This window comes from Apium graveolens, chromosome 9 (assembly GCF_009905375.1).
Source record: "Apium graveolens cultivar Ventura chromosome 9, ASM990537v1, whole genome shotgun sequence".
Classification (NCBI taxonomy): domain Eukaryota; kingdom Viridiplantae; phylum Streptophyta; class Magnoliopsida; order Apiales; family Apiaceae; genus Apium; species Apium graveolens.
The window spans coordinates 76,364,392-76,436,480 of NC_133655.1; the positions used below are offsets into that span (position 1 = coordinate 76,364,392).

The following is a 72,089-nucleotide window of genomic DNA, read 5'->3' on the forward strand; positions in this document are numbered from 1 at the left end:
TTTGACGTCCAGTACAGCCAAGGCTAAGACTTGTAATGTGATTAAAAGTTCAGCTGCTCAAGACTCTGATAAGGAACCAGGGCAATAATTGATTATTCATGAAAGAAATGTGTTGGTTTTTGGAGGAAGACCTAAGATCAGACTATTTTCAGCTAAAGGTAAGCCTGAGGACATACCAAAGATTGTGATTAGAATGGGTTATGAGTGCTGTAAATTTTGGTGATAATGGGTGGAGTAACGAGTGTATCAGTTGTCTATAAGGAATTAAGGAATATGGTGTATTAGGAGTACTAGCATGGTATAATCATGTTTATTGATAACATCCTCGCCCATCTAAGGGCTAAGGAAGGTCAAGTTGAAAGCCTAAAGAAGTGTCTATGAAAGGTTGAGAAGTAGGAATTGTATACTAAGCTTCAAAAGTATGAGAACTTGATTAAAATTGATTATGAGCCATGGTTGTTTAAGTGACTACCTACCAGGAAGGGTCCATTCAGGGATAGATGTCTTGAGTTGAAAAGAAAATTGACTATTATTAAGATCATTGAGGAGTTGACAGAAAAATGGAAGAAGTGAGAAATTGAAGATTCAAGTACCTGGAGATAGTGGAGAATAGTTGTATGAGATCACTTTTTAGTCAGAAGGAATGGAAGGAATCAAGAAATGTTAAGAAGAAGTTATGAATCAAGAATTGGAAACTGTGGGAATTGAAGTTGAGTATCTAAAGGTGGTGAGAAGTTAGTATATAAGATTATTTCCCAACCTTAACTGATGGAAATGAGTAAGAAGTGATCGGATGTTGGAAGTTAACTTGAAAATCAATATTACCTATCACCCTTAGACAGAGGGTCAAAGTAAGAAGATGATTCAGACAATATAAGATATGTGGAGAGTATATATATGATGGGTTTAAAAATGTGAACCGCGATAATCACCTACCATGAATTGAGTTTCTATGATAATAGTTATCATGTTAGTACGAGAATGTTACTTTGCGAAGTGTTGTATGGACATAAGTGTGAGTCCTCACCCTAGTGAGAGAAAATGGAAGTAGAGACATTGTTAAGTCCTGAATTAATTTAGTACATCAAGAGTGTGGTGGTGTTGACTCGGAAAAGAGTTGAAACATCCCAGGATAGAAAAAGAGAGAAAGCGGAATTGCATCGAAAGAATATGAATATATAGAATGAGGATTGTGGTATAGGCAAAAGTTTTACCCTGAAAGAGATTGGTTAAGTTGAATAGAAGGGACAAGTTGAGTCCTCAATATAGTGAATCATTCGCGGTATTGGTAAATATAGGTATAGTTGCCATGAGTTAACGTGGCTGCTGCAGTTGCAGTATATGTATATATATAATGTGTCTTACGTATCAATATTAAGGTGATATATATCTGATTCGGATCAAATTATTGACTAGGAGCCAATGTGCTCTTATCCAAAATTATTCTGCGTAGAATGATCGATCCAAATCCTAGATCGTTGAGAGTGAGTCCTCATTAATGAATTTATGTCTATAGCGAGTATGCGATGAATAAATCCCCGAGTAGAAAAGTCTACCTGGAAGTTAGAGTCAGATATGCTTGACAAATATCCTCACTTGTATAGTTAAATCAGATTCTGAGGAGAAAATCTTTTTAAAGGGGGAAGGATATAACGACCCGTATATTTTTATTATTATTAAATGTGTAATTATGGAATAAATAATTGTGTGGGTTCAGTCATTGGGTTATTACTCTATCACTATGTGTATGTGATTACTAGTGTATAGAATTAAATTGTGTGATTAATTATTGAATTGTATGATTTTGTATCATTGTTAAAATGATGTTATTGCAGTTTTATTTCCATTAATACTTGGATTGTCTCTAAAATTATTTTCATGACTTTATAATTTCAATAATTATTTTTGGGACTTTATAAAATTGAGAAATCAATATTTCATTAATTATTCATTTTTTTAAATGATTTTATGAGTATGTTTAATTGTAAAATCCATATTTAATTATGGAAGTCTTCAAAAATCATGAAACTTATATTTTATTAAGTTCGTATCATTCTGAGAATTTTAAAATTATTTTGGAAATTTTCGGAGTTAGTTTCACCCGCGCGTCGTTTCGTTATTTGTTAAAAAGCGGGTACAAAGTGCACCTTGAAAATTATTTTAAAAATTTCGAAACTAATTTTTTTATAAACTTCGAGATATTTGTGACATTTATAGACTATTTTCGTGATTTTCTGAATTTATTTTATGTGCAGCCCGATTCGTTAATTGTTAAATGCGGGAATACGTTATGTTTCAGAATTTATCCCAAACATTATGAAATTTATATTTTATCAATTTCGGGATATTCAAGAAATTTTAAAATTTATTTGGAAAATTTTCGTTTTAATATAGCCGCAGCTTATTCGTTAAAAATGTATTATTTGAGTACTGAAATCAGGTTCCCGGATATTACCTAGACACGTGTCAAATTCTTATAAGAAAGAATTGACACGTATCTCTTCCAGTTATACGTGTAGCCACCAGAGTAATTCTCAAATTTATTCCTGAATTAAAATTTTTACAGTTGAATCTCTCACTCTCATCTACTCTCTCTCTGTCTCTTAATCACTTTCGATCTCTCTTCTTCTCTCTCCGTTTTGTTTCTTCTCCTCCCTGTTTATCTCCTTTCTCGGCTGCCTTTTTTTTCGCCGCCGCCGCCGCGAATTGCTCCGGTGAGTAGCCGCTGGTGGTGTTAATTGTGTAAATTTTGCTGGATATATATATATATATATATGTTTGTAATATGTATGTTCAATTGTATATATATGTGTGGTGTGCGAGGGAAGTCTGTGTATGTGCTTCTGGATCTGGCCTTTCTTCTTCTCGGCCGTGTACGGCGTTTTCCGGTTGCTTGCTGTGTTGGTGGTTCGCGTGTGCTTGTGTTCTTTTATAAATTATTATTCTTTTACTTCTCTGAAATTTCTGATGAAAACAAATTTTTACTCTTTTTGCAGAAATTATTGATTAAATATTCGTGAAATAAATGGTTTCGTGCGAGATTAATTTATATACTAATCGGCAAAATTTTTGGTTGGGATCCGAATTATCGGGTACCCTGAGAATTTTACCGCCGTACCGCGATGACTCGTTACGAGCGGACGGTGGACCGTGATGATCGTTGTCTGAGTCCTAATATTTTAAAATAAACAAATATAAAATACGAATAATAATTAATAATTGTAATTAACTTGAAACTTGGGAATGTGTGGAATTTTGATTGTTATGATGGGGTAGAATCGGAGGTTGGGACTTGTATTTGGATTAATTGTGGGTTTGTTGTTGTGATTTGACGTTGAGTTCTTCGACGGGTAGGCCGATAAACAGTGGAGGTGCTGCCCGAATTTTTGGAAATTAAATTCAGAAATTCGGGACATACCTTGTAATTATCGGAACGTCGAACGAGTATAAATAAGTATATATATATTATGTGCGGAACCTGATTGTATGTTGTGGTGAATGTTTTGTCAAAATCCAGTAACCCTAATTTCGTAAAATGACGAGTATATGTATTTTCTGAAAATGAACACCGAACCGAGTCTCGAGAACGTGAACCCTGACTGTTGAATGTGTTATTATATTGTAATAATGTATATAATTACGAGTCGGGTTTGAATATCGTTGGGTAGAATTGGTGTCGAGGATATGTCAAGCATACCTAGACATTTAACATAGGGTATTTCGGCTCTGTAGGTTCTATTTGAAGGACTCCAGAAGTGAAGTCGAACTAGAGATAACCTAGTGATCAGTCGACAAGCGTAGCAAGATTCCAAGCGAAGGACCTAAACGTTGAAGTCGGATCCAGGATAGTCTGATAGTAAGGCGATAAAGCCGAGTGTTCAAGTTAGTCCAAGGTCGATCGGTAGTAGTGGTAAAGCTCTGCAAGGCAAGTACCCCTGACCATTCTTTTATGGTTCAGCATATGTGAATAACTAAATATTGTACTTTCGTAATGGAACATAAACGTTTTAAGTTACGTATCCCCCGTATTTGAAAATGTTGTTAAAATTATGTTTTGGGGAAAAGTAACTTCTGAAAACACCTATCTCTAAATGTGATTTAAATGAAAAGAGGATTTGAATAGTGTGCTGTGATAGAATTGGTTTTGAAAATATAAAAAGAGATAAGTGATAGTGATTTTGGAAACTGGATAAAGAGAATGTTTTGATCCACCTATGTTGTGGAACTTTGGAAAAAGGCAAAAAGGGAATTCGATTAATCTATTGGAGTTGCGTAAGAGGCCCGTTATTCGGTAACGGCCCAGCATGAGGTTGCGTAAGTGGCTAATTGGGTTGTGCATTCTGTTTAACCGATTAGTCCAGCGTGGGGGAAAGACCTAGCTAGTCTTTTCCCAAGTTCCGGAACACATTCTATTTCTGGACGGCCGCTAGTCGCTGTCCGGTGAGGGTAGACTGATCAGCTATCTTCACCCGTTAACGTCCAATAGATTTGATTGATTCAGTTTTGAAATTGTTTAACAAATCAAAGTGATTTTGAGGTTCCCGGAGAGGAACAAATTTTATAAGTCCTGCGATGGGACAAGTTTTATGGTTCCCGTAACGGAACAAATGATTTTGGGTCCCCGTAACGGGACAGATGTTTTTATGGTTCCTGTAATGGAACGGAAGGTTTGAAAATGGAAATAGCATGCTAAAATTTAACTATGGTTTTTAGGCACAGCACACGACTGTTGATTTTTGTTTTATAGAGCATGCTAGTTTTGATATCCAGTTTATACCTGTTTTACATGTTTCTAACGAGTTATGAATTCTGTTCCTATAACTATTTTACTTTATACTGTCTTGCTTGTTATTCATATAGTGGTGCTGCTGAGCAAGCAATTGCTCACACTTGCAGAATATTTTACATGTATTGCAGATGCCTAGGAGATTCTCGCGTGGTAGTCAGGGCAGGGTTCCAGTTCCCTTCGTGTCAGACTCCTCTGAGCTGGTTGAGCTGGAGCATGGATGGTCTGTTGAGTTGCTGTGTTAAGTTAACTGCGTCAGGACGATTGTCGTAAGTCGGTTTGTGTTAGTTGTAACCTAAATCATACTTAAACCTGGAAAAGGTCTTGGTAAAGGGGTCGTAGTTATGTATTATTAATGATTTAGATTAAAATATGATTGTTATTATTGTTGTTGATGACGTCAACTCATGACCCCGGGGTTGAGGCCGTCACAGATCCTACCTATCAAGCTACAATGCATGATGATGATACTCTGATAGAAGAGGAAGTTGAATCTTTGAAGAGAAGGAAGAAATTGAAAGAAACAGAGTTAACTACTGATAATGCTCAAGCTACTCAAACTCTGGAAGCTCAGAGTTTATCAAATTCTGAGAAGCTATCTGCTCAAGAAGATAATGAAACAGCAAATCCTGATCAAGTCATCAAGACATCAACCTCTGACAGAGTTCAAGTTGATTTGAACAAGATGACAGTTACTGATAAGAAGAAACTCCTACGGAAAAATGTTAAACCATCAGATCGTAAGAAAAGTCAACTGCTATCTGATTTCATGATTGTTGGATTGAAAGCCAGAGAAGCAAGAGACAGAGCTGGATTAGGTTCTGAAGAAGCCAAGATCAAAACAGGAGTTGAAGTAATTATCAGAGATCCATTCTTATTAACTGACAAACCTCTTGAGGAAGTTACACGGAAACACCTTGATAAGGTTATATCTGTTCAAGTGGTAATGGATGCTCATGATTAGAGTAATGTCAAAGAAAAGTTGATTCTATTTCTTGAAGATGGAAGAACATGCAGAATGTCAGAATCAGATGTGCTGAACAAATTTCTGAAAGAACTTCAATTCTTTCATTATCTTTTGGAGATAAAGTCTGAGATTACCAGAAGATGGTCAAATTTCATAATGAAGACCATAAGGGATAAAGCTAGAATCTCTGGATTAAGGGTTACAGAATTTGTTCCAAAGATAGTTGAAGATGATGGAAGTGAAATTCTAATAAAGAAAAATTCTGCTAAACTTGAGGTTATTCTGAAAGAGAAATGTATGTGCTATAATGAAGACTCATCTCATCCAAGGGTAATCAGACTTGGTGATGGATTAGAAAGAAATCATATCTCAACACTTAGGACTGCAATCTACCAGATTGGAAGTCAAGATGAAGAAATGAAGCAATTCAAGGCTACATTAGCTCAAGTCCTGAGAAATGCAGAAGAGAAGCTGATATCAAACTTTGTCAAGAATCACTTTGGATTCAGATTGACTCAGTAAAATTGGTAAAAGCTGCAAGGACTGTAAGTTGTTGTTAGTTGTCTAAGTAAACTCTCATTGCATTTGTACTTCAATGTTTTTGACATCATCAGAACTTACTGAAGTCAGAACTTATATCAGAACTTAAGGCCGTCAGGATTTATATCAGGACTTAAGTACAGGTACTTCAGATAAGGAATGCAGCTGATTTACAGGAGAGGATCTGGACTAAAATAAAAGAAGATATGCATGAAGAGTTGGACAACTAAAATACTTGTAGAAGATAATATCTGATTGATATATTTTAGGAGACAAAATTATATTCCATATCAATTAGAAGATATCTTGTAACTGTGTACTATATAAACACAGCTTAGAGTTTACACTATATGTGTTATCATTCACGAGAACATTATTCATTGTAAGCTAGCAGCTCTTAGTGATATTGTTCATCACTGAGAGAGTAATTTTAACCTACTTTGTAACAGATCTTATTATATTGAATAAACTTGATTATTGTTACATACTTGTGTTCTAAATCAATTTGATTGTATAAACACTATATTCAACCCCCTTCTATAGTATTGTGTGACCTAACAATTTATAATTCATTTTAGTTAATTATTTATGAATTTAATTAATTGATTAAAATCATTTAATCAATTAATTTCATTTATAAATAGTTAAATAAATGTAAATTATTTATAATTAATTCAAATAATTCCTAAAAAATTACTTTTAAGCTTTTATATATTTTCGTATTTAAAAATCAATTAATATTATAATTAATTGATTTAATTCTATTTAATTTTTATTTTATTCGTAATAAATAAACCGTTCGTCCGTTTAATACGAAACGAATGCGTACAAACTCAGAAAAACATTACGCTTTCAATAAAAATACTTTCGAGACCCAAATCTTTTTTTTTGAAAGTTCGCTTATTTTACAAGTCATTCTAAGTTGATTATTGATCGATAAATCATATTTTGACTCGATTTCAGTTTTAAACGTACCGAGTCGAACCTTTTGACGAACCGAGTCATATGTGATATGAATTATGTGATACGTGAGTTACGTGTTTACATGTTATGTGAATTATATGCATATGTGGGTCAAAAGTCTTGTGTTTGACTGTTTCCTTTATGTGTGGGGTATTGTATGGGTAGACAATAGGGTTTTGACGCGCAGTTTGTCGAGTAATTATCGTTTAGATGATTAAAGTTATATCTCTTAATTATAGATGCGGATCATTCGAGTTGATCGGGACAAGGCATTGGATAAAGAGTGCGATGGAATGGTTTTGGATATCTGGCTTCTAGCAATCGCGGGAGCAGCATATCAGTAAAGTGTTGAAAAGAATGACGGTGATGTTTTGAGATAAAATATCATAATAGAGGCATCTTTGCGAGTGTGACTAACTGCTAAATCTAAAAGGAGAGTACCCCTAACTTCACTTATTATTCAGGTGACGTTTATTTTGAATCATATTCTGCAAGTATCCCTATCATCACTTATTGTTCAAGTGATATTTATTTTAAATCTTCTTATGCAAGTATTGCTTTCCCTATTCTCAGTTCGGTATAGATAAATGTCTTACATATCGCTGAATTAAATGATTCTGTTTATATAAGTACTCTTCTGCTATTCTATGTTCAGAATAGCTAAGTGATTTTACTTATCAAATTACTGGATTTATAAATGTTTTGGATTTTGAGAAAGATGATGTTGTTTTGGGTTTTCTGCCCAAGTAAATGGGCGAATAAAGTTTATAAGGGTGTCGAGTATTATGACCCCTTTCAATAAAATGTTTTAAGATTGGATGGTTGCGTAAGAGGCCGTGGTGGCGATCCAACGGAGATTTAGGTATTATATAGGATATAATACCTTGAGACCGATATGTGCCTTGGGTACCCCTTTGTTTAGTTGGATATGCTTCGACATACCGGTGTTGCTCCGCGGCTGATCACCAGCGGCAACACACCGTCGTTCGAGGATTCCAGTCTAAATTATTAAATTATTTTGATAATCATAGAAAAATGATTTATCAACTATTTTGGTTTTGAATAAAGGTGGAATACAGTTTTAATTCGGTTGCTGATTGATGTTGAAATTTAAGTTGTTGTTAAATAGCAAAGGTGGTTTTAATGTAGATGATTGATGTTGAATTTCCTATTTTAGCGTGGGTAGGTTGTGAGCATCAAATTTTGTATTGATATCTAATTTGATATGACATCCAAATGAATATTAATATCAAGAGTTGAGTTTTGAATGAGTTTTGAATGAGTTTTAGGAGTTTTAATCTCGTCAAAATTCAAACTATTACTGAAGCATTTCGCTCAAAAATATCAAAAAGAGTTTTGAATACAGTGAGAAACAATTATCCGATTCTTTAATAAAATTTATGTTTCAGCAATTATGATTTTAAATATTCTGCGCTATTGTAGACGTCAGTTTTATATCAGAACGACCATATATATATTACAATGATCTTGCTGAGCATTTCTTTCGCTCATACTTTCTTGTTTTCAAATTTAACCTCCAGTGAGGATTAACTTGCGTTGTTTAGCCGCATAATTTGAGGAATCAACGAAGAGGCTTTTTGAAGGTGGTTGGTCCAGGGTTTGCGGGCTAGTGTAAGTTCTATTGTGTTATGTTATTTATATTATATTATATTATAGTTGTGTATTTTATTTGGTCCTACTATACTTCATTTCGAAGTCATACTAGTGGGTTTAGTTTTCAGTTATAATTTATTGAAAAGAGTTTTAAAAGAAAAGGAAAAATTATTTATGGAATTTGGATATCTTGTTTCTAGAACTGTAAACTTAAAAGATCTTGGATTAGTTTGGGGTCATAAATGATAAATATCTTCCGCTGGCATTTGCATTTCGATTTAACAGGTTAATTTGGATTGAGGTTTTATAGTGACGACCAAATCCTCTGACCCCGAATTTGGGGGCGTTACAGATCCTAACCAAAAATACCTAGTATATTAGAAAGCCCACCGAATAAACGGTGTTGAGCAACTTCTTGCGTAGTATCCACGAAGCATGCAATATGATAGAGAACAAGTACACAACCATCACGGATATGCCCTTCCATAAGTTTCCACGGGTAAAGGTTGGAGTCGTTCCAAATGGTAACGGGAATCGTATTCGAGCCATCGTAGAGAAGAAATCTTGTAAAACATGTCCCGCGTTCCCTCTCCGTCCCTCCCGTTAGGTGTGAAACCCAACCCTTCACATATTCAATGCGCATGTGGTCCATATTACAACCCTCACGAGGCCTCAAGTTTACAATATCGGCAATCCGATCACATTTAACAAGCTTACCGCCATTCCATCCGGATTTCTCCCATTTTCCATCGAGCGTGTTGTTGCCTAAATTCAAGATCGGAAGGAAGTACGGATCCGGATGAGAGTTCACCAATCTCCACGGTTTAGTACCCTCCATCCAATTGCATGCCTCGATCTAATTTTTGGCCCTATAAGCCTCCTCATCGGGTGGGTACAAGTCTGTTTCCTCTTCCTCCACATGGGGCGGCTTGTCATTGTCCACAAGGGGCATCAACTCGGCACATGCATCTTCCATCTCACTAAAGGTTGGTGAGACCACATCTTTAGGGATGACAATCGGGTCGGATCAGGTCGGGTATTGCATAATCCATATCCAAACCCAAAAAATTTATCCATACCCGAACCCGACCCGAATCCGAAAAATACCTGAAAATGAATACCCGAACCCGATCCATCGGATTTCGGATCAGAATCGGGTATACCCGAAACCCGATTTATTTTGAATTGGATATTTATACCCGAACCCGAAATCTGAAAATTTGTATAATTATTGATATTGTAAGTGCTTGGAATTGAATACGCGACTTGAACAGAAATAGTTCTAACGTGTCATCTTCAACCACTCCACCACATCATTAATTGTATTATTATATGTATAGCTAATATTAAAAAAATCAACTCAATTGTTACCCAGTTTTTTAGATTTATTACTAAAAGATATTTTGTTAAACTTACAATGCTTATCACCCGTTTAAATGATTAAATAATTATATTTCATTAAACTTTATAATTAGTTAATTATTAACATAAATATAAAAATATATGTTCTAAAAATTATATAATAATATATATAATCTATATTATAATATATATATATTATAATATTATAATATGTAATATATAAAATTTTAATATTATATAATATATATATTTCAGGTTTTTTTTGGATTTCGGGTTCGGATCGGGTTCAGATAGAATTTCGGATTTCGGATCGGGTTTCGGATCGGTATATCTAATATCCAAATCCAAATCCAAAAAAAATCGGGTTTAAAAAATAAATCCATATCCAAATTCAAAAAATCGGGTTCGGTAAATCCAAAATTTCGGGTTTTGGATCGGATTATTTTGCCATCCCTACACATCTTCCTCGTCATTATCCTCATACCACGAGTCGCTTGGTAGGGAGTCCGAGAATGTGTTGCTAACGTGGGAAACCGAATCACAACTATGATCGGAGTTGTTGTTACCACTATACTCGTTAGTCATGTTATCTATCACAATAAAACACAATTATATGACAATAATTGGCAATTATATGACAATAAAACATAACAAAAAAGAAAACAATGTTAAACACTAAAAATTCAAATCCATTAAAAGATTATAACATTCGGTTACAAATGCTATACTGCTAATTATATTACAATTTTTGAGCATTTTTAAGATCTTCTAGTCTACTAGCACACTTTCTTTTATCATGGCCTTCCATTTGACAATAGGTGCACTTTCTTGCCGGCTTCTCCTTTTTACCAATCGATTCTATGGGACTTTTGAAATGAACGTCCTTTTTCCTCGCTTTAGTTTGGGACATAATAGGGTCAAGAATTGGTTCTTCATGAGCACTTGCATATGGAGCATGAGAATTGCTTTCGTAAGATTTAATTCCATCAACGTTCATTCTTTCGAGAATTGGTATTTCTCGATTCATCACTCCAACGGCATATTCATAACGTTCCTTGGATGCAATGCTACTTTGACAAAAACTCATGGTTAACATTGCCATGCTATTAAATCGATCGGTTTAGGTCATCTCATGACTTTGTCCAACATTCAAATCGTAAGGAAACACACCATCAACTCTATTGGCATGCATTGTCCACCTCTGGTTTATGTAATATGGGGGAATTTCCGAAACCCGTTTCTTAGTGAAGACCGCCAATAGGTGTCTACAAGGTAGCCCCGAATGTTCAAGCATTCTACACGTACACATTCCCAAAAAGCTTGCTTTCTCGAATGCCACAATATAAATATTTCTTCTCGTAGGCTCAGACATGGGCCTATAACAACTATAGTATGTATAAACATCCCTCATTCTCTCCCCTTCTTCACTAGCTCGTCGGTCTTTTTCAATAAAGTATTTTGAAGACTCAACCAATTCATCTTGAAATCTTCTAAACATTTCCTTAGTGTAGATACAAGAAGCATGATACTCCAATGCGGTATGCAATTTCATGGGACATTTTAGATTAATAGTGACATAATCTTCTTCCTTCTCCCTCATGAATTACCTTGCCAATGCTTTTTGGGCATTTTCAATGAATTCCTTCAAACCCGTTGCCGAACTCACATACTTATCAAAGAAAGAAGTCATCCCCTCACTCCTCAATGTACTATTTTGAAACGCCGAAAATATGTTTCTAGTATATGCAAGAATCCACTTGCGCTTCAACTCATATAACCCATTTAACCATTTATGCTCTTGCAAGTGATACTTTTCCACAAATGACGCCCATCTAGCCTAAAAAATACATTCGGTGAGAGACTTTTAAATACAATGGTTGAAGTCCGTCTTGAATTCTGGAAAAGCCGAATAATAATGAGCTAATTTCTCAGGGAATTTTTGACTAATGTGCCAAGAACACAATAAATGGGTAGTATTCGGGAGTACAACCGTAATAGCGCTTGCCATGGCTTGATCTTGATCCGTGATTATAGTCAATGGAGGCTTATTCCCCACACCTTTAAGCCAAGTACGAAGAATCCACTCAAAAGTCGACGCGTGTTCATCCCGCATCAATAGAAACCCGAAAATAACCGATTGATAATGATGATTGACTCCGGTAAATGGGAAAAATGGCATTGCATACCTATTTGTCCGATAAGTGGTATCAAAAGCCATAACATCGCCAAAATTTTGACAGGCCATTATACATCTCGGATCAATCCATACTAGACACTTCAAATGATTCTCTTCATCAACTTCGGTCCTAATAAAATATTTAGAACCACTTTCTTCATGCAACCTATGCAACAAGTCCAACCCCGCTTGGGCGTCACTAATCTCAAACCTTTTCTTCCTCTCGTCTCTTAACACATTCCTAACATGTTGAACATTAAAACCAACTTTATCATTACCTCCATGAATGTTACCAATCACATTCATCACTTGACAATTACGAACCCCCGAACCATAAAGCGTTTTAATCAAACTACGGGTCGCGGTGTTGACATGTCTTTCGCATTGTACCAAATTCATCTTACTAGGGGAAACAAGACCGTGGTTGTGTACCAATTCAAGGCTAGTTACATCCCAAAGACGTTTTTTCTTTTGATAATTGACATACATCCTCACCTTGCACTCACTATTAGGAAGAACCTCTCTACGCCGTTTATTTTGACTACTCTCAGCGACAGCACTTTTTCCATAAAGCCTACAAACATATAAACGACCATATATCTCGTTGTCTTTATTACGATGGCTCACTTGAATTTTAATAGCAAATCCATTTCGTAAAGCATAAGCCCTAAAAAAATGACCGACCTCATCCACACTTTGAAAAATTTGATTCAAATATGGAACTCCCTCTCCATCAACATTTTCATACATATTTGCATCCTCTACAATATCATCTTCATCCTCACCCTCAACATTATCACTATCATTTTTAACCTCATTTTCATCATTTTCATCTTCATCATCAACCAAATCGTCATCTAAATTAATAAATTCCTCATTTTTATCTACAAAATCATCATCTTCAACATATACAGGGTTTTAGATTCTTCACTAGTATTTAAATCATCAAGATGTAATTTATGATCAATATCCTCACTTTTTTTCATTTTGACGTTTATGATTAAACATACGAGCAAATAATTTATCCGCCATGAAAACGTGAAATTGAAGACAAGAAATATACCTTGAATTGACAGAAGTACTTGAATTTCTTAATGAAAATACCCAAAATTCTCCTAAATTGATCACTCTCCAACTAGAATTTTTGTTGGGGATTTTTGTTGGTTTGTGTGGTGAATGGGAGGGTGTTGGGTTGCTGGGGATAAGGGAGCAACCCTCCCAACCGCAGAAAATTTCAGCGGCCCGTCCCATCCAACCGCGAAAATTTTCCACGGTCCTCCCCTAATCTTAGCCGCCCAATCCCCATCCAACGGCTCAGAAGCTGTTTGTTATGAACTGGTCTACAACAAACGGTTGTTGTAGACCGTTCCTCTTCTTTTACTTAATACTAACTCTCAACAACATCCCTCAAAAACCCACTCGTACAAAACCTTTTAAAATCCCACTGCCCCATCCTCAACACTTTTAGATTTGTCTCATTATTGATGATAGACCCAAGTCATATCACACCAAAAAAGCTGCTAAAAACAAGTTACAATATGATAATATTACTGTTTCTAAAGTCTTGAAATTTAGTAAGTTGAAGAGTGAGTACAGGAGTTATGAAGATAAAAGAAAGTTGTGTGAGCCTTATGATTTGTTCTTTTCGGATAAAGGGGTTGTTACTTATTTGCCTAAGTTGTCTGGAAAGGTGTTTATTAAGAAAAAGAAGTTGCCTTTGCCTGTTAATTTAAGTCATAAGAATTGGAAAGAGCAGATTGAGAGGGGATGTTGTTCGGGTTTGTTGCAGTGGGACTTGTAGTATGGTGAAAGGTGGGAGGGTTTCGACGAAGGAAGAGGAGATTGTGGAGAATGTGGTTGAGGGGATTAATGGGGTTGTTGGGTTTGTTCCGGGGATGTGGGAGGGTGTTAGGTCTTTGCATTTGAGGTTGTTGGATTCTATGGCTTTGCCGTTGTATCAGAGTGTGCCTGATGTGGTGGTGAAGATTCTGTTACCCACAATCTGTGATTAATACATAAAACATATACGAATAACAGAAAGAACAATAAAAGGATATAAAGGAGAAGTTCTCGAGTCCAGCATATAATTGTCTCCTTAAAACTATTACGACCCTCACCGTTTGTGCGAGTCGATAGCCTCCCAGGATAAAACGAGAAAACGGCGTTGTTGCACGAACAGCGCCTTCGGCGAACAAGAACGGGATAAGAAACTATCACCGGAAGAGAAGAGAGTTTATGTTTAGGAGGCGGCTATGTAATGTATTTCGAATGAATGATAAACCCTAAACCCGATAATGACAATATATAGGCTCGAGGGAAAACGTGTGCGCTACTTTACGCGTAATTAAATAAAACGTGTTAATTAATAATTAAATCCGTAATTGGATCAGAATTATTCTTACGCCAAATCAACTAACTAAGGGATTAACTTTGGATGATCATATCTCATCCATCTCTTAGTCATTTTGAGTGATTCAAAGTGCCTCGGAAAGCTCTCCCGGAGGAGAACACGTTTCAAGTGTCACTTGTCGCGCGCACGCGACATTCGTCCACTCAAATTATGGCTCAAATTGACTCGACAATGTGGGACTACTACACACATTTTCCAACAGATTCATGGGGCTATGGAGGTTGGTAAGAGTGTTGGGGAGGTTGAAAAGAAAGATGGGAAGTCGGGGAAGAAGAAGAAAGGGGTGATTCGTGAGGTTAAGTATATGGATGGGAGTAGTGTCGGGGGAGATGAATCCGGGAGTGGTGTTAATGGGGGTGAAAATGGAAGTGATGATAAAAATGATGGTGAAGTGGTTGGGAAGAATGGAAAGAAAGGGGGTTTAACAAAAGAACGGGTGGTGAGTGAAGAGAATTTAGAGGAGTTCGGTAAGAAGACTAAAAAAGTGAACAAAAGAGGAAGAATCGATACAAAAGACAAAGGAGTAGTTATTTGCGATGAGAATGCGGAGAAGCCAGCAAAGAAAAAGAGGGATGATGAGGAACAAGAGAAAACTTCTTTGCCTGTGAAATCTACAGAAGTGTCTGCTGAGAAGAAACGAATGAAGAAGAGTAGTCCTGGGACAAAGGAGAAGAAGGTTACGGTTAGTGAGAAGTCGGCTCCAGAATGATTAGTTGTTTTTATGCTATCTTTAAAGGATTTACTGTCTCTGTATTTATTCCTTCAAGGAGTCTACTAAAATTTTGGTCACGTTTTTATATTAATTGGAGTTGTATGCTTCATTTGGTTTAATGCTTAGTAGCTTTTACATAGAACAAGTGATTCATTGTAGCGTCTAATATCAATGAGTTTATAAAATCCACAGTTTATTGTTTTACCTCTTTCTTTCTTTCTATTTGATTTGGAAATATCATGTCTCCAGCAATCTGTCTCATTCTGTGATATATTTGCCATACATGATGGCAAATTTCAGTTTATTTCTCTTATGTCTTCAGAGGGTTACTGCTAGCTAGATACAAGAAAATACTACTACTACTGAAGAATACAAATACACCTATTAATTGTTATTAGAGCACAAAACTGTAGAAAAGTTTGACAATCATTATGTGTGTACGGATATAGTGAACTTTTAGCACATTATCATTGCAAATTCCATGATGAGAACCATTTTGTGAAATGCTTATAGAAGAGACTAAGTTGTGCAATATGAACATATTTCCTTTCATTCTACTTTCTCCTTCCAGTACAGTATATCTGGCTCTAGTTCATGAAGAAGTTTAGAGATATGTGAAACAATCTTATTGTTAGTTAACCTAAATAATGAATTCTTATATATACAAAACAAAAAACGCAAAAAAGTTACAGTGTCAGGTATGATTGACACCTATTATATTCCTCTTTGCTTTCTTCTTGCCTCTTTTTCTAATTGTGACAGTCGTCTATGTTGTTTTAAATCTGATGTCCAGGACATTATATGCTGGGGAAGCTATAGTTGCTAATTCATGATCTGTTTCAGTGTTTCTCTAGTTTTATTTGTTATGCTCAATTTCCATGTATGTGTATTGCATAACAAAACTTTGAGGATATGTTCTTTGACTGGAAAAGATTCAAAACCCGGTATTTAGTTTTTGATTTTGACGTCATCGAAGAGAGAAAATAGACATTCAGTGCCCGTATCTTTATTCTTTTTTACATATGGCCTATTAGCTCAGCTGGTTAGAGTGTTGTGCTAATAACGCGAAGGTTGCAGGTTCGAGACCTGCATGGGCCACTACTTTTTGGGCTCTACTACACAGGAGGCTGATTTTCTGACTTAAAATTTTTGTATAACAATGTCTCCAGCTTTCTTCTTTGCACCAGTTCGGGTGATCCATCACAATTCAGACTAACTCCTCTCCTCTTAGCCTTTGCACACAAGCTCAAACCCTGCCTCTGCTCATTACGTCCTACTATGATGTAACATTATTTATTTTTTGCTTTGATCCTAGTGTTCCATTGTAACTAAAACAAGCTAAATTTGTAAGTTTGATCCGTTGTTGGTGTCTGCTGTTTTGTGCAATTTCCTTGTGGGTGTGGTATATATTTTTCTACTAAGCAGTTGAATCTACATCTTGAAGAAACTTTTAGGTTCTAGCCCAGACAGGAGCAGAACCAGGAATAATATTTAGGGGAACCGAACATCGTTTAAGGGTACTAAACCAATTTATTTCATAAATTTTCTAAATTTTATACAAAAATATTAAATTTTCGGTAAATTTTAATTATTGGCGGGACTGGTACTCCGGTCCCCGTAGTTCCCCCCCTGAACCCGGGGTCATCTTTTGTCTATTATAGTGGGTGGTTTTCACTCTTCGGAGCCTTTGCCAGGCTATGTCACTATAATATTCCTGAACTTTTTGGAGTCCATTCAAAGAGGACACTTGGCTGCTTGCCATATCAACATTTTGTCATCTATATATTGTTTTCCTTCTTTCTGGGGCCTTGTTTGTATGTAGCAATGCAGGAGGTAGGGTAGGTGCTTCTCACAAACTTAGATACAAGTTGAATCTACTATTTTATTTGCCGATTGTAATGGCTTACTAAATTGTATGAAAAATAATCTACAAGATTATGAAGTTCTGAATTATATTGTTTTCATGTTGCTATCAGCTCTATCTAAACAATTTTTTGGTACTCCCAGTGAGTTTGGAGTACTGTTTCAAATTAGCTCTTGTAACATAATTAAGGCCCAGAAGACTATTGGTTTTCAATTATTATTATAATAATAATATTCACATGTTTTAATATTACATTTGACTCTTGAAAGGGTAATCTAAATTGCAATATAAGCTGTTTTTGGATACTTTTTCATTTATATTATATAAACTGATAGTAATATTAAAGATGCATTATTGCCGGTTTCAAATTTTACATCGATACTGTTCCAAAAATTACAATAATTTAAAACTACTACAATTTTTTCTCACTTATCTTTTCTTCTATATTTCTATGAAAAACTCGATCACAATTATTATTTCTTATCACATTTACTCCTCTTTTCATTTCTCTTATAAGGTTGATAGGAAATAAAATAAGCCCCGATTGCGTGGTTAATATCACATTAGAATGTGGCAGGCAGTTAAACCCGTTAGAAAGGATAAAAATCCTGAATATTAATTAATTTCGTAATTAATTAATAAAGGGATAAATCAGCTGGTGATAAAGTCCAAACAAGGATACAATTCTTTGGAGATTGGCCTCCAAGAAACCTCATAGGATAAGGAATCAGTTTCCTATTTCCTAGGACTCCAAAGTCCATTCTAGTTCATAGACTTGTCCACCAAGTCTCCTAACCCTAGTCCAATTCAAAGACTCCCAACATCTATATAAGGGGCCTCACCCCACAAATCAGAACTACGTTTTTGTCTTGATTCTCTAATTCACAGAGACACGTAGGTATCTCGTAAAGGCAGAATTAAGCTACGAAATACGAGAGCAGCCATTAAAGGCCTTGAGCTCCCGAACCCTAATAGTAAATACAACAATTAATACACCCTAGTTTTCAATCCATAACATTTGGTGCCATCTGTGGGAAAGCATAACAACAACCATAATGAGAACACGGAGTGGAAACATCGCCCTTGAAGGAACACCAGCTGGAACAACTCAAACGATTTCGTCAATGGTGGAGATACCTCCACACTCGTCCTATGCCTCTACCCAAGGAGGAAACTCGATAGGGGAAACCGAGCCTCAGCCACAAGGGACGAATCCCCCGAATCTACAAGGGAAAAATCCCCCGACTTCTCAAGGGACGAATTCCCAATTTCAGCAGCTACATGCACCTATGAATCCTCGACCAGTTGGGTATAAGTATTCCACTATTGTGACCACTAACCCCCTTATGGGATGCCCCTATACCCTGAGGTTGGAGGAAGTGGACATGCAAATCGGAGTGAAGCGCAAGGGCAGACCCCCTACATACGCGGTTTGGCTCCTATCCCGAAGGATCAAGAAGGAGGCGCGCTGGCAAAGAACCGATGCCAGATAGTAATCAGCTTCCTAGGAGCACCCGAGGGACGAATCCCCAAGAAGTACATGAGAGAATCAGGGCTCACGAGGTTGAAATTCAAAGGCTGAAGCGTGACCTGGAGGCGCACCTGACCCCAATACCCCCACAACCTCCAAGGAGGAGAAATCCTCCTCCAATCATAGACCTGGATGGTCCGCAGCAAAGAAGGGTTGTTATCCCAAGGGCTGATCCAAGTGATCTTCTGCCCCTAGGAGATCCTGATGATCCCACTGCACCATTCACTGAAGAGATAACGAATGCACATATCTCAAGGAAATTTAAGATGCCCACCATCAAAGTTTATGATGGCACTGGAGATCCCGCTAACCACGTCAGGACATTCTCTAATGCACTGTTGCTGCAGCCCGTGAACGACGCTATTAAGTGTCGGGCCTTTCCTCAAACCCTGTCGGGAATGGCTCAAAGATGGTATAGCCATTTGCCTCCGAATTTTATTGGATCCTTCAGAGAGCTAAGTCAAGCTTGTATTAAGCAATTCATCTGTGAGAGAGTGCATGAGAAAAGTTCAGCATCCCTCATGAGCATTGTGCAAGGAGCAAAAGAGTCCTTGAGAGACTATCTAAATCGTTTCGCCAAGGAAGCTTTGAAGGTCCCAGACCTTGATGATAAGGTAGTTATGATAGCACTGCAGTAGGGAACTAGGGACGAATTCTTCAAGATATCGTTAACCAACCACCCCCCCCCCATGAAAGTATGATACAGCTCCAAGATAGGGCCGAGAAGTACATCAAAGTGGAGGAAAGTATTAGAAAGACAATAGTGAGCAACGAGCCTGCTGGTGGCAAGAAGCGAAAGATTGATCTGGAATATATTGCTAAGGACAAGTATCCTAGAACTGACCAAAGCAATGATTCAACCCCGAAGAAGGGAGGACCTGGACAAAAGTTCACTGAATATGCTAAGTTGAATGCTCCTAGAAGTCAGATCTTGATGGAAATCGAGAAAGATAGATATGTTCGTTGGCCGAAGCCCCTGAAGGCTGATCCTACCAAGTTGGATAAAAGCAAATATTGTAGATTTCACAAGGATGATGGTCATGACACCGATGAGTGTAGGAAATTAAAAGATGAAATAGAGTTTCTCATTCGAAAAGGAAGGTTGAGCAAGTATACTGGAGATGGAGGAGATATATGAATAACAATGGAAGAAAGAATTTCGATGATCGTGGGAGGGATCAAGACGATCAGGGGAGAAATTCTCAGCCCAGGGGACTGGTGATAAATGAATCTTTGGAGGACCACGACCTCGAGGACCGGTGATTAATACCATTTTTGGAGGACCAACTGTTGCGGGCTCATCCAGAAACTCGAGGAAAGCCTATACTAGAGAAGTTATGCATATTATCGGGGAAGCCCCAAAGAGGGCTAGGATAGGAGTCACAATGACGTTCGATGATTCTGATTTGGAAGTTGTTAAATTTCCATATGACGATCCTCTGGTCATAACACCAATAAAAGTGAACAGTTCAGTGAAGAGGGCCCTTGTAGACAATGGTGCCTCGGTGGACATTTTGCTTCATGATACCTTCATAAGAATGGGTTATAATGATTCTCAATTAACCCCAACCGATATGCCGATTTATGGATTTCCTGGAGTGGAATGCCCCGTGGAAGGGATAATTAAGTTTCCAATGACCATAGGTTATGAACCAAGACAAGCAACACAGATGTTAGACTTCGTAGTGGTAAAGGTTGGATCAACGTACAATGCAATCATGGGAAGAACAGGAATGCATGCTTTCAAGGCAGTCCCTTATTCTTACCATTCAGTGATGAAGTTTCCCACCCGAAATGGGATTGGAGAAGAGAGAGGAGATCAAAATATGGCAAGGATTTGTTATGTGGCCTCTCTTAGGGTAGATGTTGGGGGGAAGGTTCTGCCTATCGAAGATCTGGATATTCGTGAAAATAATGAGAAAATAGGGAAGCCAACAGAAGATTTGGTTCTGATTCCTTTGGCTCCCGAGGAACCTGAGAAAGTAACTTTCAATGGAGCATCACTAGAGGAGCCCCTAAGAGGGAAGTTGGTGAAGTTTTTACAAGAGAATAATGATGTATTTGCATGGTCAGCAGCTGATATGCCTGGCATAGATCCGGAACTGATCACTCACAAGCTGAACGTAGATCCAAATCGGAAGACTGTGAAATAAAAGAAAAGAAGTTTCGCTCCAGAGAGACAGGAAGCTATTAAGCAAGAAGTAGAGAAGCTCTTAGAGCTGGTTTCATTGAGGAGATGCAGTTTCTGAAATGGTTAGCAAACCCTGTGATGGTAAAGAAGGCTAATTGAAAATGGAGAATGTGCGTGGATTTCACCGATTTGAATGACGCATGCCCAAAGGACTGTTTCCCGTTGCCAAGGATAGACACACTAATAGATGCTACTACTGGTCATGAGATGATGAGCTTCATGGATGGATTCAGTGGATACAAACAGATCAAGATGCATAAGGATGACATCCCAAAGGTATCAATCATTACTGACTTTGGTGTTTTTGTTATCTTGTTATGGCGTTTGGTTTCAAGAATGCAGGAGCCACCTATCAAAAGTTGGTAAATAAGATTTTCAAGGATCTTATTGGAAAGACCATGGAAGTTTATGTTGATGATAAGTTAGTCAAGAGTCTAGTGAAGACTGACCACATAACCCATTTGAGGAAAACCTTTGAGGTCCTGAGATATCATAAAATGATGCTAAATCCTGCAAAGTGTGCTTTCAGAGTGGGGTCTGGAAAGTTTTTGGGACTGATGGCCTCCAAGAGAGGAATTGAGGCCAATCCTGATAAAATAAAGGCTATCTTGGATATGGAACCACCGCATTCCATAAAGGACATTCAAAAACTCATTGAAAGAGTTGCAGCTCTAGGACGATTCATCTCCAAATCTGGAGACAAGTGCTTGTCATTCTTTAAATCCTTGAAGAAGGTTAAGGATTTCGTATGGACTGAGGAAAGCCAGGACGTATTTGAAGGATTAAAGAAGTATATGGCTCAAGCCCTGTTGTTGGCCAAGCCAGCTCTGAATGAGGTGTTGTACCTATATTTGGCCGTCTCAGAGAATGCCTTGAGCGCTGTATTGGTTAAGGAGAAACTTAAAGTCCAGAAACCTATATATTATGTCAGTAAAATCTTACACGAAGCTGAGTTAAATTATTCGACTATTGAAAAATTTGCTCTAGCCCTGGTGATGGCCTCAAGAAAGTTGTGTCCTTAATTCCAAGCTCATAAAATTGAAGTGCTAACGAATCAACCTTTGAGAAACATTATTCACATTCCTAAAGCTAGTGGAAGGCTGATTAAATGGGCTATTGAGTTGGGAGAATTCGACATAAAGTATAAACCACGAACGGCGATAAATGCCCAGGTTTTGGCTAACTTTGTGGTTGAATGTACCAACCCTAACCAAGAAGTCGGGGGGCAGGAAGATACTATACCTCAAGACACGGAAGGTAACAAAGAAGAGGGTGTTGAGAAGGTATACTGGGTTCTCTATTTTGATGGAGCATCAAAAACAAATTTGAGTGGGGCAGGGCTAGTTTTATAAAGCCCAGATGGGTTCTTGATTGAATATGCTATGAAGTTAGACTTCCCAACCACAAATAATGAAGCAGAATATGAAGCTCTGATAGTTGGCATCGGCCTAGCAGGAACATTGAGGGTCAAGAACTTAAAAGTCTGTGTGGGATTCGAAGCCGGTCATATCCGAGGTCAAGGGAGAGTTTGAGGTAAGAGATGAAACAATGGCTAGGTATGTCTGCCTAGTAAGGCTGTGATGACTCAGTTCGATGAATGCCATGTCGAGCACATTCCTAGGGAGGAAAATGCTAAGGCAGATGCGCTCTGTAAGTTTGCTTCATCAGAGATAGAGAATAGTTCAGGAAGTGTGTACTTCCGTGTTTTGAAAACACGGAGCATTGATGTTAATCTTGTAGCCTCTATAGAGCTGGGGACATCATGGATAAATCCTATTAAGGCCCATATTCAAACTGGTTGGCTCCCGAATGATGTGACTGAAGCCCGAAAGTTGGTCGTACGAGCACTGAGGTATTCCTTGATTGACGGAATTTTATATAAAAGATCTTTTGTAGTTCCTTACTTAAGATATCTCAGACCTGATGAGGCACGTTTGGCTCTTGAAGAAATACACGAAGGTATCTGTGGGCAACACTTGGGGGTAGGGCACTGGCTCATAAGATAACTCGTTTAGGTTTTTATTGGCCAGAGATGATGGACGATGCCAAAGACTATGTGAGGAAGTGTGAACGTTGTCAGAAATATGCACCGGTTGTTCGACAACCTCCTTGGATGCTAAATTCCATTAATTCTCCCATACCTTTTGCTATGTGGGGAATGGATATACTTGGGCCTTCTCCCATGGCCACAACTCAAAGGAAGTTCCTGATTGTATATTTCACTAAGTGGATTGAAGCCAAGCCTTTGGCTAATATCACAACTTAGCAGGTTGCACAATTCCTGTGGGAAAATATCATGTGCTGATATGGAATTCCCCGTATCCTGGTTACCGATAATGGAACACAGTTCAATAATTAGGAATTCAATAAGTATTGCGATGAGAATGAGATTGAGTTACAGTTTACCTCCGTAGCTCATCCGCAAGCCAATGGGAAAGCGGAAGTGGCAAATCGTATAATCCTAGATGGTCTGAAGAAGAGGATCGAGAAATCCAGGAACAATTGGGTGGATGAAATACTCTCAATACTTTGGGCCTATCGAACTACTTGTAGAGTCACTACTGGAGCAACTCCCTTCATGTTAGCATATGGGGCAGAAGCGGTTGTTCCTGTGGACATATCACACTCATCTCCCAGGATCCAAGCATACAATGTAGAAGAAAATCAGGAAGGACAAAGGTTGGCCCTGGACCTGATTGATGAAGTACGTGACAAAGCGTATGCCAAGATATTTGAGTATCAGAAAAAGGCCTCATTCTATTATAACTTAAGAGTAAAAGAAAGGTTCTTCAAACAAGGTGACTTGATTTTAAGAAAGGTGGAAGCCTCTGGAGTAAGGCAGAAAGGAAAACTCGCCCGGAATTGGGAAGGGCCATACAAGGTTAAGAACGTGCAAGGAAGAGGATCTTACAAGTTGGAGACCATGGATGGAGAAGAATTACCTCGAACTTGGCATGCTCAAAACCTGGAAATTTACTATCTATAGCTTGTACTTACTATAGTGGTGGTAACAAGGTTTAAAAGAACCTGGAAGCTTTGCTCGCATAGGATTTTTTATAGATTCAATAGGAGTTATGTTTTAGTTTTATCAGGGTTGAACTCATTTCATGTAAGGTGTTAAAAAGACCAAGTTATAATATAATTCATTCGGTTTGATCCAGTTTGTTGAATTGTTAGATTCTGAAAAAACCAAGTTATAAACTTGAGTTAAGGTCGTGAGGAACTTGAAAGGTTAAGTTATGATAATGCCTCAGTTACTTGAAATTTAATTACTTGACAAAATTAAACAAGACAAGTAAAAACATGAAAAGTCTATTACAAAGTCTGAAAACATTTGAAGGAAAGTAGATTACATAAGGAAAAGGGATTAGGCATTTGGCTAAGAAGGCCCAGAATCCTCCCCAGAGCTACTACCAGAGCCATCTTTGGAACTTTCCTCGGAAGTTTCCTGAGTTGGCCCATCAGAAGCTTCCTCGGAAGTTTCTGAAGAGGTCCCCGCTAAAGTCTCTTCGGCTGAATCTTTAGTCGCAGTCGGTTGGGGAGCTTCCTTTGTAGGCTCCTCCACCCTGGCTTTCGTAGCAGTAGGGACTGATTCTTCTTTAGAAGAGGATTCATATTCCCCTGAGCTAGGCTCGATCTCCTTCCTTTTCTGACCTTGGCCCTTGCTCCCCAATGGCACTCTGACTAAGGAGGCTCCCTGAGCAGGTGAAGGGGCAGAATTACCTTCCTTAATGAGATCAGCCAGCTTATTAGTGACGCCTCAAAGGGTTGGGACTTGTTGAGGACAAGGAAAGAGAGATTTCTCAAGAATCTCAGGAAACTCGTCCTGAATAGCCTCTACAGCGGCGTCCCAACCTTTCTTATAGCTAATAGGATGAAGGAGGGCATCGTGATCCACCATCAAATCTTTGAACTCCTGAGAGTCCATCCAGGCGTTGAAGGCTTTTTCTTTTGGATCTTTAGGAATCACTATCTCATCCCGAGCCGTTTCCAGGTCAGAGGTTGAGGAGGCAAGTTGGGCCTTGAGGTTTTCAATTTGCTGGTTAGCCTCCTCCAGTTTCTTGGTTGTGTCTTCTAAACTAACCTCCCAAGCCTTAGCTTGGTGAAGCGCCCCTTGAAAATGGACGTTTTCCTGAAAGGAATAAAGAAAAAATGAGTGCGACAAAAAAAGGGTCTTGGTAAGGAAAATTATGACAAAAAAGGTTACCGTCGCAAGGGCCTGAGAGCCAAAAAGCTCATTAGCCTCCAAGTCTTGTTGGAGGACAAAGTCTTGGTAGTCTACAGAGGAAATAGACTAAATTGACCATTCTTTGGCATGTTTCGTATTGCCAACAATCGTGTTTTTTCCCCGGATTCCCCAGCCGGGTTGGAAGAAGGCCCCTGGCTTCTGGTTTGTACCCAAGGGTTGGCTGGGGCCTTCTTCATCCCCTTCTGTTGTTTGAAGCAGAAACTCAGGGAAGAGATCCCCAAGGCGCGGGTCCTTAAAGACCTTTCCAGCGCGCTTCATCCTGGTTGTCTCCATGACCTTAGGCTTGGTAGCCTCTTCAATATTTTCAACTACTACACAAATCGGAGAAAAAAAAAGCTGAAAAGGGAAAATTCCTGAAAAATAGAGAAAAATCTCAGAAATTAAGGGAAAATTCCTGAAAATAGAGAAAAATCTCAGAAATTAAGGGAAAATTCCTGAAAAATAGAGAAAAATCTCAGAAATTATGGGAAAATTCCTGAAAAATAGAGAAAAGACCCAGAAATTAAAATAAATGTCAGAAAATTCCTAAATAATAAGAATAAGGTAAAGAAAGTAATGGGGAGGTTTCAAAACAACCCTGAAGCCACGTACAAGACGAATCATTATAAATATGTAGGTCGCTCCACACTTTACGAAAAAATGATAATCTATAAGGAAATAAATGAACTTAACTTCTGTGAAATCTTTTACAATTTCCCAGAAGTTGGGGGGTAAGTGATAGGGAATAAAATAAGCCCTGATTGCGTGGTAAATATCGCATTAATTATGCCAGAATGGGGCTGGCAGTTAAGCCCGTTAGAAAGGGTCCAAAGGCTTGAATATTAATTAATTTCGTAATTAATTAATAAAGGGATAAAATAGCTGGTGATAAAGTCCAAACAAGGATATAATTCCTTGGAGATTAGCCTCCAAGAAACCTCATACGATAAGGAATCAGTTTCCTAATTCCTAGGACTCCAAAGTCCATTCTTGTTCAGAGACTTGTCTACTAAGTCTCCTAACCCTAGTCCAATTCAAGGACTCCCAACATCTATATAAGGGGCCTCACCCCACAAATCAGAACTACATTTTTTGGCTTGATTTTCTAATTCACAGAGATCCGTAGGCTTCTCGTAAAGGCAGAATTAAGCTACGAAACACGAGATTAGCTATTAAAGGCCTTGAGCTCCCGAACCCTAGTAATAAATACAACAATTAATACACCCTAGTTTTCAATCCATAAAAAGGGTGATCGCGGTTCGATTTGATTTAGGTTACATGTTAAATCGGAACCAAACCGTATAACAGCGATTTTGAAAATATTCAAATTAGCCCGAGCCTCGTAACCCAGTAAAACTAAACCACTCGGTTCAGTTTTATTGAGTTCGGTTTAGCGGATTTTTGATGGTTTACGATATTTTTTATTAGTGAAATAGGTAAATAAAGTAACACCTCTTTTATTTAAATTATTCTTCTTTAAATTTACATAATTATTAATATAATTATGTAATTACGTAGTATTTCATAGTAAAGAAAATCACTCGTATTAGTAGCAAATCACTCATATTAGTTGTAAATGACTAACGTTTAATAACACTGATATGGAATAAAATAAACTGTAATTGCGTGATCAATATCGCAAGAAAAACCCATTAAATGAGGTCTGAAACCCTAAATATTTATTATTTTCATAATTAATAAATATGGGTAAAATATGCTGCTAAAAATATCCTATTAATCATATAATTCATTGGAGATTGGACTCCAAGAAATCTCAAAGGACAAGGAATCAACTCCCTACATTCGAAGACTCCAAAGTCCATTATAAGTCTTTGAGTCTTGTCCAATCCTAAATTGATTCAAGGTTACAAACACCTATAGGGTCTCACCCCACAAAAAAAATTATATTTTTTGACTTGATCCTTGGCATAGAGCAAGGTACGTAAGCATCCTGTGAAAGAAGATTCGAGTCACGAAACACGAGAGCAGTCAATCAAGGGCCTTGAGCTCGTAAACCCTAGTAATAATTATAACCTAATTTTTAACCCATAATATTTGGCGCCGTCTATGGGAAAAAGGCATCAACCCTGACAACCATACGAAGTAGAAACAGCGGTCCTGAAGGAGTATCGGCTGGAACTACTCAATCAATCTCATCCACCATTGAGATTCCACCTGACTCAACTTACTCTCAAGGGACGGCGAATCCTATCATCCCCCAATCTGGATCTCAGTCAATCCCGACTCTAGAGGAGAACCCACAAAACTCGACTCTGAACGCACCTTTGTGGACACAATCAACGGGTTTTGAGATGTCAACTGTGGTGCACCATAGGCCAATAAACCTCATTTATGGGATGCCATTGTACTATAAGGCTAGAGGACGTCGGTTTCCCCACCGCCTCAACCGCAACCATGGAACGACCCTAATTATATTAGAGGTCTGTCTGTAATCAATAATAAACGAGATGTCTCTGGACCCTATACAAATGAGGAGAGTGGAGAATCAACTAACGAGGATGCTCATCACATGAGGAGACATAGAGATAAAGAGCCTGTTAGAGGTAGGCGCCCCGAGCTTCAGGAGACTCAAGGGATGGAATTCCATACTTTTGAAGAAAGGATGCGTGCTCATGAAGAAGAAATCATAAGGATTAAGAGAGATATGGAGATTAGTCAAGCTAAGCAGCCACCGAGAACCAACCGGGCGAGAGGAACTAGAGGAGCTACTTAAGTCATCGACTTGGAGGAGACTCCCAGAAGGAAAATAATGAATATTCCTCGAGGAAACCCGTTTAAATTGCTTCCACTTGGGGACCGTGATGATCCAACCCCGCCTTTCAATGAGGAGGTCATAAATACCCATATCATAAGGAAGTTTAAGATGCCTACTATAAAAGCGTATGATGGAACCGGGGATCCGTAAAATCATGTGAGGACTTCTCTAATGCACTTTTTTTGCAACCCATGAATGATACTATTAAATGTCGGGTCTTTCCCCAAACTTTGTCAGAGATGGCTCAAAGGTGGTACAACCGTTTGCCGACGAATTCAATTGGATCTTTCAGATATTGAAGTAAGGTTTTTATCAAACAATTCATCAACGGAAAAGTGCATGAAAAAAGCTCAGTTACCCCCATGAGCATTGTGTAAGAAGCAAATGAGTCTCTTAGGGATTACCTGAACTGTTTCACGAAAGAGGCTTTAAAGGTCCCGATCTTAAATATAAGGTGGCCATGATAGCCTTACAACAAGGGACCAAGGACGAGTTTTTTAAAATGTCTCTGGCTAAAGGCCCATCAGAGAACATGTTACAGCTTTAAAGTAGAGCATGAAAGTAAATTCAAGTTGAGGAAAGCATGAGGAAGACAGTGGTAAATAATGAGCCCGCTGGTGGTAAGAAGGAAAAAATAGATCAAAAGTATGGTGCAAAGGACAAGTATCCTCGGGTTAACAAAGATTTTGATTCACCCCCGAAGAAGGGAGGACCATGACAAAAGTTCACTGAATATTCTAGATTGAATGTTCCTAAAAGTCAAATCTTGATGGAAATTGAGAAGGATAGAGATGTTCATTGGCCAAAGCCTCTAAAGGTTGATCCTTCCAAGTTAGATACGAGCAAATACTGTAGATGCCACAAGAATGCAGGCCATAACACTGATGAATACCGACAATTGAAAGATGAGATTGAGTTCCTTATTCGGAAAGAAAGGCTGAGCAAGTACACCGGGGATGATGAGAGTGGTGAAAGGAATAATAATGGAAGAAGGATTTTTGGAGGACCAACTGTGGCTGGCTCTTCTAAAAATTCAAGAAAGACTTATGCTCGGGAAGTTATGCACATAGTTGGAGAAGCCCCAAAATGGGCAAAAACTGGAGTCTCAATGATATTCAATGATTTTGATTTAGATGGGGTAAAGTTTCCCCATGTTGACCCTCTACTCATATCGCGAGGCACACAGACCAATCAATCGTATTGGCATCATAGGGAACAACCCTGTAAAAAGGGTCCTTGTAGACAATGGGGCATTAGTGGACAGTCTGCTATATGACACCTATATTCGGATGGAATACAATGATTTTCAGTTGACCCTGGCTAATATGCTGATTTCTGGATTTTCAGGGATCGAATGCCCAGTTGAAGGGATAATTAAGCTTTCACTAACAATGAGTCAGGAGCCGATACAAGCTACACAGATGTTGAACTTTGTGGTAGTCAAGGCTTGATCAACTTATAATGCAATCCTGGAAAGGACATGTACACAAGCCTTTATGGAAGTCCCCTCATCCTACTATTTAGTAATTAAATTTCCAACTCGAAATGGGGTAGAAGAGGAAAGAGGAGATCAAAATATGACAAAAAGTTGTTATATAGTCTCGTTGAGGGCAGATGGAGTTGGGGGCAAGTCCTGCTCATTGAAGACACGGACATCCGTGAGAATGATGACAAACAAGGAAAGCTAACAGAAGATTTAGTACCGATTTCCTTGGCTCCCGACAATCCAGAAAAGAAAACTTTCATTGGAGCTTCTTTAGAGAAACCCCTTAAAGGGAAGTTGATGAAGTTCTTTCGAGAGAACAATGGCATTTTTGCATGGTCAGCAATTGATATGCCGGGTATTAATACTGAATTGATAACTCACAAGCTAAATGTCGACCGTAATCGAAAGACGATGAAGCAGAAGAAAATAAGTTTTGCTCCGGAAAGGCCAGAGGCCATAAAATAGGATGTAAAAAGCTCTTGGAGGCTGGGTTTATTGAGGAAATACAATTTCCAAAATGGTTGGCTAATCCGATTATGGTGAAGAAGGCTAATGGAAAGTAAACGATGTGTGTTGACTTCACTGACCTGAACAATGCATGTCCAAAGGATTGTCTTCCTCTTCTAGGGATAGACACTTTGATAGATGCCATTGCATGGCACAAAATGCTGAGTTTCATGGATGGATTTAGCTGCTAAAATCAAATCAAAATGCATAAAGATGACATCCCAAAGTATCATTCATCACTAACTGATATGGAATAAAATAAACCCTGATTGTGTAATTAATATTACAATAATTATACCGGAATTGGGCTGACAGTTAATCCCATTAGAAAGGGCCCAAAACCCTGAATATTAATTAATTTCGTAATTAATTAGTAAGGGATAAATCAGCTGATAAATAAAGTCCAAATGAGGACACAATTTCTTGGAGATTGGCCTCCAAGAAATCTCATAGGATAATGAATCAGTTTCCTACTCCCTAGGACTCCAAAGTCCATTCTAATTCAGAGACTTGCCTATCAAGTCTCCCAACTTTAGTATAATTCAAGGACACCCAACATCTATATAAGGGGCCTTACCCCCACAAATCAGAACTACATTTTTTGACTTCATCCTTGGCAATCAGCAAGGTACGTAGGCGTCTTGTTAAGGTAGATCGAGTCACGAAACACAAGAGCAGTCAAATCGAGCCTCGAAGCTCACGAACCCTAGTAGTAAATACAACAATTAATCTATCTTGAGTTTTTTATCCATAATATTTGGTGCTGTCTGTGGGAAAGCATAACAGCAACCATCATGAGAAAAGAGAGCGGGAGCAATACCCCCGAAGGAACACCAGCTGTGAATACCCAAATGATTTCATCAACCGTGGAGATACCCCCGCATTCAACCTATGCCACTGCCCAAGGAGGATCGCAGATAGGGGAAACTGACCCTCAGCCACAAGGGACGAATCCCCCGGCTCCTCAAGGGATGAATTTCCAACTTCAGCAGCTACATGCACCTATGAATCCTCGACCCGTTGGGTACGAGTATTCCATTATTGTGACCACTAACCCCCTTATGGGATGCCCCTGTACCCCGAGGTTGGAGGAAGTGGACATGCAAATCAGAGTGAAGCGCAGGGGCAGACACCCTCTACATACGCGGTTTGGCTCCTATTCCGGAGGATCAAGAATACTATGAGCCTTACACTGAGAGGGACTCCGAATCTTCGGATGATGATATGGCTCCAAGAAGGAGGCGTGCCGGTAAAGAGCCGATGCCTGATGATAATTAGCATCCTAGGGGCACCCGAGGGATGAATCCCCAGCAAGTGTAGGAGAGAATCAGGGCTCACGAGGATGAGATCCAAAGGCTGAAGCGTCACCTGGAGGTGCACCTGACCCCAAGACTTCCACTACCTCCAAGGAAAAGAAATCCTCCTCCAATCATAGACCTCGATGGTCTGTTGTAAAGAAGGGTTGTTGTCCCAAGGGCTGACCCAAGTAATCTACTACCCCTAGGAGATCCTGATGATCCCACTCCACCATTTACTGAAGTGATAATGAATGCCCATATCTCAAGGAAGTTTAAGATGCCCACCATCAAAGCTTATGATGGTACTGGAGATCCCGCTAATTATGTCAGAACATTCTCTAATGCACTATTGCTGCAGCCCGTAAACGACGCTATTAAGTGTCGGGCCTTTCCTCAAACACTGTTAGGAATGGCTCAAATATGGTAAAGTCGTTTGCCTCTGAATTCTATTGGGTCCTTCAAAGAGCTAAGTCAAGCTTTTATTAAGCAATTCATCAGTGGGAGAGTGCATGAGAAAAGTTCATCCCTCATGAGCATTGTGCAGGGAGCAAAAGAGTCCTTGAGAGACTATTTGAATTATTTCACCAAGGAAGCCTTGAAGGGCCCATACCTTGATGACAAGGTAGCTATGATAGCACTGCAACAGGGAACTATGGATGAGTTCTTCAAGATGTCATTAGTTAAGCGCCCCCTGAAAACATGTTACATCTCCAAGATAGGGCCAGGAAGTACATCAAAGTGGAGAGCATGAGGAAGACTATAATAAATAACGAACCCGCTGGTGGCAAGAAGTGAAAAACTGATCTGGAATATATTGCTAAGGACAAGTATCCTAGAATTGAGCAAAGCAATGATTCAACCCCGAAGAAGGGAGGACCTGGACAAAATTCACTGAATATGCTAAGTTGAACGCTCCTAGAAGTCAGATCTTGATGGAAATCGAGAAGGATATAGATGTTCGTTGGCCTAAGCCTCTGAAGGCTGATCCTACCAAGTTAGATAAGAGAAAATATTACAGATTTCACAAGGATGCTGGTCATGACACCGATGAGTGTAAATAATTGAAGGATGAAATAGAGTTCCTTATTCGAAAAGGAAGGCTGAGCAACTATACTGGGGATGGAGGAGATAGGAATAATAATGGAAGAAGGAACTTTGATGATCGCAAAAGAGATGAGGTTGATCAGGGGCAAAATCCCCAACCTAGGGGACCGGTGATTAACACGATCTTTAGAGGACCACGACCCCGAGGGGCTATGATAAATATAAACTTCGGAGGACCAACTACTGCTGGCTCATCCAGAAACTCGAGGAAAGCCTATACTAGAGAAGTTATGCATATTGTCGAGGAAGCCCCGAAGAGGGCTAGGACATGAGTCACAATGATGTTCGATGATTCTGACTTGGAGGGTGTTAAATTTCCACACGACGATCCTCTGGTCATAACACCGATAAAAGGGAACAACCCAGTGAAGAGGGTCCTTGTAGGCAATGGTGCCTTGATGGATATTTTGCTTCATGATACAATTATAAGGATGGGTTACAGTGATTCTCAATTAACCCCAGCCGATATGCTAATATATGGATTTTCTGGAGTGGAATGCTCCGTGGAAGGAATAATTAAGTTACCGATGACCATAGGTCAGAAACCAAGACAAGCAACATAGATGTTAGACTTCGTAGTGGTAAAGGCTGGATCAACTTACAATGCAATCATGGGAATAACGGGAATACATGTTTTCAAGGCAGTACCTTCTTCTTACCATTCAGAGATGAAGTTTCCCACCCGGAATGGGATTGGAGAAGAGAGAGGAGATTAAAATATGGAAATGAGTTATTATGTGGCCTCTCTCAGCCCCGGGGAAGGTTCTACCTATTGAAGATCTGGATATCCATGAGAATGATGAGAAAAGAGGGAAGCCAACAGAAGACTTGGTTCCGATTCCTTTGGCTACCGAAGATCCTGAGAAAGTAACTTTCATTGGAGTGTCAGTAGAGGAGCCCCCAAAGAAGGAAGTTGGTGAAGTTTTTATAAGAGAATAGTAATGTATTTGCATGGTCAGCAGCTGATATGCCTGGCATAGACCCAGAACTAATCACTCACAAGCTAAATGTAGATCTAAATCGGAAGACTGTGATATAAAAGAAAAGAATATTTGCACCAGAAAGGCAGGAAGCTATTAAGCAAGAAGTAGAGAAGCTCTTAGAGGTTGGTTTCATTGAAGAGATACAGTTTCCGGAGTGGTTGGAAAATCCTGTAATGGTAAAGAAGGCTAATGGAAAGTGGAGAATGTGCGTGGACTTCACTGATTTGAATGATGCATGCCCAAAGGATTGTTTCCTGTTGCAAAGGATAGATACGTTGATAGATGCGACCGATGGACACGAGATGCTGAGTTTCATGGATAGGTTCAGTGGATACAATTAGATCAAGATGCATAAGAATGACATCCCAAAGGTATCATTCATCACTGACTTTGGTATTTTTTGTTATCTATTTATGGCGTTTGGTCTCAAGAATGCAGGAGCTACCTATCAAAGGTTGGTGAATAAAATTTTTAAGGATCTTATTGGCAAAACTATGGAAGTTTATGTTGATGACATGTTATTCAAGAGTCTGGGAAAGACCGACCATATAGCCCATTTGAAGGAAGCTTTTGAGGTCCTGAGATATCACAAAATGATGCTAAATCCTGCAAAGTGTGCTTTCGGAGTTGGATCTGGAAAATTTTGGGGATTGATGGTCTTCAAGAGGGAAATTGAGTCAAATCCTGATAAGATAAAGGCAATTTTGGACATGGAGCCTTCAAAGACTATCAAAGATGTTCAAAAGCTCACTGGAAGGGTTTCTGCATTGGGGCAGTTTATCTCCAAATTTGGGGACAAGTGCTTGTCATTCTTCAAATCCTTAAAAAAGTTGAAAGATTTCATATGGCCTGAAGAAAGTCAGGAAGCGTTTGAGGGATTAAAGAAGTATATGGCTCAAGCCCCGTTTTTGGCCAAACTAGCTCTGAATGAAGTTTTGTACTTATATTTGGTCATTTCAGAAAATGCCTTGAGCGCTGTATTGGTTGAGGAACTTAAAGTCCAAAAACCCGTATATTATGCCAGTAAGATCCTGCACGGAGCTGAATTGAATTATTCGAATATTGAAAAATTCACTTTAGCCCTGGTGATGGCCTCATGGAAGTTGCGTCCTCACTTCCAAGCTTATAAAATTGAAGTGCTAACGAATCAAACTTTGAGAAACATTATTCACAGTCCTAAATCTAGCAGAAGGCTGATTAAATGGGCTATTGAATTGGGAGAATTTGACATAAAGTATAAGCTACGAACGATGATAAAAGCCCAGGCTTTGGCTGACTTCATGGTTGCATGTACCATCCCCAACCAGAAGTCGGGGGGCAGGAAAGTACTGAACCTCAGGGTATGGAGAGGAAAGTGGATAATGGAGGAAAACGGAACAAAAAGAAGGAATATTGGGTTCTCTATTTTGATGGAGCATAAAAAATAAATTCGAGTGGAGCATGGCTTGTTTTACAAAGCCCAAATGGTTTCTTGATTGAATATGCCATGAAGTTAGACTTCCTAACCACAAATAATGAAGTTGAGTATGATGCTCTAATAGGTGGCCTCGGCCCAACAGGAACACTGAGGGTCAAGAACTTGAAAGTCTGTGGGGATTCGAAGCTTGTCATATCCCAGGTCAAGGGAGAGTTTTAGGCAAGAGATGAAACAATGGCTAGGTATGTCCGCCTAGTAAGGGATGTAATTACTCAGTTCGATGAATGCCATGTTGAGCATATTCTAAGGGAGGAAAATGTCAAGGCAGATGCATTGTCTAAGTTCGCTTCATCAGAGATAGAGAAAAACTCAGGAAGTGTGTACTTCCGTGTTTTGAAAACACGGAGCATTGATGTTAATCTTGTAGCCCCTATAGGTCTAGGGACGTCATGGATAGATCTCATTAAGGCCCATATTCAAACTGGTTGGCTGCCAAATAATGTGAATGAAGCACAAAAATTGGTTGTTCGAGCGCTAAGATATTCCTTGATCGATGGGATTCTATACAAAAGATCTTATGTGGTTCCTTATTTAAGATGTCTCAGACCTGAGGACACATGGTTGGCTCTTGAAGAAGTACATGAGGTATATGTGGGCAACACTTGGGGGGCAGAGCACTGGCACATAAGGTAACCTGTTTAGGCTTTTATTGGCCAGAGATGATGGTCGATGCCAAATATTATGTTAAGAGATGTGATCAATGTCAGAAATATGCTCCTATAGTAAGGCAACCTCCTGAAATGCTGACTTCTATAAACTCCCCAATCCCTTTTGCTATGTGGGGAATGGATATTCTCGGACCTTTCCAGATGGCTACTGCATAAAGAAAATTCTTGATTGTGGCTATCGATTACTTTACCAAATGGATCGAAGCCAAGCCCTTGGCAAAGATTACAACTAAGCAAGTCTCTCAGTTCTTGTGAGAAATATTATATGTAGGTACGGAATTCCTCGAATCTTGGTAACTGATAACGGAACATAATTCAATAATGAAGAGTTCAGAAAGTATTATGAGAAAAATGAAATTGACTTGAGAATTACCTCTGTCACACACCCTCAAGCTAATGGGAAAACAGAGGTTGCGAATTGTATTATTTTAGATGGGATGAAAAAGAGGATCGGAAAATACAGAAATAATTGGGTGGATGAAGTACTGTCAATACTTTGGGCTTATAAAACTACATGTAGAGTTACTACAGGAGCCACACCATTTATGCTAGCTTATGGGGAAGAAGCAGTTGTTCCTGTGGAAATATCCCACTCGTCTCCCAGAATCCAAGCATATAATGCTGAGGAAAATGAGGAAGGGCAAAGGTTAGCCCTGGACTTGATAGATGAGGTACGAGATACAACCCATGCAAAGATAGTAGAATAACAGAAAAAGGCCTCATTTTACTACAACCTAAGGGTGAAAGAAAGATTCTTTAGGTAAGGAGATTTGGTCCTAAGGAAGGTGGAAGCTTCCGGAGTAGGGCTGAAAGGAAAGCTCGCCCCGAATTGAGAAGGGCCATATAAGGTTAAGAGTGTTCAAGAAAAAGGAACTTATAAGTTGGAGACCATGGAAGGAGAAGATATACCTCAGACTTGGCATGCTCAAAACCTGAAAGTTTACTACCTATAGTTTATAAATACTATAGTGGTAACAAGGTTGAAAAGCACCTTGAAGCTTTGTTTAATTAGGATTTTATATGTTATTAGACTATTATTTCAAATTCTAGTTGTACGAAGAATTATATAAGGAATGGATCCCAAGAATTTACCATTAATAAAGTTTCCATAAACTTAACCTAGAACTATTTGGTTCAGCTTATGTATGGTTGATTTCGATTATCTATTCTAGTACAGGTACAAAGAAATGTAAGGGAAAGCTATGAAAAGGCTAGTAAACCATCCAATTCCCATGAAATAGTACAAATACTTGGAAAAAATAGTAGAAAAGCAAACAAACAACTCAAGATAACATAAATAATCCCCGAAGGGAAATAAGTTCAGAGTACAATAAGTTAAGGATAAAAACAACAAATATAAAGTCTAAAAGGACTAAAGAAAACTACTCTTTCATGTTGGAACCATCCTTCCCCTGCTCCTTCTCAGTATCTCCCTTCTCAGCATAATCAGAAGGCTCAGCATCCTTTGAAGGAGAAGCTAGAGGAGAAGTAGTGCTGGGATCTAGGATACGATCATCAGTCTTGGGAGAGTTGAAGAGAGCATCCTGGATATTCTCTGTCTCTTGGCTATTCAGGACTTATAAAGTCCTTGGGATCTATTAAGCCCAGATGCTTTTCAAAAATTTTCTTCACCGCCGTATCCCATCCTTGGGTAAACTGAAGAGGATAAAGACCCTCATCATGAATATCCATGAGATTCTTAAACTTCTCATAATCCATGTAGTCATCAATGATGGTTTCTTTATCACTCCAGAGCTTAACCAGCTCAACATGGGCCTTGGACCTTCCCCCTTGGTCTTCAGTTTCTTCTCCAAGACCTCGACCCTCTCCTTCCACTTCATCTCCCTCTCCAATTCATCTGAGTTCCCCTTCTAGGACTTAGCTTGATGAATGGCCGCCTGGAAGTAGGTGTTGTTCTGCACAAAGAAATATGATTTAACAGAGATTTATATATAAAAAAAGAAGTTGAAATTAAAAGGTAAGACAGAAATGTTACCGCAGCTTGGGCCTGAGAACCCAAGAGCTCAATGGTCTCAATGTCACTCCTCGTAAAAATGTCAGTGAAGTCGTGGGGAGTTATGGAATGGTATGACCAATTTCTTAGCATGCTTGGTGGAGCCAACCATTGTGTCACTTCTCCTAAAACCCCAGTTGGGCCTAAAGGAGTGCGCCTTGAGAGGAGGATTCATATCATCCCCCAGTTCTACTACTGGAACATGGGGCCTAAGAAAAGTAGGAGCATCAGGCTTGCTCCTGGGGTCCTTGTTTAGCTTGGTCCTCTTTTGGTGGCCAGATCCCCCCTCCTTAGGCCTATTAATGTTATTAATGGCCTCGCAAGCTGAAATGAAAAAGAAAGAAAAACATTGAAATATGGAAATGATGGAGTTTCAATAAAGAAAAAGAAAAGAAAAAACAGGTTAAGATTACCCTTATCACTGGCCTGAGAAAGGCCCATTTTCTTCAAAGAGAACTCCTCTAAGAGAGTCCATGTATCTGTTTTTCCATCATCCGAAATGAGGGCTTGATAAGCATCCCCCTCCTCGTCAGTCAGCCTAATACTAGCAGGGCTGCCATCTATTACCTTGCAAAAGGGCCTACAAAAAAGGGTAGCCCAATCACCTCCAGCCCATGTTAACCTAACAAACTCGTTTCTCCATTTTGGGTTATTCTCGACAATGGAGTTACCATAAAAAATATGGGGAATTTTGGGCCTTTGACGTAATAAAACCCATCCCGGTTGAGTTAAAACACTATTATAGAACTGAAATTATTTTCTAAAAATGGCGACTGAAAGAGGGAATTTATTCCTAAGACATAAAACTATAAAGCAAATAATATTCCTCCATGCATTGAGAGGGAGCTGAAACGGGTTTATTTACACATCTACAAGCAGCCGTGGGATGAACTCGTGGAAGGGGAACCTAAGACCCGCGGTTAAAGCTCCTCGATAAATAAAGATTGTATCCCCCTCCCAACTACAGGTCCTATCCTCAGGGGCGGCCGGAGTAATTTTAAGGTTAGGGGGAGTCTATACATGATGTTCAAAGATTCTATCCTACCATCTAGCTCATGAAAGGTATTACCATGGTTGTAAGAATCTAAGTCAGACAAAGATGGTTATTCATCTCCTCTAGTGTTTATCATGCCTATAAGAGAAGTGTAAGGAGAGCGAATTTGAATGGCGGTACCTCTTTTTGAAGAATTCATCTTGGCCAGCCTAGCAAGGTCGTGATCCGCCATTTATATTCTTGGGAAGAAGGCTTGAAACCCAGAAAAAGGTTGAAGATGGTGGAGCTGCGGTGGTAGACAATGCCGAAAATCGCCTTTCTTAGAGAAGAACTAGAGAGATTTTTAAGAGGATTTGAGAAGCGAGAAGTGAAATGAGAATTCTCACTTCTCACCTCACTTATATAGCCGAAAATTCGGGAATGTGAATCGACTAAAGCCCATAGAGGCAAGGCCCAATATAAGAACGCCCACTAAAAAGGAGACTTCAGGGACATTCTAGAAACAGAAAAGGAAACTGAAAGGTAAAAAATCGAGCATAATTTCAATAAAATCGATCAGAGTCCTGATCGATGGTAAATAAAACCTTGGTCGAATTTTCATTCGATTAAAGGGGTAAAAAATCACTTAAGTCGATCAGAGTCCTGATTGAAAAAGGAAGAATTCTGGTCGAATTTTCATTCGATTAAAGGGGTAAAAAATCACTTAAGTCGATCAGAGTTCTGATCGAAAAAGGAAGAATTCTGATCGAATTTCCATTCGATTTGAGGGATAAAAATTCACTTAAGTCGATCAGAGTCCTGATTGATAAAGAGAATAATTCTGATCGAATTTCGGAAAGTTCTCAGTATCAAAAGCAAGTCCAAATCGATCAGGATCTTGACTAAATCGACCAGGAATCCTGGTCGATTTTTCCGTAGATCTCAGTGTCAAAAAAAAGTCTAAGTCGATCAGAATCCTGATTGATTTTGATCAGGGTTCCTGGTCGATTCTCCCTTAGAACACATCAACAAGATCCAAGTTAATTCGATCAGGATCCTGATCGATTTTGATCAGGAATCCTGATTGAAATCTTGTCGACTAGAATGACAAATTAGCTGTTAATTCGATCAGAATCCTGATCGATTTCGATCAGGAATCCTAGTCAATTTTGCATGACTTCTAGTCGATTTAAGTTAGAAAATTAGGAATAAATCCTGTAAATTAAGGAAATTCCTTATAAATTCTTGGAAATTAGAAATAAATCCCAAAAATTAAGGGAAAATTCCTGTAAATTAAGGAAAAATACCAGAAAATTCCTAGAAATAGGAATAAGGTAAGAAAATAATAGGGGATCCCCAATAAAAGTCTGAAGCCTTAAAAAAGGCAAATATCATTGTAAAAGTGTAGGTCGCTCCACACTTTACGTTAGAAAACGATACCATGTAAGGGATTAAGTAAGATTAACTTCAGATAAATCTAAAAATGATTTCCCAGAAGTTGGGGGGTAAATGATAGTGAATAAAATAAACCCGGATTGCATAATTAATATCGCATTAATTATACTGGAATTGGGCTGACAGTTAAGCCCATTAGAAAGGGCCCAAAATCCTGAATATTATTTAATTTCATAATTAATTAGTAAGGGATAAATCAGATGATAAATAAAATCCAAATAAGGACACAAATTCTTGGAGATTGGCCTCCAAGAAATCTCATAGGATAAGGAATCAGTTTCCTACTCCCTAGGACTCCAAAGTTCATTCTAATTCAGAGACTTGCCTACCAAGTCTCCCAACTCTAGTCCAATTCAAGGACACCCAACATCTATATAAGGGGCCTTACCCCACAAATCAGAACTACATTTTTTGACTTGATTCTTGGCAATCAGCAAGGTACGTAGGCATCTCGTTAAGGTAGATCGAGTCACGAAACACAAGAGCAGTCAAATCGAGCCTCAAAGCTCACGAACCCTAGTAGTAAATACAATTAATATACCCTGAGTTTTTATCCATAACATTAACTTTGGAGTTTTTTGTTATCTCGTTATGGCATTTGGTCTCAAGAATGCAGGAGCCACGTACCAAAGATTGATGAATAATATTTTTAAGGATCTTATAGAAAAGACCATGGAGGTGTTGGATTTTTAACGCAGCGGGGGCATGGCAAAACACTTTTACACATACAAAATCCAAGTGTGAAGCACTCCACCGGTATCCTTTTAAAATTAATTCAGAGACAACGATCAGAGATCCTTAGCAGTTGCTCCTCAAGTGTGAAGCACTCCACCGGTATCCACCAAGAAAACGACTTTTAGGAGGAGGAGGAGGTGGAGAGAATTTGGTTTTCTAAAACTTTTGGGTTTCTGGGGTTAGAATAAAATAGGGTCTATAATAGTGTATTTATAGGCAAAATTTTCAGCTGAAATTTTCCCATAAATATTATTATTATTATCCCATTTATTATTCTTATTAATAATTAAAACACCTTTTAATTATTAATCCTTTTTTTAAACACTTTAGAAATAATTCTCTCTCTTGATTTAATTTCCAAAAAATTAAATCCTTAATTAATAATATTAAGAACTTTTCTTAATTAATTTATAATCAATTAAATCTCATTTAATCAATTATTAAATTTTCCAATTAATTATTTATTTCACAAATAAATAATTATTAGCCATTATTAATTAATTCCTCCACCATAAAATCATTCTCTTTTTATGGTGTGACCCTGTAGGTTCAATATTAAGCCGGTAGTAGAAATAAATAATAATAAAACTATTTTATCATTATTTATATAAATTCTCTAATTTATTAAATATGATTAATTAATTAATCACATTTATTCTACATCGTGAGTGATGCTTCTCAACATATCGCGACTATCCGGATAATATGAATTCACTGCTTAGAATACCAAGAACCTGTCAGTGAATAGTTACCGTACAATAAACTCCTTCTACCCTACAATGTCCCGATTAAATACAAGGCATGGATCTCGTGTCAAGCCTATCTAATTCAATCACTTTGCTTACCATTTACTATGCGTAGTTCTATGCAAATTAGAAACTCCTTTCTAATTTCATTCACTCTGGCCAAAGATTCCCGATCTAGCATAAGTGGATCAGCCTTGAACATTCGCTTCCTTCACTGGAAGGGGTAGATCCTTTATTGATCATACACTATCTTCGTGTACAAATTCCTATACCCAGAAGAGCCCTAATAATTGTCCCTGGAGACTAAGAACTAAACTAAAGCATAGTTCAGTGTACACAAGATGACTATGATGACCTCAAGTCAAAGGATACTTGTACAACTATCACTAAGCGAACAACTGCTGATACGTGAGTGAACTCCATCAGTTGTTCAGCTGGGCGAGTCATGTTCAGTGAACTTATTCTATAATAAGCACCTACATACTAGCTATAGTGTCACCACACAAATATCTATGAGAACAGACATCCTTCATAATGAAGCAAGCATAGTATGTACCGATCTTTGCGGATTATTAATTACCATTAGTAATCCTACGACCAGGAACTATTTAAGTTTAGAGTTATCATCTTTTTAGGTCTCACTATTATGATCTCATCATAATCCATAAAAAGCTTTACTCTAAACTATGGTATATCTTATTTAAACACTTAAATAGATAAAGCCCGTAATAAAAACAAAACAAGTCTTTATTAATATCAATGAAATCAAAACAGATTACATAAAAGTTATTCCTAAATCCTCATACATGATTGGACTTAGGACATATTCCTTTCAATCTCCCACTTGTACTAAAGCCAATCACTCTGGTATCTAATACCCATCTTGTCTTTATGACGATCAAAGTGACTTTCATAAAGTAACTTTGTGAGTGGGTCTGCTATGTTGTTATGTGTGTCAACTCTAATTCAATACAATATAAGAAATGTTACTGCGCTCCCACTAACCCTTTTGTAGACGCATGGTTCATCTACGTTTTTGATAAAATCAAACTCTTTGATTGTCTCATCAAAATGAATGTTCCATCTTTTGAGAAGCTTGCATTAAACCACATTAATCGCAAGCAAAATCCGAACTGATTTTAATAGGGCTACAGGTAAAAGGTTTCATCAAAGTCAATCCATTGCCTTTGTTTGAATCCTTTTCCCAAAAGCCTGGCCTTATAGGTCTCCACCTGGCCATCTGCTATAATCAATCTTTTGTATACCGTATACGTAGATTCCATTCTGAATTTCATGGCACTATGCCATTTCTCTGAGTCAACACTACTCATAGCCTCATTATAGGTCACAGGGTCGTCATCATCAAATGATTGACAACTCATTGTCATTCTCAATGACAAGGCCATATTACCTCTCAGGTTGGCGAGACATTCTCCCTGATCTATGAATGGGCTGTTCCACAAAAGGTTGTTCAGTCAGAACAGGTGTTTCCACTTGATCCGTAGTAGTTTGTGCTTCTTGAACTTCATCAAGTTCAATTTTTCTCCCACTGTTTCCTTCTAGGATAAACTCCTTTTCCAAGAAGGTAGCATGTCTGGAGACAAACACCCGATGATCGGTGCAAAAGTAATACCCTAAAGTCTCTTAGGATATCCCATAAAACTACATTTTCCGGATCGATATTCCAGCTTATCTGGGTCAACTTTCTTGACATAAGCTGGACATCCCCAAATCTTAACGTGTTTAAGACTCGGTTTCCTTTCTTTTCATATCTCATACGAAGTTTGAGGAACAGATTTTGGAAATCACCTTATTCAGTAAATATGCTGAGGTTTCCAATGCATAACCCCATAGGAATACTGGAAGATTTGCATAGCTCATCATGGACCGAACTATGTCTAACAAAGTTCGATTTCTCCTTTCAGATACCAATCTGGAGGAGTCCACTGGGAGACTATACCATTTACTTTGAGATAATCTAGAAACACTCCATTAAAGTATTCACCACCTCGATCTGATCGAAGAGTTATAATACTATATTTGGTTGTTTCTCCACTTCATACTTATATTCTTTGAACTTTTCAAAGGCCTCAAACTTGTGTTTCATCAAACACATATCCGAATCCAGATCTATCATCTATGAAAGTAATGAAGTATGAAAATCCACCCATGGCTTGCTTAGACATTGGTCCACATACATCTGTGTGTACCATTCCTAGCAAATTTGCAGTCCTCTCTCCATGTCTACTAAATGGAGACTGCAGTTCCACAACGAAGTGAGATTTTCATCATCCCTTTTCTTTTATTAGTTTGTTCAATCTGAAGTAAATTATGTCACATATATACAGACCATTATTTAAAGCACCACGTCCATAAAGAATATTATCTCTAAGAATAGAACATTCATTATTCTCAATAATAAATGAAAATCCATCCAAGTCTAACTTGGGAATAATATTCCTCACAATCGAGGGAACAAAATAACAATTATTTCAAACAATAGTCTTGCCCATAGGCCTATGTAAATGAAATGATTCTACATCTTCAGCAGCAACTCTTGCTCCATTTCCCATCAGTAGAATCACCTCCTCTTCCTCAAGAGTCCTACTTCTCCTTGGTCCCTGCAACAAATTGCAGATATGAGAACCACAGGCGGTATCTAATACCCAAGTAGAAATGACATATTCACTTCTATTATGAACATACCTGAATCAGAAGCGGTAGTCTCACTACCCTTCTTCTTCAATTCTGCAAGGTAAACCTTGTAGTTTCTCTTCCAGTGCCCCACCTTGTTACAGTAAAAGCAAACAACTTTGCTCTTGGGGTCTTCAGCTTTTGGTGGAACCGGCATTTTCTCACCTACTTTCTTCTTCTTCGAAGGGTTCCTCTTCCTTTTCTTAGGATTGGAACCTTCACCAATTAGAAGAACAGAACTCTTCTTAGGGGGAAAATTCAATTCCGCAGTCTTCAACATGTTGTGGAGTTCAGGCAGGCTGACATCCAACTTATTCATGTGAAAGTTCACAACAAACTGCGAGAACGAACTCGGAAGCGATTGCAAGACCAAGTCTTGGCTCAGCTCCCCATCCATGGCAAAACCAAGTTGTCCAAGACGTTCAATCAAATTGATCATCTTAAGTACATGGTCATTCACAGATGATCCCTCAGACATCCTACAACCGAACAGCTCCTTCGATATCTCATATCGAGCTGTCCTCCCTGCCACATCATACAACTCTTGTAGATGCATGAGGATAGTGCGAGCATCCATATGCTCATGTTGCTTCTGTAGCCCAATGTTCATGGAAGCTAGCATGATGCATTGAGCAACATTTGCATCATCTATCCACTTACGATACATAACATGTTCATCATTATGTGCATCACTAGCAGGTTCAGTAGGCTTAGGTGAGTCAATCACGTATTCCAGCTTCTCAATCCTGAGAACAATTCTCAAGTTTCGAAGCCAGTCAGCATAATTAGGACCAGTCAATTTGTGAGCATCTAGTATGCTCCTGAGTGATAGTGCAGAAGACATAACGTACAAAGTAAATCTGTAAATGATAAACACATAACAACACTTAGCAAATATTCGATTTCATTTTAAAACACTATATGAATCGGGTCTTTATTCATAAGTGGCTCCCACTAGTTTTCCTAATTTATTCAACCCCCTACGTGAAAAATTAAGCATTCATAATGCTAGTGGGAATAGGGATCCTACATTCCATTACAAGACCCCGGCTGTAGCACGAACCGCCATGTAATGTTCAATAGGCAGAAAACTCCTGTCAATTACATCTCATGTTATTCCCTAATCAAACTTTAGCCTCTTGAATAATTGAGTCTCGGCTGTAGCACGACAAACTCAATATTCTAAGTCAAGTCTAACCCAACATTCTGTACAGTTGAATCAGTCCCCAAAGGCCCACGGCTGTAGCACGTACCGACCTTTAGATTCTTATTCAATATACACATCTCTATGTAATAGACAAGTATTTCTTATTTCGAAATCAAAGCCCTCAGCTGTAGCACGAACCGACAATGATTCAAAAATAAGAACTACTTTTCTATCATGTTGGAAGGCTATGACCGACACAAGCCCGTTGTATCATTGGCCAATTACTACTTGATATTATTTAATTTTAGAGGGATTATATTACGTTACAATCATAATCATATTATAAAGAAATTCTTCCTTTTAAATTAAATATTTCAAATCAATAATCAATAATCAGACGATTCCCAGATCGGGTGGAGCATTGTCAAGAGGCGTCACTTAATAACCCTTTCTTACATATAGAAATCTGTTGTTGACAGAATCATCCTTTCTCTCATATCGAAAATTTATATTCAATTATGTGTTTCACAAACACAAGAATCTCATGATTGTATTCATAATATTGTTTTTAAGGTTATGAAACAATTTCACTATACTAGGTTGTCTAACAAACGCCTTATGTTCATTCAAGTTCACCTAAATCTATCATCGCATGATAAACTAAGCATATATCACATATATAAACATGAATAAACATCAAGGTAGGCATGTTACATCATCTAGCACATTCGTCTAAGCAATATACATCTCTATGTATCACATGAAGTATTTAAAAGCAATTTAAACAGTTAAAAACACTTCTGTTAGCTATAAACAGTTCAAAACAATTTCATAAAATATCATATAATATACCATTAGAAGCGTCTTGAAAAGACGAATCCAACGGCACCAAAATACCCAATTCTGAGCTTTCACGCGCCCTCACGCGCCCCGAAAAGGTGTCCCACGTGCCGCCACGCGCACACGCGCTGTCAGGCGCGTGTCAGACCTCCCCCACGCGCGCCCACGCGCCCACGCGCCCCTAACCCCTATGCTGACGTCAGCATGACGTCATCTGATGACGTCAGCATGACGTCACCAGCGCGTGTCTTCCACGCGCCGCGCGTGGCACGCCAGCGCGTGAGCCCCACGCGCGCGTGGTCGACGCGCGGTCCTTCGCCTGTTTACGTCAGTCGCCGCCTTTTCCTCGGATTTTGTGTCATTTGTCTGACAGTCTCTTTTCTTGTTTGTCTCCGTGCAGCAGCAGTAGATCACAGCAGATGCATATGATAGATATATACATACAAACAATTATATATATATATATGATTATTTAATACGAATTTAATTTCAACAACTTCAAAAATTCATAATAAAAAATCTATACATCCTAAAATTATGAAAAAAATACCCAGACGATCTACAACACTTGTAGAACCCAGATCAATATTCAAAATTATTCTGAGAAACGATTTCTCATCAGACAAAATTAATCCATGATATACCTTATAAAAATCATAATTAATACATACAAGCACATAAAATTCTGAAATTTTACCACAGATCTATATGCATACAACCTATGCTCTGATACCATTGTTGGATTTTTAACGCAGCGGGGGCATGGCAAAACACTTTTACACATACAAAATCCAAATAAAAACATATAAATCGTGAATAAAAATTCGAGGGATCGAATCTAACCTTTTAAAATTAATTCGGAGACAACGATCAGAGATCCTTAGCAGTTGCTCCTCAAGTGTGAAGCACTCCACCGGTATCCACCAAGAAAACGACTTTTAGGAGGAGGAGGAGGTGGAGAGAATTTGGTTTTCTAAAACTTTTGGGTTTCTGGGGTTAGAATAAAATAGGGTCTATAATAGTGTATTTATAGGCAAAATTTTCAGCTGAAATTTTCCCATAAATATTATTATTATTATCCCATTTATTATTCTTATTAATAATTAAAACACCTTTTAATTATTAATCCTTTTTCTAAACACTTTAGAAATAATTCTCTCTCTTTATTTAATTTCCAAAAAATTAAATCCTTAATTAATAATATTAAGAACTTTTCTTAATTAATTTATAATCAATTAAATCTCATTTAATCAATTATTAAATTTGCCACTTAATTATTTATTTCACAAATAAATAATTATTAGCCATTATTAATTAATTCCTCCACCATAAAATCATTCTCTTTTTATGGTGTGACCCTGTAGGTTCAATATTAAGCCGGTAGTAGAAATAAATAATAATAAAACTATTTTATCATTATTTATATAAATTCTCTAATTTATTAAATATGATTAATTAATTAATCACATTTATTCTACATCGTGAGTGATGCTTCTCAACATATCGCGACTATCCGGATAATATGAATTCACTGCTTAGAATACCAAGAACCTGCCAGTGAATAGTTACCGTACAATAAACTCCTTCTACCCTACAATGTTCCGATTAAATACAAGGCATGGATCTCGTGTTAAGCCTATCTAATTCAATCACTTTGCTTACCATTTACTATGCGTAGTTCTATGTAAATTAGAAACTCCTTTCTAATTTCATTCACTCTGGCCAGAGATTCCTGAACTAGCATAAGTGGATCAGCCTTGAACATTCGCTTCCTTCACTGGAAGGGGTAGATCCTTTATTGATCATACACTATCTTCGTGTACAAATTCCTATACCCAGAAGAGCCTTAATAATTGTCCCTGGAGACTAAGAACTAAACCAAAGCATAGTTCAGTGTACACAAGATGACTATGATGACCTCAAGTCAAAGGATACTTGTACAACTATCACTAAGCGAACAACTGCTGACACGTGAGTGAACTCCATCAGTTGTTCAGCTGGGCGAGTCATGTTCAGTGAACTTATTCTATAATAAGCACCTACATACTAGCTATAGTGTCACCACACAAATGTCTATGAGAACAGACATCCTTCATAATGAAGCAAGCATAGTATGTACCGATCTTTGCGGATTATTAATTACCAGTTAGTAATCCTACGACCAGGAACTATTTAAGTTTAGAGTTATCATCTTTTTAGGTCTCACTATTATGATCTCATCATAATCCATAAAAAGCTTTACTCTAAACTATGGTATATCTTATTTAAACACTTAAATAGATAAAGCCCGTAATAAAAACAAAACAAGTCTTTATTAATATCAATGAAATCAAAACAGATTACATAAAAGTTATTCCTAAATCCTCATACATGATTGGACTTAGGACATATTCCTTTCAGGAGGTCTATGTAGTTGATATGTTAGTCAAGAGCCTTCTAAAGGAAGATCATATTACCCATTTGAGGGAGGCTTTTGAGGTCTTGAGGTATTATAAGATGATGATGAATCCTGCCAAGTATGATTTTGGTTTAGGATCTTGGAAGTTTCTAGGAGTGATGGTCTCCAAGAGGGGAATTAAGGACAATCCTGACAAAAAAGGCTATTTTGGATATAGAACCTCCTAGCTCCATAAAGGACGTTTAGAAACTCATGGGAAGGATTGCAGCTTTGAGACGATTTATCTCCAAGTCCGGAGACAAGTGCCTACCATTCTCCAAAGCTTTAAAGAAAGTGAAATATTTTGCTTGGACTAATGAAAGTCAGATGGCGTTTGAGGAATTGAAGAAATATATGTTCCAAGCCCCTTTATTGGCCAAACCAGTTTTAAATGTAACTCTGTACTATACTTGGCCATTTCTGAAAAAGATTTGAGCGTTGTATCGGTGAAGGAGGAAGCCAAAATCCAGAAAACTATCTACTATCTCAGCAAGATTCTACGCGGAGATGAGTCGAACTATTCAACTACAGAAAAGTTTGCTTTAGCATTGGTCATGGAATCAAGGAAATTGTGTCCTTACTTCTAGGAACATAGAATCGAAGTGCTAACAAATCATCCTTTGAGAAACATCATTCGTAGTCCTAAGGATAGTGGAAGACTAATTAAATGGGCCATAGAGCTGGGAGAATTTAATATCAAATAAAATCCTAGGACAGCAATCAAAGCTCATATATTGGCTATCTTCGTGGTTGAATGTACCATTGACAACTAAGAAGTCGGGGCAGGAATGTATACCCTAAGAAGACAAGGATGAAGAAAAGGCCGTTGAGAACAAGGAAATTTGGGTGCTTTATTTTGATGGAGCATCAAAAATAAATTCGAGTGGAGTCGGGCTTGTTCTAAAAAGCCCCACTGATTTCCTGATTGAATTTCCTATGAAGTTAAACTTCCCTGCCATAAAAAATGAGGCAAAATATGAAGCCCTGATAGTTAGACTTGGTTTGGATGGAACTTTGAGGGTTAAAAACTGAAGGTCTGTGGGGACTCAAAGCTTGTGGTATCCCAAGTCAATGGAGAATTTGAGGCATAGGACGAGATCGTGGCTAAATATGTGCGACTTGTGAGAGCTGTGATGACTTAATTCGATGAATGTCATGTTGAGTATATCCCGAGAGAAAAAACTCTAAGATTGAGGCATTATCTAAGTTTACCTCCTCAGAATTAGAGTAGAGTTCTAGAAATGTGTACTTCCATATCCTGAAGACACGAATCATCGATGTTAAGCTTGTTTCCCTCATCGGACTCCAAGGATCATGGATATATACCATCAAAGCTTACCTTCAGACATGATGGCTTCCAAATAAAAGTACAAAGTCTGGTTGTACGAGGCCTAAGGTACTCTTTAATTGATAGACTATATACAAGAGATCCCATGTAATTCTTTATCTTAGGTGTCTCAGACCCGAAGAGGCACAGTTAGCCCTTAAAGAGGTGCATGAAAGTATTTATGGTCAGCACTTAAAGGTAGGAATTTGGCTCATAAGATCACTCGTTAGGGTTTTTATTGTCCTGATATGACGGCTGATACCAAAGATTATGTCAAGAAGTGTGACCACTACCAGAAGCATGCACCAGTTGTTCGACAAACGCCTGAGATGTTGACTTCTATCAACTCTCCTATTCCATTTTCAATATGGGGAATGGATATCCTTGGTCCATTTCCCATGGCCACTGCACAAAGGAAGATTCTGATTGTGGCTATTGATTACTTCAAAAAATGGATCGAAGCAAAGCCCTTAGCTAAGATAACTATCGAGCAAGTTGCTCAATTCTTATGGGAAAACAATATGTGTAGATATGGAATTTCCCGTATCTCGGTGACCGATAATGGAATGTAATTCAAAAATGAGGAATTCAAGAAGTATTGTGGTAAAAATGAGATCTAGCTACGATTTACATCTGTTGCTCACCCTCAAACCAATGGGCAAGTGAAAGTGGCTATTCGAATTATTCTAGATGGTCTAAAGAAAATGATTAAAAATTCCAGAAACAATTGGGTAGATGAAGTAATTTCTATACTCTGGGCATGTAGGACCGCATGTAAAGTTAGTACGGGAGCAACACCCTTTATGTTGGTATATGGAGTCGTGACTTTTGTCCCAATGGAGATATCACATTCATCTCCAAGGATTCAAGCATACAATGCTGAAGAAAATGAGGAAGGAAAGAGACTATCCTTGGATTTAATAGATGAAGTGCGGGATGAGACGCATGCCAAGATCGCTGAGTATCAAGTAAGGTGTCCTTTTCCTACAACTTGCGGGTTAAGGAGAGATTCTACCGTGTAAGGGACCTGGTCCTAAGAAAGTTCAAAGCTTCGGGCATTGGTACAAAAGGAAAGTTATAATCTAACTGCGAAGAGACATATCATGTCAAGGAGGTGAAAGGGCGTGGATCCTACAGGTTGGAGACCATAGTTGGTGAGAAAATACCGCGTTCTTGGCATACCTTGAACCTCAAGATATACCATACCTAATTCCCTTAGGGGAGATATTATCTTAGTAGAGATATATTAGATAGGAATAAGGCTTTCAAAAGCCACAAGGTTGTGGCTCCATAGGATTTCCGTTTACGGTTTGTTAGGATTTCTATTCCAGTTTGATAGGATTTGCATTCAAGTTTATGAAAATTATTGTAAGGGTTAAACCCAATATTTTTCAAGGTTTTAAAAATACCAAGTTACGTTCTCATATTTTGAAACTTGGATTATCAACTAACTTAAGTGCAAACATGAAGAAAACAAGAAATACTGACAAAATCTAAAAAGCGGAACAAAGTAAAATCACAGAAATAACTTCGATATAAAATGTTAGGAATATGTTGTAGGCTTGATGATATTTTACCAAAACAACTTAGTAGATTTAATTAAGTGTATTTGTAGCTTTCAACGGATAATCTTACTTGTCATCCGTTGAAAGAGTAGCTTATGTTTGAATAAATTTTTGTAGCACATTCCTGTGTACTGTAATGTCTTAGAGAATTAGAAGTTGTAGGATATTCTAAGTCATGTTGACTATAAGAATGATAGGCAAAATAGGTTGGCTAATTGTATATATTAGATGCTTTGTAATTGTGCATAAGTGAAATTGAGTCAACTGCTATGGAATGGATGATACAAAGTCCTCCAGCCTTTCATACTTTTGGAGAACTTCCTGCTATCAAGGAGACGAAAGGCCGTGTGAAGTAAAAGAAGAAAAAGTATCTGATTGCTACTAAGAACCTAACATAACTGCTTCCTTGCTAGATTAGAAGCCAAATAAGGAAATACTTTCAACGGATGTTTCTACAAGGCTTCGACAGATGACCCAAGTCTCATTTAACGGATGATCCAACAGAGTCTCGACGGATGATCCAACAGAGTCTCGATGGATAACAAATTCAAATAGGAGTTGATGGTGACTTGGAAGTCACATGGGTTGATCGTATACAAAAGGAATGTGGCAGCCTATTAGCAGGATTTTGAGAACAAAGAAGCATTTCCATTTCCATTCTAACTTGAAGAAATACAAAAATGCTAGATGGAGAAATGAAGAAACATGTGATTCTTAGACAGTTTTGTTTTATTAGTTTTTCTTTTAACATGTAACTTGGTGATATAAAAACCAAGAGTAGCAAGTAGAAAATTATCGATCGAAAGAACTAAGAAATAGGTAAGGCATAATCTATTAAGAATTTCTTAGTTCTCTCCTTGTAAATTTACTTGTAAGCAGCTGTGTGCATTCTTGCATCACAGAGTTCTCAATTAATATATATCTTTGGTGAAAAGTTCAATCCACCATAAAGTTTTAAATCTTTGTGTTTAGTAACTTTGTGTTTTGAATATATTCATATTTCATTCTGCACTCTTGCATATTCAAACGCTAATATATTTTGTTAAAGTAGTTTCTTAAATTTCGAAAAGAAACCTAGAATTATATTCAACCCCCCTTTTGTAATTCTATTGTTAGATTGTTCGGGAATAACAAAAATTCTGGATAAGATAAACTACATATATAAAGAAGTAGCCACACAAGGCCATAAAATAGCTCAGTGAGTGGAAGAATCCTCAACATCCATATTATCATCTCCCTCACTCTGGCTACATGTCTCTTCGTTGCCGCTCTCACAAGATGAAGAGCTGGAATCCTCAACGACATCCTTAGAAGATGAAGCAGAAAAAGGATGAGGCTCAGCGTGAGTAACATCCTCGGAGACGACTATGCCAGTACGGAACCCCTGCAACAAAGTCTCATCGTCAGGACATACATAGTCTACCGGGGTGTTGTCAAGACATACCTCGTTAACATTCTCAAGGGCCGTGTCCCACCCATCCTAAAAACCCCCAGGAAAAACTGTATTATCCCTAGTCTATATAGATTGAGCAAACTCGTCGGTGTCAATATACGTATCAATAAATCTATCCGGCTCATCCTTCAGCTCGATCAGCTCTGCATGGGCCTCAGAAAACTACACATCCTTCCATTTTATCTTCTTTTCCAAAGAAGTGAACTTGGCCTTCTGCCTCTTCAAGGCCCTGTCATAGTTCTCCGAAGCCTTTTCCAAGGATTCGGCGTGATGAGCAGCCGCTTGGAAATGAGTTTTCCCCCTGAAAGGATGTTGAGTTATAAAAAATTAGAAAAGCTAGAGTAATGCCGAATAATTAAAAATGAAAAGGAAAGTTAAAGACAATACCAAAGCCAAAGACTGAGCCCCCATGAGCTTCACCTTCTCTAGGTCCTTCCCGATGATAATATCTCTAAAGTCGGGAGAAGTGATGGAGTAGTAGGACCAATCCCAAGCATGCTTCGTGGATTTAACCAATGAATCACCATGATAAAAGCCCCAATGCGGCTCGAAGGATCCGGTGGAAGGAGGGCCGACCGCATTAGCAACAACTTATGTTCCAGCCAAAAAACCCTCGGCAACTAGCTCCTTATGCTTTCTGAGGAAAGAGGGTTTTGTAGCCTTGTCCCAAGTATCGAGCCCTACAAGCCTGACTTTTTTCATCCTTGTCATCTCCTCAACAACCAGCATCGTAGCCTCGTTGATCTCCTTTGCAGCTGAAAGGGGGAAGACAAGAAAACAAGTCATGTCAAAATATATGTGAATGAAAAGTAAAAAAAGAAGAATAACCTGCATTGAAACTGGGAAAAGCCCGACATGGATCAGGGAAAATTCCTCCAACAAAGTCCAACTTGCAGTTTTGCCCTTCTTCCTTAACAAACTCATCATAGATCATACTTTCTTCAACGGTTAAGTTGATAGTTTTGGGGCTACCATCACTAACTTTACCAAAAGATGATCTAAAGAGAGTACCGCAGTTTCCACCTTCCCATTTTAATCCAATAAAGGAGTCTCTCCACCGCTGGTTGTTATCAGGGATGGAGGCACTACTGAATATTTGAGGGATTTTGGGCCTCTACCTTATATATACCCATCCAGGTGAGGTCAAGGCATTATTGTAGCATCGAAATATTTTCTAAAAAGAGCTTTGAAAATGGGGAAACCCTACCTAGGACATATTACAATAAAAAAAGAATATTTCTCCAAGCATTAGGGGGAAGTTGATAAGTGTTGATTTGTAAATCAACTAAGAGCCTAGGGATAAAATCATAAAAAGGGAATCTAAGCCCAACTGTTAGGGCTTCTCTATAAAAAAAAGAGTGTCACTTTTTTAGTGACAAGTATGATCACCACCATCCACAGGGACTATTTTTAAAGGTAGACAAACATTTTATGTGGAGTTAAGTTCGTTAATTTCAGAAATATTGTACAGTTTATTACTATAATCGAAAGAGTCTAACTAGAATTGGAGGGATATTTATCCCCCCTCAAATTGATCATATTATTCAACGACATGTAAGAAGAATGAATATGAATTTTGTTACCTCTTTAGAAGCTGAAGCTATCTTAGCAGCCCAATCAATGCTCTTGTCCTCCGTTAATGAGGATTGATGAGTGCTAGAAGTCTGGAGAAAAGAATGAGGAAGATGAAAATTCAAAGATCTTCAAGAGCAAACCCATAAAATGGCGGAGAGAAGGCCGGAAAATGCTTGGCTGATTGACGGAAATGATTGAGGAAACTAGAGAGAAAATTTAGGAGATATGGAGTATGAAATGATAAGTGAGAAAAACTCAGTCCTACTACATTCTTATATAACCCTTACAACCGGTCATTGGGCTGGAAAAAGGGAATGTCAACCGGTTATAACCAGTTTAAAACCTAGGCCCAACAGACAAAATCCATAATCTGGAAGCTTCTAGAATGTTCAAAAAAATAAATAAAAAGATAAAATATATATGTATATACATGCAATTATGGATCCACATTTGAACTCAATGATGAGCCCATTAATATTTGGGCCTAGGTTTATTGAAAATAGATTTTAAGATTGGGCCCTGGTTTGCTGAAAATTAGGATTTATGGTTGGGCCTAAGTTTATCGATAAGGCCCATGTTAAAACCAGGACTAAAGGGGAAGATCGAAATTTCTAATCAAAATAAGTAAAGAAATCAACTAGAATCTTGATCGAAAAGACTGTTGATCGAATTTTTCACGACCAGGATTAATAGGTCCTTAATTCATTCATTATATAAAGTCAAAGTAAAAATCCCAATCAAAAATAAAGAAAAAATCGACCAAGATTTCTGATCGAATAACATTCTTGTCAAATATTCCACGACCAGGATAAATCAAACCATAATTCGGTCAGACTTGAAGGTCAGATGAAATTCCTGATCGAATTTGGAGGGTATCGGCCAGGATTTTGATCAAAAAAGTGTTTAGTCTAATTTTCCAAGATCAGAACAAAACTGACCTTAATTTGGTCAGAAATCCAAGTCAAACGTGAAATCCTGATCGAAATAATAGGAAAATTTCGACCCGGATCCTAACCGAAGGAGCTCCTGACCAAATTTTCCACGACCAGGGCAAATAGGTCCTTAATTCAGTCAGGATTATGGTCAAAGGCATGATAGTTGAACTGGGTTACCAGAAATTCGACCTGGATCCTGATCGAATGGATTCCTGGTCAATTTTTTCACGAACAGAATCAAAACAGGGCTATTATTCAACTGGGATCCTGATCGAATAGATTCCTAGTCGAAATACCCATGACCAGGACAAATTAGTCGATAATTCGACCAGGGTCCTAACCGAATGAGGATTCCCTGTCGAAATTATATATATAAAAAATGGGGGTTTACTTAAAAGGTAAATAATTTCTGGAAAATTATTTTATTTATTGGAAAAATCAAAGGAAAAATGTTAGAAAAATATTTTATGAATAATATTTTTAAATTGTGAGACAGTCCTTGCAAAATAGAAAAAAACCCAAAAACTTCTAAAATGGGTATGAAAAATTATAAATATTCCGGAAAATACGATGATGCCTCAAGTAAGGTAGATCGTTTTAAATGTGTAGGTCGCTCCATACTTTACGGTAAAAACGTTACATAAAATAACTTAACTTCTATGAAATCTTGCACGACTTCCTAGAAGTTGGGGGAAAATGATAGGGAATAAAATAAACAATAATTCTGTAATTAATATACATTAATTAGACATAATTTGGTCTGTAAGAAAAGCCCTTTAAATGAGGCCCGAAACCCTAAATTTTTATTATATTTGTAATTAATAATGTGGGTAAAATCAGCTGCTAAAAAGTATCTTATTAAAAATATAATTTCTTGGAGATTGGCCTTGAAGGAACCTCAAAGGACAAGAAATATACTCCCTGTATTCTAGGACTCCAAAGTCCATTCTAAGTTTGAGATACTTGTCCACCAAGTCTCTAACCCTAAACTGATTCAAGGTTATAAACACCTATATAAGGGGTCTCACCCCAGAAATCAAAATTACATTTTTTTGAATTGATCATTAGCATAGAGCAAAGTACGTGGGGATCTTGTGAAGAAAGATTCGAGTCAAAAAACACGAGAGCAGTCAATCAAGGGCCTTGAGCTCGCGAACCCTAGCATTAATTACAACCTAGTTTTTTACCCATAACAAACATGTTGATCAATTTAGTTGTAATAATAAATCTAATGCAAAAGAATTACAAAAGTCTTCGACATTATTTTGAAAGAAAAACAATACAAAATCTATTGAAATGTATGATCAATTGACAAAATTTAACTCAAATTTAGTTTTTGATTATTGGATATAATTATTTTACGTTATGTTAGATATGAGTTGATGATATCTGCATTTACCATCAGAGATTGCCATCAGAGTTTACTACTGGAAGATATCAGTGTTTATCAAGCTTATCAGTATTTGATAAATTAGAGTTTATTATCAGTATTTGTCTATCAACATCTGTCAGAACTGGATTTCAGGAAGTGATTGACTCTGTGTAGAAGACATGATTTACAGAAGATATGTCGGTGTAGGACTTTACTTACTTTTAGCAATCAATAGTTGGATATGTATTAAGATTCCTTATTCATGCATATCATATCAACTAGATTGATTATGTAACTGTGAAGTATATAAGAATAGACTATGTTAACACTATATATGTCGATTATTGTTTTATCATTGTGTGTAACCAAGCAGCTCTCAACGATATTAGTTCATCCTTTGAGAGAGTATTGTAATCTGATTTTATATATCAATACAAAAAATGTTACTGATCATTGAGTTTTGATTCGAATTGATTGTTAATACTGTATTCACCACCTTCTATAGTATACTTAAAGGCCTAACAATTGGTATTATAGCTTGTTGTTGATACACAAACAGTTTAAGATCCAGAAAATAATCATTAATGGTAAACAAAGAAACTCAACAACAACCACCACCACCAGCAGTCACAACTCAAATCAACAATATGAGTAGATATGAAGCCATCAAAGTTCCAATCTTGAAAAACAATGAGTATCCAATTTGGAAAGTCAAGATGGTTATGTTCCTCGATGCTACAAATCTTGAATATCTAAACATGATTTATGATGGTCCACATAGGCCTAAGAAACTTGTTGTTGCTGGTGAGGCTGAGAAGATGGTTGAAAAGGACAAGAAGTATTATACTCCTGAAAATTTAGCATCAATTTTGAAATATCCTAAGGTGAGACATTTGTTACATAGCATTCTAGACAATGTTATGTCCAATAGAGTCATTGGATGTAAAACTGTAAAAAAATTAGATATTTTGGAAGTAAAGTTTCAAGGCACCAGTGTTATCAAGAAGAATAGGAAAACCACCCTCACTGAGGAGTATGAACACTTTGACTCAAAAGCTGATGAGTCATTGACTGAGATCCATGACAGGTTTTAGAAACTGCTGACTGAGGAGTATGATCAAGAAGATTCAAACCTGAAGTTTCTTCTTGTACTTCCCAGAAAAGTGGAATTTAAAGGTCACTTCCATGAGACAACTATGATCTTGAAGATACAACTCTGGATGAGATTTATGGAATATTGAAGACCCATGAACTAAAGATGGAGCAAAGGAGCAAGAGGAAGGGATCAAGGACTAGAGAAGTTGCACTAATGGGTGAAGAAAAAACTAAAGAAAGAGTTGTGAGAAAAGGTCATTCATGAGGAAAAGCCATGATTGTAAAGTCTGATACTGAGTCATCAAATATTGATGATGACTCAAACTTTGATATTTTTTCAGACTCTGAAAGTGATCATGTGGATGATGAGAAAATCTTACAAATGGCTGCTTTGATGGTGAAAAGCTTCAAAAGGATGGCTTACAAGGACTTCAAGAAAGGAAAGAGATTTTTCAAGAGAAGCTCCGGTTCTTTAAACTCAGATAAGAAAAACTACAGGAAAGATGATAAAAATGAGTCTAAATATGGAAAGATTGATAAGTCCAAGGTCAAGTGTTACAACTGTGATAGAGTTGGACATTTTACAGCTCATTGCAGAAAGCCAAAAGCTGGGAAGAAGCAAACCTTTATCATAAAGAAGAAAAACTGGGATGATACATCATAATCTGATGAGGAAGTAAACTATGCTCTCATGGAAAATGCTAATTATGAACTTGAGGCTCCAAAGATAAAGGTACCTCAAACTACTCTTGCTTTTGATACTGATGATATCTGTGAATTGGGGCTATCTCTTAAAACCCTACATGTTAGTTATAGGGATCAAACTCTTGAAAATGCTAGGATCGGAATTGAAAACTCTGACTTAAGGAAAAGAAAGGATCACCTAGAATCTGAGTTGGTTTTCATGCTAGAGACTCAAAAAGAAAGAGATGATGCTATATATGTTAATAACAAACTGTTAGAAAAACATGCTTACTTAGACAAAGAATTAGGTAAGGAAAGAGAAACAATCAAACTTTGGACTAATTCGGGAAAATAGACTCAGGAAATTATAGAAAGTGGTTGTTAAGGATCAAAATTAGGTTATGCAGACAAAGCCAAAACTGATAAGTTAAAAGAAAAAGAAACTGAGAAAAGTAAACCAACAAATGCTGAAAAGCATGTCAAAAGGAACAAGTCTCAATTAACATCTGTTAAGGCTAACTTAATTACCCATATCTCAAATCAGTAAATGAGATAGGTTCAACATCAGTATTTAAGTCAAACTTAAAAATTGATAACATTAAACAAGTGAAGGCTAAGTCAGTAAATATTGGTTTAATGACTCAGAAACTGCTTAAGCATAAGCTGAAGGAAATAAAGATGAATAATAAGGAAAAACAACCTAAGAAAAATAAAAATGGATAAGTAAGTGTTAATAAGGAGCACAAGTATAAACCCATTCCTAATGTACCTAGAAAGACTTATTTAAATTGTGGCAGTACTAATCATCTTGTTGTTGCTTGTAGGAAGAATAATGGGATAAATATTATTTCTCCTAAATCAGGGTTTAGGAACAGAACAATTAAATATAAACCATAAATTCTTATTTTTATTGTGGCAATACTTGGCATTCTATTCACACATGTAAAGAGTATCACAGTTGATATTATGATTATTATGAAGTGTAACCCTCTTTGAATAGAATAAATGTTATTTTAACATATGTATCTCCTGATATTAAGAATGTTAGCATAAACTCTTATATAAAGACTTCTGCTGTAGTTTAACAAACTTAATAAGGTCAAATGATCCAAGCAAGTATGGGTCCTTAAAAATTCTAACTAATGGCTTATCTGATTGTAGGGTAACGGGAAAAATACTCTAGTCTTGGACAGTGGATGCTCAAGACATATGACTGTAAATAAAGCTCTGCTATCAAAGTTTAAGGAGAAGGCTGGCCCAAGTGTTTCTTATGGAGATGGCAAATTAGAAAAAACTTTGGCATATAGCAACATCAAACTTGGGAATGGCATCATTGAAAATATAGCTCATGTTACAGAACTCAAACATAATCTGATCGGTGTGAGTCAAATCAGTAATAGAGATTATCACGTGGGTTTTTATGAAGAACATTGTGAAATTATCAATAACTCAGATAATAATGTTGCAATGACTGGTTACAGAAAGGGTAACTTGTATGAATCCAGGGTCTCCACAAACACTAATGGCTCTGCTATATGTCTGTTAAGTAGATCAACTGTGAAAGATAGCTGGAACTGGCATAAAAGACTTTATCACTTGAATTTCAATAACATCAATGAACTCGTGAAGAAAGATCTTGTAAGAGGATTGCCGAATGTAGTTTTTACTCCTGTTGGCCGATGTGATTCATGTCAGAAGACCAAGCTAAGAAAATCATCTTTCAAGAGTAAGACTAAATCCTCAATTCTTAAACCATTTCACTTATTACATATTGATCTTTTTGGTCCAGTTAATATTATGTTGATAGCCAAGAAGTGATATGCACTGGTCATTATGGATGAGTATACCAGATACACATGAGTATACTTTCTGCATACTAAGGGTGAGACACCATCCATTCTTCTTGATCATGTGAGCCAATTGGAAAAAGGGTCAACACACAAAGTAAAGATTATCAGAAGTGATGATGGAACTGAATTCAAGAATAACACTATAAAAGAATTATGTCAACACAAGGAGATCAAACATGAATTTTTTGCCCCTAGAACTCTACAGCACAATGGAGTTGTTCAAAGAAAGAACAGAACTCTTATTAAAGTTGTGAGGACCATGCTTGAGGAAGCAAAATTTCCAACCTTTAGCTGGGTTGAGGTTGTGCAAACTGCATGCTTCACACAAAATACAACTCTGATAAAAAAAGTATGGAAAACTACCATTTGAGATGATAAAAGGAAAGAAGCCAAACTTGAAGTACTTTCACATTTTTGGTTGTACATGTTTTGTACGCAAAACTAATCCTAAACAACTTACAAAATTTGATCTAAAAGATGATAAAGGAATTTTTGTTGGATATCCACTGTCAACAAAAGCCTTCAGAGTTTATAATCTGAGAACATGAGTGATCATGGAATATATTCATGTATATTTTGATGATAAGAAAATTACCGGACTAGAATATGTAAATGATCATGCAATATTAAGATTTGAAAATAAAGTACTATATGCTGAAAAGTTAAATTCTGGACAAACTCTGATACTGCAAATCCTGTTTTCACTTTAAACTGTGATGAACCACTTGTCAGTGAAAGTAACACAAATATTGAAAGCATATGTTAAGGGGTAGCAATATGATTTATATCAAGATTCAAGTTTAAGTGATTCAAATCAAGATATATCAGGAAATACTTTATCAGCCTCTGATCCTCAAATACTGATGAAGTAAATACTGATAATTCAAGAAGCATTGATTCAGAGGAGCATCAGGAAATGATCAAGAATACATCAAAGTGGATATAAAGACTTCATGGATCAATGGGGAGTGTCTTCTTCAAGAAGTCAGCTTCCTTCTACAAAAAAATGGATTAAGTCACATACTCCAGGCATAATCATTAGAAATCCTGATAGTGGTGTAAAAACCAGAAAAGCCACTCAAAATGAATGTCTCTATCATTCTTTTTTATCTCAGACTGAACCAAATAAAGTTGATGAATCTCTTCAAGATGCTGACTGGGTCACAGCAATGCAAGAGGATCTCAATGAATTTGAAAGGAACAAAGTCTGGACTTTAGTATTAAGGTCAAAAGACAGATCAATAGCTGATACTAAGTGGGTGTTCATAAACAAGACTGACAGTGAGGGCATTATAAAAAGGAATAAAGCAAGTTTGGTTACAAAGGGATATTCTCAGCAAGAAGGTATTGACTATGATGAGACTTTTGCTCATGTTGCAAGACTTGAGGCCATCAGATTTTTTCTAGCCAATGCTGCTCATATGATGTTCAAGGTTTTCCAAATGGATGTAAAGAGTGCATTTCTAAATGGTGAACTTCATGAGGAAGTGTATGTTGCACAACCTCAAGGGTTCATTGATTCAAAGTATTCAAATTATGTCTACAAGTTGGATAAAGTACTCTATGGACTAAAGCAAGCTCCAACCGCCTAGTATGAAATACTTGCACAATTTTTACTGCAAAGTGGTTTCAAAAGAGGTACCATTGATAAAACTTTAATTTATAAGAATTATGGTAATGACTTATTGTTAGTTCATATATATGTTAATGATAAACTCTATGAGAGATTCACCAAGTTAATGCAGTCTAGATATCAAATGAGTATGATGGGAGAATTAAGTTATTTTCTGGGATTATGTGTCAAGCAGATTGAAGAAGGGATCTTCATCAATCAAGCTAAATATACTAGGAATTTGTTTAAAAGATTTGGAATGCAAGACAGTTCAATTGCAACGACTCCCATGGCCACTGCAACTAACTTAGATTTAAATACTGGTTCATATATAGATATAACTAACTACAGAAATATAATTGGCTCACACCTATATTTGACTGCTAGTAGGCTGATATCATGTATGTTATATGTCCATGTACAAGGTTCCAAGCTGATCCAAAGGAACCACATCTTATAGCTATAAAAAAGGATTTTTATATATCTTAAAGGGCACCATAAATCTTGGTTTGTGATATCTAAGAGATTCAAACTTTAAGCTAATAGGATTCTCATATGCTCATTTTGCAGGATGCAAAATAGACTGGAAAAGCACTTCAAAAAGCTGTTAATTTTTTGGTGTCAAATTAGTTTCTTGGTTTAGCAAGAAATAAAAGTCAATTTCCACTTCAATTGCAGAAGCTGAGTACATTATTGAAGGAAGTTGTCGTGCATAGATTCCTTGAATGAAGAATCAATTACTGGATTATGGGTTAGAGTATTCTAAGATTCCTATTTTTGATAATCAAAGTGTTATTACAATGACAAAAAATCCAGTATAGGACTCAATGACAAAGTACATCAGCATTAGGTACCATTTCATAAGGGAACATGTTATAGAAGGTACAGTGGATTTGCATTTTGTGCCTACGGATCAATAATTAACAGATATCGTCACCAAACCACTTTGTGAAGCTACCTTTATAAGACTGGTGAATGAGTTGAGAATGATCTCAGGATATTTCTCAAATACTGATGAATAAATTGTATTCTATAACAGGCATATGAGATCAGAGTTTGGTATCTATTCTTAAGTATCTATATTTCTTAAATTTTGATAATTGTATTAAACACTGATGTCATGTATTCATGTTATTTGCTTTATAAAGGTTCTATAGAGTATTAAATTCTGATAGTTTACTCTCTAGAGTAGTTGAATGAATAAACTCTGATAATATGATTAAATACTGATATGAGTCAAACTTTTTCTTCTCTCTCGATTAAACTCTGATACCCTAATCAGGTATTAAGCTTTTTTTCAAGCAGTTCAAGATGACTTCTCCAGTTGCAACTAAGGATTCAATAATGGTGCTAAGTTTGTACCTAACAATTATGTAGCCATTCTGGACAAGATTGGTGTCCGTCTTGATTATCATATCTTGCAGGATTTGTTGGCCGTCATTGAAGTAGGGTATGTTCTAACTAACCCTATTGTTATTTCTGGTGACAATGTTCTTGTTATCTGGAGAACAAGTGTTTATGATGATGGTGGTGAGAGTGGTGGAACTCTAAGTATTGTCTTTGAGTTCAACAATCAAAAAAAGGTCATCACTCCACAGATTGTCAGGGAAGCTCTTCATATACCCCCTCATACAAGCTAGACTACTTTTATTGGAGATCGTGAGATGAAGAGGTTTTTGATCCAGATTGGGTATGATAAAGAAATAAAGAGTCTGGGACAACACAAGAGGCCTAGATTTCGAAGAGAATGGGATTTCTTCTTTGATTGCATTACAAGGGCATTCAATAATAATAGCTCAAACATTGATGCTATACCCATCATGTCATAACAAATTGGGTTTTCTCTGATTCACTCTACTAATTATAATTTTGGTAGAGTAAATTTATGCTTTATTGGATATAGGTTAAAAATTGATAGCAATTTAGTTTATTATACAGGGTTTTGTCATCTTATATCTAATCACTTATGCCTCAATGTTCCCATTCCCACTACTCAAACTGTATCAGTATTTAAGTTGACCAAAAGATCATTTTCTAACTTGATTTCTAAGGATGAAAACATGGATAATCTTTTTTCTCTAAGGAATCCTATTGAGGCCAGGAACTTGCTAATTACAAGGATTCCTGAGATATATGCAAAACAAAATGTTTAAAGAGCTAAGCTATAGGAAATCACTAATGGGAACCCCTATGTAGCTAACCCAAGCTCTGTAACCCAAGCAGCACCTCAAACACAAGCCACCTCAAGTGTCTCTCAAAAAACATCTATTGTAAAAACAAAGAAGGCGGAAAAGTCTGATATACCTCAAGGATCAGGAATGAGGCCTTCTCAGAAACCACAATCTAAATCTGTAGAGAAGTCGGGTGGAAAACACGCACAAATTTCTCAATTTCTTAAGCCTTCCATCATACCAAAGAGAATTTTTTTTGCTTCTGTCTCATACTTTGGTGAAGAGGATACGGCTCCTCTGTCATACAAATTTAAAAATATAAAGTCTGAATCAATTAAAGTTGGCCAGGGATCAAGCAAGAAGGCCAAGCTGATAAATCCTAATGAGTCACAGGGCACATCTGCACTACATCAAAAGCCAAGGAGTGATAAGGGAAAAAAATGATGATGCTTCTATCACAATTTCTGATTCACCCATCAAGTAGAAGAGAAAAGTGAGAGAAGTCACTCATAAATATATGGACAACAAGTTTTTAAGACCGTGCTTATAAAAGAATTGACTACAACTATGACAACTACTGAAAGACAAACTCTGACAGTCACAAATGATAGAGGTGCTGAAGCTAATCTGTTCTTGTAAATTCTGTAGTATAAAGCTAGAAAGACACATGCCTCTACATAACAAGACTCAGTCACTTTGACAGCCCTAAGATTTAGTTGTATGATAATCATTTTATATTTTGTCATTGTATCTCTTGAGTCTGTAAAAATGTTAAGGAGATTAGACTAAGAGATTTTCTATGAACAACCATCAAGATAAAGAATAAACTCTGAAAGAAGATCAAGCCTGATCATGCCTCAGAGAGAAGTGTAGAAGTTTGGAATTGAATAAGGTTGTTTTTGGAAAAATATTCTAAGTCACGTATTGACAAGTTACAGATCAAGATGTACAGAGATGTCTATCGAGAAGTCAGAATAACTTGTAGAGAAGTCACTCTACTTGTAGAGATGTCATTATACTTGTAGAGAAGTCACTCTACTTGCAGAGATGTCGACAAGTTAAAACTTAATGTAGAAAAGTGGAGATGTTAAAAATTAAAACTGCATGTAGAGAAGTAGAGATGTCGACAAGTCAAAACTGCATGTATGGAAGTTGAGATGTCGACAAGTTAAAATTGCATGTAGAGAAGTGGAGAGGTCGACAAATCAAAACTGCATGTAGAGAAGTGGAGATGTAGACAAGTCAAAACTGCATGTAGAGAAGTGGAGATATCGACAAGCCAAACTGCATAAAGAGAATTGGAGCTGTCGATAAGATATTCTAGATATCAACATGAGACATCTCTACACAGAAATGAAGATCTCGATAATAGATCAAATATAGAGAATACAAACAACTTGAAGATTCAAGATTATCAATCAAAAAACCATTTATCACTGAAATGCAAAGTCTACAAATGTATCTTAAGGAGTGCAAGATCAACGCTCGAGATGCACTGGACAAAGTAGGTCATAGCTACACTTAAAGTGGAAATAGAGAAATAGACTTTAGAAAATGTGTTGTACTTCATACCTAACCATTGGTATTAGAGAAAAATATGATAGTAAATAGATTAGATCTTGGAAGTATGAGTTCACAAAAACTTAGCATTATCAAGATTCTTGTCTTTGGCAAACTGAACTATACTATATTAAAGAAAAAAATGATGTTGTTCATCAGGATGGCTCATCCACTATATCTTAAAAGTTCTTAAGCATGGACCCTTCATTCATACGGTGAGGGTACCTAAAGCAACTGAAGGTGATATGGTCATTCCTGATCACTATGTTCCTAAAGATCCCTCTATACACTGAACTAGAAAATGAGAAAGCTTCACTTGACAGTAGCTTAAAACTCATTCTGATGGAATCTATTGATAATATCATGTACAACAACATTATCAACTGTGAGTCAACCAAGAAGATCTGGGTGAAGACAGAGATTCTATGTAAAGGTACTCAGGAAGTGAGGTTAAATCAAAGAAGAATTCTGATCTTAAAATAGGAGGGTTGCATGGCTAAACCTAAAGAAGGCATTACTGAGATTTTTAAAAGGTTTAACAAATTGATAAATGACTTGCAGCTCCATGACACATTTTATGAAGTTAAGGAGGTCAACCTAAAATTCTTGCTTACTCAACCTGACCATTTAGAAGAAAAGATCTCTGCAATAAGATAAGGGAGAGATCTAGGGAGAATAACTTTGGATGATTTATATGGTATACTTAAAACTTATGAGCTGGAGATGTTGTAGAGAAAATCACTAAAGCAAAAGGACATGTTATGGATGTGTTAAGTGCCTTAATAGCTAATGATAAGAAAATAACTGAAGATAAAACTGAATCTCAGACTCAAGTTATACAACCTCTTGAGCAAAAGAACAAGGAACCTCAAAAACAAGTCATCCTGGAGTTGGAAGAGGATGAGTATTACACTCTTGATGAGCTGGATGAAATGGACCAGTCTATGGCCTACCTAGTAGAGAAATTTTCAAATGTAAGAGACAAACAGCTCAGGTACTTCAAGGGTAAAGGTCAAACATCCTACACCAATAACTGGAAAGGAAAAACTCAGACAAATGCAACTGACAAAGGTGGTTATAAATCAGGATATGTGGACAGATCTAAGATTAGATGCTATAACCGTGATGAACTTGAACGCTTTGCCATATAATGCAGAAAACCAAATAAGGTGAAGAAAGATAAGGCATGCTTGGAGCTTGAGGCTAAGTATGAAGCACTTTTGAAAAAGCAACAGGGAAAAGCTTATGTTGTTAAGGGAAAAGTTGGGATGACACAGATGATGAAGATGACTGTGAAGAATATGGAAACTATTCTCTAATGGCCTTAGAGAAAGGAGAATCATTTGCATCAAAATCTGAGGTACATATCCTAACCACCATTGATTTGAATGCTTCACAATATAAAAAAATTGTTATAAAGATGAGTGTGGAAATGTTTCACATTCACACAAGCATGGTGGCTGCTACTGAAGAGATGAATAGACTATCAAAGATGAATGAGAAACTTGAAATTGAGAAATAAGAACTAGAACTGCAGTTTGTAAGCCTAGAGTCAGTCATGTAAGGAAATAAATATCTTAAAAACAAACTTAAATGTACATAAGGAAGTAGAAGCTGTATTGAGAGATAAAATTGAGAAAAATGAACTGAAACTTAAGTCATTTAAAAATGCCTCTTGACTGGTTGTCAACACCATGAAAATGACAAGTCCTGTGCTAACATAGCTATTGGACTGGACTATGAGGCTGGTTCATCTCAAAAGAAAAGTCAAATTGACAAGGGAAAGGAAAGTGTGAACAAAGAAATTCTTGTTGTGCTTCAAAAGGTGAATGCACCCTTGTTCAAAATCTGTGAGGTGAATTTCAGTGAAGAGGAGCTTATCCTCAAATAAGAAATTACAGATGAAGATGAAGAAAAGAAAAATGTCAAATCAACTGTGGAAAGTGAAAGTGAAAAAAAGCCTGTGACTAGTCCAGTCATCAAAACACCAGTAACTGAAAAAAAAAATGAAAGCACATCAAAGAAAAAGAAGAACATAAATGGAAAGATATGTGTCAACAAAAGCAACAACTATGCTTATATTGCAGATGCCCCTAGAAAACAGTGTCAAAGATGTGGCTCAATAAATCACCTAACCCTTCTTTGTAAAAAGATTGTTAGTGAGCCGAAGTATGGGGCATGCAAGTGCAATGAAGCTCAAGTTAATGACCCCTACTCTTTCTGTGACAAGCTTGATTGTATTCCATGCAACATGAAAGTTATAGCTAGTTGTCATAAGTTAATAAAGGATCTAAAAGAAGTTAATTTTAGATATGTGATCAAAGAAGAAAATGTTAATCAAACTAAGAAAGCTATCTGTTTTGATTATTTAAGTTCTACTCATGTTAACTCTGCCAAGAAGAAGAATGTTCCCAACACTGATTGAGTAGCTTAAAACACATACCTCATTGTGTGCAGGGCAATAAGAATAAAATCATGTGGATCATTGGCAGTGGATGCTCCAAGTATATAACATGTGATAAAACCTTGATATCACAGTTTGAGGAGATGGTTGGCCCTTTGGTGACCTTTGAAGATAACAACAAGGGATTCACAATGGGATATGGCAGTTTAATTTATGAAAATATTATCATTCAAGATGTAGCACTGGTTGCAGGTATTGAAGTCAATCTTCTCAGTGTTAGTCAGTTTATAGATAAGGGTTTCAAGTTTAGTTTTGAAAAAGAGATTGCTCAATCACAAAAAAGAAGACTAGTGAAGTTGCTCTCAAAGGAGTAAGAAAAGGAAGCCTATTTGTTGCAGACATGAACTCGTAAAACAAGGACAAAGTATGTTGCTTCTACACTAAGGCATCAAGTGAACAAAGCAAAATCTATCATAAAAAGGTCTCTCACTTAAACTGCAAAGCAATCAACACTCTTGTGAAAAGAGAACTGGTAAGAGACATGTCAGCCTTAAAGTTTGTTCGGAATGAAGTTTGTGAAGCTTTTTAGAAAGGTAAAATGAAGAGAACAAGTCACAAAAGCAAAGCTGTGAATTCCACCAATGCTCTACTGTGGCGCCCTCCAAACCCGGGTCAGAAGTTTGGGGTCCACACACGCACTGATTACAACCTGCTTATAACAATAATAAAGATAATAATAATATATATACAGTGACCCTACTTACCAACTACCACGGATCGCAACAGGTTAAAGTATGCACACAAGCCAAACACACTAATATATTACAAACCGTTCAAATCTCAACTATTCCAAACTCAAACTGAATATTAAACATATTACAAACTTTTACAAATTTACATTATTCCAAAAGAAGCCTACTAGCTCAGCTTTAACAGCCTTAATCCCTAGCTCTCGCACTGGACTGAGGATCCTTGCTACCAACTGGTTCCTTTTTAACTGGAAAGAGTATAAACAACATCGCACAAATGAGCTAACTAGCTCAGCAAGTCACAATGACAAAACTGAGAATAATGATCATTAAGTGAATATGGTTATGTTATCAAGTGAACAATGGATTATGATTTAGAATTGGATATTATACTTTTAATTTAAAAACCAAGGTTAGGCTGCTGATCAGTCACGCACTAACCCCGAGCAAAGCACCCAGCATTGCTCTAACTACTGGATCCAAGGCACACATTGGCCTAACTTGACCATTATATGGTCTGACCATGAATCTGGTCCACAATTTTATAAAAACAATCCAATTCTAACATAATAACAAAATTAAACAATATTAAACAATAATCAGAATCATTAACAACAGTGAGTGTTTAACAATGAAAGGGTTTCAACCCTTGTGTGGATCAACAAAGTACTTTCAAGGCTTGGATGTTGGGTAATGAAAGAATTGGACAACAAAAGAATCAACATTTCAGGGTTTCCAAAGATTTGGGGCTTCCAAAGCATAGGATATAATGGTTGAGTATACAAGTAATTCAGTTCAGTGTTTGGGATTTTGTTTGCATGTAATTGTGGAGTAGTATCGTATGCTTGAGATTCGTGTTTGGGTACACAACAATCAATGGTCTAGAAAGAATAAGGTTTATGGCTCAAGAACAATAACTGGAATCAGGGTTGGGTTTCAATGCTTCAAAGCACTTGCAATATCAACAAGACTATCAAGTACTACAATATCTCGAGAAAGTTCAGAACACTTGCATGGTGTTAGCTTACTACACAGCACTCGCTTCCAATCACAATCATCTTACTCCTCAACTACCTGTTTCCCTTTCCTACGTCTTGCCTCTTCTGCTCACATATTATAAGCATCTATCAATCATCAACTCATAGGATTCTATTCAACATATACTTCTATCTACCCTTCATTTTACCCAAATCCGATTAACGGATTGAAAGTTATGCAATAATCAAGTAAACACCGAATGTATAGACCGATAGTCAATCAACAAGTCACATATAACACATAATACATCATATAATCAATGAAAACTCATTTATGAAGAAGTCTCGGGTTATAAATAGGCTTTCGGGTATTTAAAATGATTTTTAAAACATTTTTCAGAATTAAAACGAGTCGTTGGATCAATTTCGGGTTAATAAACAGGATTCGGTTGGCCAATTCTGGCTCCGAAATAATTTTAGAATAATGATCGAGCCTTGATAATAATTTAGAATAATATTTTAAAGCTCGAAACTATTTTTCGGAATTTTTAAATGATTTTTAAATAATTAAATCTAAATAATAATTAATTAAAATCAATTAATAATTAATTAAATCAATTAATCAATTAATTTTCGAATTAATTGACCAATTAATCAATTAAAAATTAACTGAAATTAATTAACTAATTAATTCAGATTTATTTTTGAATTAAAAATAATTTTCGGAATTAAAACACTAATTTTTTTAGAATTTTCAGAAATTAAAAATGAATTTTTATAATAAAAATAAATAGGAAATATGATATTTAAACATTTTATAAACATGAATTCTATTTTTGAAAATTTTGCAAACTACAGGGACTAAACTTCACCATCTTCAAAACTACAGGGACTAAACTGCAATTTTGCAGTTCCAGTCGCCGGAAAATCAGGGGTGGCCGGAGAAGACGATCCCGACGTCCTCACCCCACCAACACCTCCAGATCAACACTACACAATACCAGGAACTTGTTCATGCAATCAAAACATTCTAATCATCCCTGTTCTGGCCGGAAATTGGCCAAGAACATCGCCGGTTTCCGGCGAACATCGTAAATCTTTAAAACACAACTCCCTTCGATTCAAGCATCCTTTGTTAACGAGCTATATATCAATCGATTGCAAATTTTATAAGGAACACAACCCACTATAAATCAACAGCTAATAACCCCTGAATCAAAAACCCTCAAATTTCAATTAAAAACATTCATACGGGTTATAAACCCTAATTTTGAAATTCGAAAATTAAACCCACTTTCGAGCATGTTATTGAACTCCAAATCAGACGTATGACATATGAAAATCATCAGGAAAACAAGCTCTACAACATGCAATCATCAAATCATACAAACAATCATCCGAACAAAAATTCATATTTTTAATAAAATAAATTCGAAAATAAATAAATTTTCAGAAAATAAACCTTTGATTCTGCAGGTCTATGGATTATAGATTCTGATAGAGCTTTTTAAGACCTTCAAATCCAGTACTCGAGCTTTTCAAACAAAGATCAATAACACCTTCAAAAGTTGATTTGATTCTTGGAATAGTTTATGAATATATGATTTTTCTCTGTAAAATTATATATTTATCTGTCTGCAAATGATTTTGATACGAAATAAAATACGGTAAAAGGCTATTTATATTTACGGAAAATTAGTATCCCGTTGGATCATTCCGGATATAAAACGGTACGTTTATTTGTAAAAACTGATCCAAACGGTATCGGTTTTCGGGATAATTATCCAAATCAGTACAATTTGTACTGCGGTCTTGGTCTCAGCGCCTGGTTACGCGTACTACGAAGTGATAATTGGGATAGTTTAATAAAAAGCTCCCGTTTATCGAAAATACGGGTTTTTATTGATTTACCGAAACGAATACTGTATCGAAAATATTACGCCGGGACCCACGCAGAACAAACCGTATGCCGGATCGAAAAAGTCGAAACATGGAATATGCCCGGAATATTACAATTAGGTTAGGAAGGAGTTCTCGGAAGAGTTTCGGGTTCCAAAAATGTAACAACGGGTGACG

General features: G+C 37.2%; 3 protein-coding genes, 1 non-coding gene and 1 pseudogene across 4 annotated transcripts; 3 read left to right on the forward strand and 2 right to left on the reverse strand.

The window, feature by feature from the left end:
* Positions 1–11,352: 11,352 nt before the first annotated feature.
* LOC141685340 (protein FAR1-RELATED SEQUENCE 3-like) lies at positions 11,353–11,832 on the reverse strand. The gene has a single exon (XM_074490449.1). It carries the CDS (start codon positions 11,830–11,832, stop codon positions 11,353–11,355), a length of 480 nt encoding a protein of 159 aa, XP_074346550.1.
* Positions 11,833–11,835: 3 nt separating this feature from the next.
* On the reverse strand, positions 11,836–13,440 carry LOC141685341 (protein FAR1-RELATED SEQUENCE 5-like). The gene is made up of 3 exons (XM_074490450.1): positions 13,419–13,440; positions 12,223–13,241; positions 11,836–12,069 (listed from the first exon to the last, which is right to left on the reverse strand). The coding sequence occupies exons 1-3, from the start codon at positions 13,438–13,440 to the stop codon at positions 11,836–11,838; spliced, it is 1,275 nt and encodes a 424-aa protein (XP_074346551.1).
* A 298-nt stretch (positions 13,441–13,738) lies between these two features.
* LOC141685342 (uncharacterized) lies at positions 13,739–14,420 on the forward strand (annotated as a pseudogene).
* Positions 14,421–16,554: 2,134 nt separating this feature from the next.
* Positions 16,555–16,628, forward strand: TRNAI-AAU (transfer RNA isoleucine (anticodon AAU)). Its single transcript has one exon. It is a non-coding gene; the product is annotated as a tRNA-Ile (tRNA).
* Positions 16,629–34,151: 17,523 nt separating this feature from the next.
* LOC141685343 (uncharacterized) lies at positions 34,152–36,836 on the forward strand. The gene is made up of 3 exons (XM_074490451.1): positions 34,152–34,435; positions 36,164–36,289; positions 36,821–36,836. The coding sequence occupies exons 1-3, from the start codon at positions 34,152–34,154 to the stop codon at positions 36,834–36,836; spliced, it is 426 nt and encodes a 141-aa protein (XP_074346552.1).
* Positions 36,837–72,089: the final 35,253 nt, after the last annotated feature.

Coding starts and splice junctions, on each gene's coding strand:
- LOC141685343 (XM_074490451.1), top strand. CDS start 34,152: ATGGTCTTCAAGAGGGAAATTGAGTCAAATCCTGATAAGATAAAGGCA. Junction 34,436..36,163: donor CTAGCTCTGAATGAAGTTTT/GTACTTATATTT, acceptor AACTACATGTAG/AGTTACTACAGGAGCCACAC.
- LOC141685340 (XM_074490449.1), bottom strand. CDS start 11,832: ATGAGGGAGAAGGAAGAAGATTATGTCACTATTAATCTAAAATGTCCC.
- LOC141685341 (XM_074490450.1), bottom strand. CDS start 13,440: ATGGCGGATAAATTATTTGCTC. Junction 13,242..13,418: donor GGCGGATAAATTATTTGCTC/GTATGTTTAATC, acceptor TTGATGATGAAG/ATGAAAATGATGAAAATGAG. Junction 12,070..12,222: donor CCATGGCAAGCGCTATTACG/GTTGTACTCCCG, acceptor TGTATTTTTTAG/GCTAGATGGGCGTCATTTGT.